The sequence below is a fragment of the Glycine soja genome, chromosome 18 (assembly GCF_004193775.1).
Source record: "Glycine soja cultivar W05 chromosome 18, ASM419377v2, whole genome shotgun sequence".
Lineage (NCBI taxonomy): Eukaryota > Viridiplantae > Streptophyta > Magnoliopsida > Fabales > Fabaceae > Glycine > Glycine soja.
Window position 1 is genome coordinate 6,129,613 of NC_041019.1, and position 72,089 is coordinate 6,201,701.

Genomic DNA, 72,089 nt, shown 5'->3' on the forward strand with positions numbered 1-72,089 from the left:
GCAGCAAACCTTTCAAAATAATTATAATTTTAAATCCCTTTAGATTAAGCTAGAGAAAGAAGCTTTCAACCTCAAAAATCAAACGCATAGATCAAAATAAAATTAAAAAAAAGTAACTAAATCAAGTACCTCTTGGCAAGACCATTGACAACCACTTCATTTACTATGAAGGACAGAACCCATAAGATATTTTTTATTAGAAACACAACTCATCATTATGATTAATTCACAATGTCAAACACTTAATTTAGGATAATGTTGTAAATAAATTTATAATTTTAAATTAGTCTGTTTTCTTCTTTTTGTAGATGTATTTTGTGCCTATGTAATTTTGTATCTTTATGTAATGATAAGGTTCTTTTATATCCATTTTTTAAATTGCAAATTTATATTCATTTAATACACGTTTTCTTCATATACTATCAAACATGTTGATTAAGTTAGATAAAGTAATTTTAGTTTAACTACATGTCTTTAAATTTAAATCTTAAATATATAATCATATTAAATATTTAGAGAAAGAATTTTATTGTATATAATAATTTTATCGTCTATAAATATAATCCACTAAATATTTCAATTATAAGAGAAACTTAACAGAAATACATTGTACTACCCAAATATACACAGTGGTACGTGACTCGACAAATATTTATGAAAAAATAATGATACGTATTGCGTGAATCTTATATTATTCTTGATGAAGAAAAATGTTTTTCTCTTCAAGAGATGTTTTTAAACCAAGTCCTACATGCCACTGTTATGCAAATTCAAAAACCTGACAAGGTAAATATAATGATGCATTGTGACTAATGCAAATAACATCCAAGTTTATGAGCTTAAGTTGCTTTTGTTCTGTTGTAACTTTATACACGGTAACTAAAGTGAGGGATGCTTCTTCAATTTTAGGAGATTTAGGAGGTGTTTGGTTTGACTGTTTTCTGTTTTCATTTTCACTGGAAATAGAAAATGGTGATGAAAATGCGTTTGGTTGGATTTTTGAAAACATTTTCAGTAAAAATATTTTCTCAAATGAACCAAAAACTGAAAACAATAAAATCTCATTTTCAGTGTTTTCAGTTGAAACCAGGAACCTCATTTTGGGTAAAATGAAAACGCGTTGACAAAGAATATAATTTTAAGCAAATCTAAAATTACATTTCCTTTTGAAAACGTGCTTTATTTCTTGAAAGCAGAAAACAAGAAGTTAAACCAAACATGTTTTCAGAATTCTAATATTTTGAAAACGAAAACAGAAAATGAAAATACAAACCAAACATATTCTTAATTATTCAAAGAAGATACATAAAGATTCAATGTCATAAACTCTCCAATAAATATTTCATTTTAATCTATATTTTTCTCAACTTTCTCTCCAATATTCATTTCATTTTCTATTATTTTCAAATTTTATCCATTTATTTATTCTACCTTTTGTGTGTTCCTGTTATTTTTTGAAAAATAAACAACAAAAATATTAAAACAAAAAACACCCTTACTTTACATTTGGTTATTGTTCCTTTAATTTACAAACAAAGTTTGCTATGCTTTTCTCATGTTAAAACTTATGCTTCAATATTACTAATTTTTCAGTTGTTTCTTTCTGGATATACTGCATGTTATAATAGTTGTCTTCATTCCTATATTTCTTTTTTTTCCACCATTCAATAAAAATATTCTAAAATTGCTAAATAAAAAAAAATAATCCATGGGTATACATACCTAACGAGATTTAAGCATAATATTATTATAAATATTCAGTTCTCTTTTTCTAAAATACAATATTCCTTTTATTCCTATCATGCAATAAAAAATATGAATACTTATTGAATAAAAAATCAAACGGCACCTGCATCACGGGTTACAAACTAGTGTTTAATTAAATGTGTGATAGTCATGCTAACAGTTTCACTAAAATATCATATTTATAGATCGTATATTTATTGATGAAATCTTTGCAAATGTCAGTACCTCTATTTTATCTACCATGTTCAGCAGCTTTGTTTAACTGTTTGTGGGATAGCGGTTTGCCAGAGAATCATCTACATTCAAGTGCAAGTTAGGCATCTCAAATCTTGGACAGCATAGAAAAAAAAAATCTTAACATGAAAAATGAAAATAGATGATAATTTAAGGATATTTTTATTTCACAAAGAAAAAGAGAAATAACTATGTTTTAAAATTAGAGCTTAATTTACAACGTAAAGTTATTTTTTAAGAAATGAAAATTAAATTTTAAAAGGCGAGCACCAAAATAAATTAAACAAATAAAACAGGACATTTATTTTTTAGAGACACTGTATATGAGTTAATATATACCCGTATTTTGATTGCTTTAATGGATTGCATTAAAAGCCTCCTTCACATGAACACTTTTCAATGGCAACAGGGATAGATACATAACCCATGCTGTCCCCTAACCTTTTACATCAATACTTCAATACTAAGGCATAAGTCTCATTCACTTCTTCTTCCTTTGAGTGCGTACGAGCATACCTCATTTTATTGTATTTATATAGGTAAAATGTACACAATCATCAAATATATACATACAATTCTTAATTAACAACAATATTTCTGTCGGTGACTTTCTAAATTTGTTTTGTTAGGGTTAATAGTAGGGGCTTTGTATTAGAAATTATGTTCAGATTTCAGAATACATTGATAATAATATTAAATATGACACTTTTTAATATATTTTTTCTTATTATTTTAGAGTAATGATTAGAAAGATTGATCTAATTTCACAATTACACAAAATAGTTTTCATCTAAAATAAAAAAGAAAAAGTAAAACAATGGTGAAAATTTTATTTAAATGTAATCATTTATTTTTATTATAATCTTCACATCACATTCACAAGAGAATTTTTAAAAAATAAACAATTATTTTCCTCCAAATAATGTATACCAAACATGCCCCCAAGACAATATATTATTATTCTTCCTCTTCTACTTATCTTTTGTTTGTTTTAATCCAACTCATCATCTTCCTATAAAAAGTAGATCAATACCTTTCGAGGTCCTACTTTAACCTCTCAGTAAATTATGTTGTACTTATTGCATAGAACATGGGGAGAAGACAATATCAACGTTGCAATTTGCAAATACAAACCAACAACTAACGTGGAGGAAAGGATCACCTATTTTCCAATAGTACTAATAGCATGCAGGCCTAATTAAGACTAGTCCTTAGATGCTCTCCAACACTTTTCTGTTAGTTTAGGAAATTAGCGGTTACCACATCATAAAGTGAGGCTATGAGATAAATCTCAACAATAACTTACAAATTTTAACACAAACTTGCATACTTCAAACCATAAGTTGAGTGTATAAGCTGAGTTTAATTCATGATTATGTTTGGCAAAAGCATGGTTGAATTGTACTTTGGACATGATTTTAGATTTCAAACTATAATTTTATTTATATTTTAAAGACCACAGATATTTGTTATGGGAACAATTTTACTCAAGTCCGAATAGGATTATTATAGTGATAAAGTTCTTCCTTTGAGTATTTAATACATCTTTATACTTAAAATTTAAATGAGACCATTAATTAAACAAGAGCAACTTTGAGTTAGTGGATCAATGCACTTAGTGATTTTCAGATTTTAGTGATCTTTGGAAGCTATAAACCAAAACCCCCCCTAAGACCTTTTTGTTTGTTCTATCACACTAATTGGAGTAACTTACTCCACTACTGTTATTGTTCACTGAAATGGACAACTATAACTAGACAAAGGACTACTCCTTGGAATAGATACCCATATATCAATTATCATCATCTGCTAAATGAGAAAATTTCTTGTGGGTCTACATGTTGCCAAGTGCCATCATATTCATCACAACTGTTATCCTAAGCAGTGCATTTAAATTACTCGAACTCGTGCAGCTTCTCACCATGTTCTGTCAGAAAATGCCAACAATGAGTGGCAGTCAATCATCACTACAAAGAAGATGAGCTTCAATTTAGTTGTGGGGCAATTGTGAAACATAAAGATTAATGTTAAAGCTTGTTTTACCGCCATTTTATTTGGAAAAGAGTTCTAGGAATATTCAACTTCCCCTCTCTATTGTCAATTAGAGGACCCTTTAGAAAATGGCATGGGGTCAGGGCACAATAGACCATGCACAATTATTGACATAAAATAATGTGAACTCTCTGTTACCAGAATATAATAACAATAATGTGAAGTCTGAAAAAAATGAATTAAAAGCAGAGAGAGAGTAATTATGGTGTATATTTTAGGAACATTCTACCAGATTTTATATGATGCATTGCTCCACAAGCAACTATTTAATTAGATTCACTAGGTGTATTCTATATATAACCTTAGTGGAACTTTCTTTATTATAAGGAAGTTGTAACTAATAAGATTGAAGCAACAATTAAAGCTGCCTAATAACATGCATAATGATCAACAGATAAGAGCATGCTTTTCTTTATTGATTAGTGGGTGTGAATAAAGTCACTTAACATATGGGGACACAAATGTTGATGAGACATTTTTGTATTCCTTATTATAGAAATCATGAACTTAGTTTATATTTCATCATTATAGTGTGTTTATATATATACACACACAGACCAAATGTCAGCATATATGATGCTGTGCTAGTGTTGTGTGGTAAAAATTAACTTGATTTCGTGCCCAACTTGCTTTTTTCTTACTGTGGGTGCCAAGTTCCCATTTATTATTAGAATGGAATTTGTGGTTCTTTCATTTAAAAGTTCAAGTGAGATGTTATATTCTTAATTTTTTTCAAAGTTTAAGCTACCCTTATATGCATCAAATTCTTAATTACTTGATCATAAATGCTCTAATAAAGACAAATCATACTGGATGTTGAAGTGTCACAATATAACCCCCTAAATCAAGAGAATTCTTGTTATATGATTACCATTGATTATCTTTGGACTTTGGAGATTTTATTTTCATTGTTAAGCTGTTAGGCAGTGCAATCAAAATAACAACATTCTGATAAATACTTTGTTTTCGTCCAGTTAAAAACAAAAATAACTAAGATACTTGCTAGGAAAATGAAAGTGTGGTAGCATCAAACGCCATATAACCTTAGTGACCACACTGTCGGCTGCTTTCTCTTAGTCTAGGAACCATAAAGAAAGTAAAAAGCTTTATTGTGCTGTCCTTAAAGGCCATTAGAGAGAACCAATTAATCAAAGCTCTTTTAAGTACCTATATAATGGACTCTTGCTTTCTTGTTCAGACCCTTTTTTACTTTTTTGTTCAGACCCTTTTTACCTCCTATTCTTCAGTCAACCATGTGGTCAAAGTCAGAGGCACGGATGGTTTAACAGTTTAAGAATGAACCTCAGTTTCCTTCAATCAACAATGGAGATATATGTAATAATGTAATGTCTTATAAATTTGCAGCCAAACCAGAATGATAACTTGACAATGAAAATTAACCAAACAACTTAGATAAACTATAAACTTTGCATTATTCTAATAAACTCCAAAAAAAAAAAACTATTGAATAATTATATGCTTGCATTTTGTAGTATAGTCCAATAGATAAAATTAGTGCCCACCTGATTACTCTGATTTGAACTGTCTTAAGTATTATCAATATATAGAGATCATTGATATTATACTTTAAGCATAACCTACCATAAATTGAGATTCTAGTTTGATTTTTTTCGTACGTTCATATACTTTAATCTCATTTTATATATAATAGGTTTAGGTTCCTGCAATTTTTACCAGGTAGAGAAATAAATCAGCCTGATGCTGTGAAAATTTATTTTCTGCATTCCCCAAATTAACCCTTAGAACTTATCATTGGTCTACAAGGAATTGAATACTCACAAAACTAAATATATAAACACTTAATTAGACTGACAGAAGTAGTCACTCATAGGTAAAATTTCAACTCATTGGTTCGAAGTTGGAATCCTTTGAGAATGTAACTTTAGGTTCACCTGGGGCTCAAAATTAATCTTACATCTCATACATATTGGCCAAGATTGTTGCACCCAAATGTTTAAAGGACCAAAGAAAATGATTTTTGTAAAAAAGACAGTAACAAGCGTTTGCCAAAACAACCTCTCTCTCCTTAAATAGACAAATACCCCATAAGTAATAACTCTAGCGTCTGTGTATATATTGGTTAACTATGATTATTAAAATAAAATTTAAAAAAAAAACTAAAATTGCTGTATCAATTTTTTTTTGTTGAGAAAAGTAAGTGTTTGGATTCTATTGAGTCATTTTTCAACAAAGCATGTTAGTGTTTATCAGCAAACATATTATTCCGCTTTAATTTTTGTGTTCTACTTTCATTTCATGAGAATTAAATGTTTACTTGAGAATAACTTGGACATAGAGCAATAATTGTTAAAAAGCCTATAGCCTCTGTCTCTCCCCAAGCAAAATTATCCTTTTCTAATTCTAATTCTCTAAAGTAACCCTTGAATCATTCACTATGACTACCAATTCCACCAAAATGAAAGTCAAATAATGCACTCAATAGCTCCGAATACGCATCAAAATACAATAGCCATGCCACACCAAAATAATGCAAGACATAAATATCGTTCATCAGGTAGCATGCTTCGATAAACAAGGGACATTTGTAGACCAATTATGTAAAGAGAAAAGTCATCTGGACCCCACCAGTTACAAAGCTACGAAACTTAGATGATATCATGTGGCCCACATGGAAATCCTTGTCTGTCTGGACCCCACTTTCATCATGAAAAACACAACGGGGCATTCTCAAAGAAACACATATTTAACAATTATTACAAGCTTTACAAGGTCACTGCCCAAGATAGTCTAGGACTTGATTTGAAGGGTGTGTTTCTTTAGAAAGAAAGAAAATGAAAAAAAAAGTAGAAATAAACAGTAAAAAATGAAAAAAAAAATCAATAAAATGATGTGAAATTTATATTTGTATATTCTATTTTAATTCAAAACTTTAAATTTTAATTTATTTTTTTATTTCTTTTCACTCTAACAATCGATATAGTAGTTTCATTTTTCACTTAAAAAATTATTAAATTGAGAATATTTAATTAAAATAAAAAATTTACCCTCCAATCATTTCTTTCTAAAACATTCCCTATCAGTTCTCAAACATCATTTAATCATTTAGAACGTAATCTTAAGTTTCTATTAAGCAAAATTTATGTTAAATGTACATGCCATGTATGGCTAGTTGATTCATTTTCTTAACGCAACATTTCTCCTGATTTAAAATTAAATAAAATGATGATTTCTTGATATTGTGACCAAATAGTTATTACAATCTCTATATATCTTGTGAGCCTTTGAGGGTTCAAATCCTGAAGCATGTCTGTCCATTACATTCAGGGGCTCATACCATCATTATGTCAAGTACTTACCGTTTACGCGCGTTGAAACACCATATTGGTTCTAAATTCTAATAAAATATGAGGAACCTGTGTAATTGATGCTCAAGTTATTCACCCAAAATATAAAATTGATGCTTAAGTTACAAGCTTGTAAGTTAATCAAGTTCCTAGATATGTCACTAAAAAATAAAAACACATCCCTCGTATAATCAGAGTCTGTCATGCATGCTTCTTTCAACTTTATGAATTTTCTTTTGTACTTTATATATTTAGGATCTGATTTTTTAACTGTAAACTCACGTTTCGTGAGCTGAAGAAAACGTTGCTATGGGGTAAAGTCCGATGATTGTACCTTGTAATTTGTGCACAAGTTGATTTAGATTGATGATCTTCTCTTGAAACCATATATAATTAAATTAGTAGACAATGGGAACCAGATAGCCCTCATAAAATAAATTAAACTTTTATGTAATTCGTTTCGTTATTGAAAAAAAAAATGTGTAAATTATATTATTATACAACATTTATTTTTTATCTATACAAAGTAAAAGAAAAAAAATTAGAAGGTAAGAAAAATTAGAAAGAGACTTACAAATCAAAAGATCTTTAATATATATTTGGTATCCCTTTCACACTAAATTTCTAATTAATTTGTGAGTGTATCGCGGGTGCGTGTGATAAGCATTAGTAGACAATGGATTGAAGATTTGCAATTAGAAGTGTTCAAATAAAAAAAATAGATTATCATACAATAATTACAAAAAGTTTTACAAACAAACAAATGATGTATTTGAAAAGCATGCATTTTAATTTCCTAACTCCTTCACATGCTACTTGTAGAACAGGGATTGAGAGGATGAGAACAAGGGTTGTTAGACATTATTGGAGCCGTATGTGAACAAAACCATATGACAAAGTCTTCATTCACTGTGTTATTACCTATTACCATTCAGTTTCTACAACTAGCGTTTACAAAGAGAACTGTTTCAAAAGTGGTTTAACATTTTACTATTTCCATACCAACAGCAATTTTTTACTTTTATAACTCTCTAGCTAGCTAGCACTTTCGAATCTCATTCCTACATGAGTATTCACATGAATGACCTTAGTAATTTTGGGGAAATAGAGTAACATAAAAATTGTTAACACATTTTTAGGATCACTCTCCAATCAGTCATGTAATTGGCATCTTTGCTTTGGTTTCATTCATAGTCCTTCCAAGCTAGTCCCACCCTCCACTCTCCATATGCACATAAGGCACTAAAATTCAAGGTAAAGACACAAAACCTTAAAGATAATAAAATAGTTTCCTTCTAGTAAATGACAAAATGGCTTATCATTCTCACGTGCTTCAACGTCCTTAAAGGACAGGAACATTTGTCTTTGTGCCATGGACATTGCACAGTACAAATCTCAATAAGAACCATGCAAGTGTGTAATCAGTATAAATACATTGTAATAGACACGACTTAGCTTTTATTTATTACAATCCCTAAAGGAGATAAGTTAAACACTCAAATCAGAAAATGGGCATTTAGAGACAAAGACATGTGTGCACCTGCTCGAATCTTTAAAAGGAAAATTACATAAAGAACTAGACAAGCTGAAGTGCGCACTTTGGATTCTCCTTGAGAAACGGATTATATGTAATGAAATTTCATTGCAGCACTAATAAGTAATAACTATTTTATTATTTATGATAGGAAATTGTTATCCAAGTGGATCAACCGATTAATGAGGAACTCTCCACGTGAGATACTCATGTTGGTGTCATATGTTGGAAATTATATTATCAACATTAGTCAGAAAATAATTCTTATGCCTAGGTAGCTAAATTAAGATGCTAGAGGTGAAGAATCTGCGTTGCATGGATCAAAATCTTGCGGAGCTTCGAATGATCTTCACATGGTAAAGTATGATTTGTTGCCTTCTTAAGAGTTAAGATGTCTATCCTGACATCATTGTCTTGCACGTCTTGCCACGTATCACAACATTCATGTTGTTCTTTATAATTACTCTTAGTCTAATGTCTTAACCAGCTACATTTTTTTTTATCGACCAAGATTATTTGTTAGGTTTTATTTGTGAAAGGGATTAGAACACATGATTTCTTTCTCTTCTTTTCTCCCTTCAACCATCACATAAATTTTATAACTTTTTCATCTGCATTTTTGTTTTTTTTTTTTTATCTCGTAATACGAATTTCATTGATTATATTGTGTTACATTTTTTTTTTGTTAATGTTTACACTTCTTATTGGTTATGGACAAAAAATAGTAAACCTTTTTCAACTCTCGTGTTTATTTATATACATATAAGTGTAAAATTTTATCTTTCTCATACCCTAAATGTTTTATTAAAATTTTTGAATAGTAGAAAAATGTGTTTTATAATATCTTGTAATTTTAGTCTCCATAATTTTAATTACTGAAATTTAGTCTTCATAGTTTTTCAATTATTCAAATTAAGTTTCTCACTCTAAAATTTCATCAAATAACTAATAGACATTTAATTAAATAAGGTGTAATCTATCATTTATTTATATAAATTTGCAAAGGAAAAAATATAAAACAATTGAATAAATTATTAAAAAAATTGTTACATTTTACATAGTTTATCTTTTAATTTTATTTAAATATTTTATACAATTTTTATTTTCTAATTTATTCTTATTAATAATATGTCATTACTTTTATTAATAAATTCATATTAGTTATTATATATTTTTTAAGTGAAAGATTTTAATCTCAACAATTAAGAAACTTTAAGAAGACTAAATATGAATAATTAAAATTAGGGAAACCGAAATCACATATAGGAAAATTATGAAAACCAAAAATATAACTAAGTCAATAATTAATTAATGTAAATAGAAAATGAAAAAGAAATGTTGTATTTTCTATCAGTTATTTTGTTCATTTCTCCGCTCCCAACCGATTGATTAGTAGTAATTAGAGATTGTTTGTCTTCAAAATATTTTATATCATATATTGTAATTAAAAAATAAATTCCTTGCCAAAGGACATCTTCCATTTAATTATTTTATGTGCACAGCTTTAGACTTTAGAGACAAATTTATTATGAAAGAATTTATTTCCATTATAAAGGGTTTATTGGAAGGTGGCCCTGCTCTACATTAAACTCCAACAGAGGTTTTTGTTTAATTGTGTAAAGTACTTGTGAATGAAAGAGTGTGTTAATAGTTAATTCCAATCTAGCTAAACAATTCAATAAGTGATTCGTAATCTCCATAAAGTAATTAACTACAATGAACTACTGTTTGAAGGAGGGCCAATCAATCATTTACGATTTGTTTAAAGACATGGAAAAAGGGATTTTTTTATTATCAGTATAATTGGTTTTATTTACTTATTTTTTAAATTAAGATACCGTTATTTTTGGACAAAAAACACATATCTGTCTTAAACTCTCAAGGGTTATATTGTGTTCCGTACACAAAAAATAGTTAATAAACAATAAACATCATCAATTTATGAAATAAATTCATTCTCTTTTCTGTGAAGATTAAGAAAAATTACTAACACACATTAATTAGTTAATTAATTAATTATGTAAAAAATAAGATAAAAAGTTCTGATGATCTTAAAATTAATTTAAAAATATTATGAATTTTTAACATATTTAATATTATTAACTAAATTAACTAATTTTTTAATAAATAAAATCAGAAAAAATATTACTGAGGAATTACTTGTTTCCACCCTATCGTTCAAATTTTTTACTGCAGTTGAATTCTTGCACACACGTCAATTTAACAAGGCAAATATTAATCAGTGTGTATGATTTTATGATTTTTTAGTTAGCAAGACCCATTTAATAATCGTAAATGAAGTGTACTTGAGCCAATTTTAATCATTTATCGCTTCATAATTGCTCATCCGCGTCAAAGGTTGTTCCAGAGAACAAGAGGTAAGGTAAATGTGAGAGTTTCTTTTTCTTGCTTCATAATTGCTTAACCGTGTAGCAGTGCCACCGGTTAGATAGATCATAGATAGCAAGAGAAGCACTTTCCACCCTGAATTGAAGGGGAAAATTAGCAAAGCAAATTGTAAGTTATGGAATGACAAACACCGTTACTTGCGGTTAAAGCTTATACATAATCAAGCCAACAGTAACACTATCCTTTGTTTCTTCTTCCATTCCTCTCCCTCATATAATAATCCCTCTCTGGGGCACAACACAGTAACAAAGAGAGATACATATACATTAAATTACATAGATCAATGCTTGCTTAGTTAACGCTATGAAGTTGCGTTCCAACTACTCTTTTTAGTCTCTTTATCTTTATTCTTCTTCTATTCTCATGCCCCCACCCTATACCCCTCTTCCCCCATCAACCTTCTTTCTTTGCATTCTTTCTTCACTTTCTTCCCTTCTTCAACCCCAACTCATGCATGTCCCTCTCTATCTTCTCCCAATGAAATGAACCATCAAAAAACCCACCACCCCAATTGCACCACCATCAACCACCATGTCCTCCTAGCCACCAAAGTCCGCAAACCCAAAAACCCACATAGAGTTAGCTAGAAACACCCCAAAAGATTCATTTTGTTTTAAAGCGCAACTTATGGCATCCATTGCCACCTTCTTCAACAAGTTCCTCTACTTCTTTATCCTCTTAGTCCACCTCGGCTGCTTCATCTTCACCACCGCCGGGAAACAATCGCCGCCGTCAAAGAAACGCAAAACCTCACCTTTATCCCAACCCTCCTCCCCTTCCCACACCAAATTCAAAACCCACAAAGCCCTCTCCTCTTCTTGGCATTTCATCAAACATCTCTTCTCCACCAAGTCCTGCAAAACCCCAAACACCGCCACCACCCAATCCTCCCCTCAATCCACCGCCACCACCACTACCACCACCGCCTCCGCCGCCGCAGCAAGTTCTTTAATTTCCTTATCGCAACCCGACCCGGATAGGAATCAACCCGTTTCGTGCCCCGAATCCGGCATCTCCACCGACACCAACCTCTTCTTCCCTCTCCGCAACGACATCTTCCCCTGCACTGCGTGCGGCGAGATTTTCCAGAAGCCCCACCTCTTAGAAGCCCATCAAACCCTCAAACACGCGGTTTCGGATCTACCCAGATCCGACCCGGGTCACAACATCGTCCAAATCATCTTCAAATCGGGTTGGCCCGAATCCAAGCCATTCCCAACCATAACCCGCATTCTCAAGATCCACAACAGCCCCAAGATCCTCTCCAAATTCGAAGAGTACCGCGAGGCCGTGAAGTCCAAGGCGGCGCGTCACGGCGCCCATACGCGCCGCCGCGACGAGCGCTGCATCGCCGACGGAAACGAGCTCATGCGCTTCCACTGCTCGACCTTTTTATGCGACTTGGGACACAACGGGGATTCCGCGATTTGTTCGCAGCAGTTTTGTAACATTTGCGGAATTATTAAGTCCGGGTTTTCCCCGAAACTCGACGGGATCGCCACGCTGTCCACTAGTTGGCGGGCACACGTGGCGATCCCCGAGGACATAGAGCGGGAGTTCCGCTTCATGAATGTGAAGCGGGCAATGCTTGTTTGTCGGGTGATTGCGGGTCGGGTCGGATCGGATTCGGATGAGGTGGAAAAAGAGGACGGAGGGTTTGATTCGGTGATGGCGAGTGGGGTCTACACCCGCCTTGATGAGGAGGAGCTTTTGGTGTTTAATCCTAGGGCTGTGCTTCCTTGCTTTGTGATTGTGTATAGTGTGTGATGAATTTGACGGTTGTGATGATGATGTGAGCTTCATGATGGCTTGTAATTTTAATTTTGTTTAAGTATTTTGTAGCTATGAGATGCTTCTTTTTGCATAATCCGGGTTCTTGGACCCTTGTGCACGAAATTATGTGCATTAAATTGACACATTATAGTATAGAAACTGAATGTGCTGTATGTAAGACTGTTTTTTAGATAAATTTCTGTTTAACTGTGTTGCTTGAGTTCGCTTTCTCTTAGCTTTTGATTTTGTTTGATTTACATTGTATGTGGTAGGAAGAAATTGTTATATGCTTCGAATTTTTATGATTTTACTTAATCTTGATTTTTTTTTTTGGATCAGCAATTTTTCTTAATCTTTATATGATTCATAATTGATATTTATCAACTTATTTTGTAAATTGAAAATCTTGATTTCTCCTTATATATTGCATCATGATACATAAATTAACTTGCATATTGCATTGAAATTATAAATAGATGGTAGTTTTTAAGATCATGGCATAACTTCTAAAAAAAACAAAGATCATGTCATAATTTGTGGTGTGGTAGCTGATGACCACATGCTGCCAGCCCTGTGTTCTGTTTCCGATGAGGTTGCTAGGGAGGTTCATTCAAACTGAGAAATGGTAGCTGACCCATTATTTGTGCATTAATTATTTGATAATGAAGAATATTATTTTTATTTAATATTTTGAGAATACTTTCTACATTAAGTAAGGAAAGAAATTGGGAGATAAGAGAGAAAAGTGTTGAATAAAATTGATGATGTAATGAAAAGAAATGAAGAGAAGAAAATATTGTGAATGGGTGTTGGGAGAATGTTAAGTGAGAATAACGTTTTGTTTGGTATTTGAATTGCTTTTTTTAGTTGTGAAGTTTGTGAAAATTTTCAGCTTTTACTTGAGCATTTCTTATGGTAGAGGAATAGACCGCAGTGGCTAGAACAATTCTTATTATTTTAATTAAAGTTTTGTATTTTTTTTTCTTTCTTTATTTTTGAATGATTCCAAACTTCTCAAAAGTTAAATAGCGATTTACATACGGCACAAGATGCCTTAATTTTCCATTTTTGTTTTTGATGACTTGTTAGTTTCTTGTTATAAGGAAAACACTTTGGTTTGATTTGCTGTGTCAACTAGTAGAACCAAGCCATAATTGAAACTTTGATTTTGAAGCATGCACGTGTTGGCGTATTTGTAAGGACTTCCAAGTTTCTTGCTATTCGAATAACATTTAGGTCTGATTTGCTTTCTCAACTACTTAATACGAACATAGCTATAATTAAAACGTTGATTTTATAAGGCTACGTGCATGTTTGGTTTTCTTGTTGAATTATAGGTGTCTCCAATTATTCTTCCCAAGTAATATACAGCTAAATAATTTGTTAATTATTTGAAAACACCTTACCTATCTGTTTTCATTTTTCAATGAAAATATGAACAACATGTGATTTATTTTTATGCAGGGAAAAAGAATAAAATAAAAGCTTCTGCTTCTTTTTAAAAAAAAAAACAAAACAAGTGGTAGTTTGTAAAAAAAGAAAAGGAAGTGGTAGAATGAGAACATACTTCCAATACAATAAAAGATTATTTTTTTGCTATTTTTTAGAAGAGATAAAAAAAATTATTGTATTGGGATAAAAAAAACTAAATTAACCTTTTTTGTCTTTTCTTTAATCAAGGTCGTATAAATGAAATAAATAAAATCATGTATTGTTGCTATGAAAAACCATGTCAAGTTTTTGTTCGGAATTCAAAAACAACCAGAGATGTTAATTAGCAATGCTTTGATTGCCAAATCAATTATCTATCTCAGTATAGGTTTTAGCTTCCTGCCCTCTCTATTTTACTGCCTACATCTCCTTATTTTAAAATATCCCACAATTGATCTTCCTTCTTTTAAGTTTGTCTGCACCTCCTTCTTCACCCACCTTTGTTAACCTAAACAACAAAGCACTTCGTTAGTGTAATGAGAAGTCCGAAAAGGTATTATGGAATACCTATTCTAGAATATTAGACTTATATTCTAGAATAAATATTCTTTCTGTAAATGTAATGGATATTCTAGAATACTTATTCTAAAATATAGTTTTAATATTCTATAATAGGTATTTCATAATATCTTTTTGGAATACCCATTACATTTAGGAAATCTTATTCTATAACCCCACAACATTACATATTAGAGGATTCATGCAACAACAAAAATTAGGAACCATCAAACTCTTCATCTTCTTTTGGAACCGTCATGCATTGTCTTGTTATCGCCATTGAAGATTCATTTGCCTAGAAAGTCTCTAAGGATTGTAGAAAAGGGTTCCCTTTTGCAAAGTTCTTGAACCTTGGTTTGAGGATTACTCCATATTCTTCAAGTTGGCGGTGATCATGTTCCGCAACATGTAGGATGTGGATGGTTTTGTTGGGTGAGTTATGGAGAAGGAGTGTAACATCTCAAAAATAATTATTTAGATAAAAATATCTAAATATATCTTTTAGTAAAGTGAAAGATAGATTAAATTATTATATTTATTTTGAAAAGATGTTAGTATAATAATATATTAGATTGGTTAAAGATAATAAAAATAAGAGATAAAGAAAAGTTGATTAAACAGACCTAAAAAGATATAATTTCAAATTACGTATAATGCTTATATAAGGATAAATAGTTCCTTTTTTCTAGAAATACAAATAAACAATCTTTCTTGGTATTAATAGCTTGGTTGCTCAAGGACCAAAAAAAAGGAAAAAAAACATGACGCACACACGCACACGTGCGTGCACACCCACACATTTTCTAAAGGGAGTTATCATTAAATTAATTTAACCTTTAGAATCAGGACCAACTTATACGTATGTGTGTTATGTTCTAGCCATTGTGAATATTATATGTCTTAGTTATTACATTAAGTATATAATTGTTATTATATGTGTGTTTTCATATTATTAGTTGATTTTTTATTATTGATGTGGTGTGATTTTGAGAATTATTCTTGGATGCACGAAATTAGAGAGTTTGTTTGGTAGTTTTTTTTAGAATAATTTTCTTGTAAGTTCGTGAGTTGGTTATCATCTTCTAGAAAGGGATGATGATGAATATTTTATTATGAGATTATAATGTTAGATACTTCTCTTTGGGATGAAAATGATATTTATTTATGATGAAAAATGTGATATAAGCTCATAGACTTTTTGAAGAATTTGAGGTCCACATTGGTTCTCGGAACCAAAGGATTGAGTCTAAAGTTGTGTCTGTTATATTTTTTTTGAATGCGTTGAAGTGTTGTTGTTTATTTAAATATTTTATTTATTTAAAATGTCATGAATTGTAAATGTTTTAATTTGATTTTTTATTGGAGTATATATATCATCTTATTTTAAATTCATTGTGGATATCATGATTAATTTTTGGATTACTGTGTCGTATGAGAACAATACTATTTATAAACACTCTAGGTTTGTTGTATTCACTATGATTATTATCTCATTAAAAGTGTTATTTTTAGAGCACCAGAGAAAAATTGCTGGAATTGAGGAGGCTTGAAAACTTAGGTACTTTTAGATATATTTTTAACTTTGTTAGTATTCAAAATAATATGTCAAATATGACTGATTACGTTATACTCAACTTTTAGTGTCGGTTATTTTTAGATGTTCACATTTGAGAGTAATATTTTTACTTATGTAAAGACTTATTTACTTGACTTTATTTATTATGCATGAGGTATTTTTAGACTAATATAATTTTGAAATTTTATACTCTTTTTAGTATGAGTTATTATTTTAATGAAGGACGTTGCAAGGAGCATGTACTAGTTGCACATTTTACAACATCAGAAGACACTCTTTTGATGAGAGACACATGACTTTGGTAAGGAGGTAGAGGATTCTTAACAATGCAAAACTGGGAAGGAGGTCTTGCAACTAAGGGTAACGTTGTCCATTCTAGTGTTTAAATTTTTGTATGGGGTGTCGAAAGCAAATTTAAGACGTGCAGGTAGCATTTGCCCTTGTATAAAAGTTTGCTTCATAGCTTTAATTTTTTTAATGGTAGGAATTGAAGACAACAATATCAGGGAATTTACAATAACTCATAAACCTTACTCAACCGATTAAGTTAGACCCCCTTAACACATGTGGCCTTAGTTGTATATACTTTCCTAATTTCTTCATTTTCCATTTAATTTTATTTTTTAATTCCATCATTTATATTTACTCTAAACATCCAAACATATCCGAATACTAGTACTAGGTAATGGAAAAATAATTATATGAAAGATAATAAACAAGGAACAAATATAACTTTTACTAGTATGTACCAAAAATGTATAACCCTTACTAGTCCTTCATAGAAAGAACCAAGACCACATTGATAATTTGGACTTTGGGGCTTCAACTAACTAGAACTTAGACATAAGAGATTTTTTTCCTGCACCCAATATTTTTTTTCAATACATCTAACAATAAAAGGAAAAAAAAATAAAAAATACTCTTACATATAATACATACGGATTGACAATCCATATAAGACTTACGGAAGCCTCATACGGATCCATAAGAGGCTTATGTATTACTGATTACCAATCTGTAAGACCCTGTCAATCTGTATGGGCTTACGGATTAATAATCCGTATGACCTATATTATTAGATCAACATTAATTGTTTCAAAATTTATTATATAAACTTATATGTGTATTCAATATACATAAGAAATTTTAGTGTTATATATATATATATATATATATATATATTGACGTTATTTATTTTCTAACACAATTGATCTATCAGTTTAATTGGTTAAAATAACATACTAATAACCTGAAAATCAGAGCTTCACTGTTTTTTAACATTTACAATAACCTTCTTTGTAGAAAAATATGGTATAACATTTTTCAAATAATTAAGGGATTAGTGTAATGTATAATGAGTGTTAGTATAATATTTTTCAACAATTTAGGAGTTGAAATAGGGATAGAAACAAAAGAAAAAATATGTGTAATTTTATGAGATTTCAGGGATGATAAGTAGGTCTAATTTACTCAAAAATTATTTACTATTCATAACAAAAAGAATTCATGATTAAAAAATTAATATAATTCCATTATGGTTTATCAAGAGTATTATAGAAACTATTTCATTATTAAAAAAGAGAAAAATATATTTTAGTCCTTATACTTTTAAATTGATGATTTTTGTTTTCAAACTTAAAAAAACATGTGAATTTAATTTTTATTTTTTAAGAAATCATCATATTTTTTAAAATTATGAGATTTTTTTTACGGTCTATAACAATTCTCTACTCGACTTACACAAGATTATCCATGATAGAAAATAGTATATATAAAAAAATAATTTTGTCTCTATTAATTAAAACAATCATAGATAATCAATGAAGCAAGACTTAAAAGTGTTAGACAAATAATGACTAACAATGTTGTTATTTGTAAGGGAAAATTGGACTCACCCTCCTTAGGTTTTTTATAAATAGCACTCACACATTCTTTAATTTTTAAATAAAAACTCACATCCCTTTTGTTTTTACTAAAGTGACACTTATATCCCTTCACGAAAATACTGTCTTACATTATACTCTTTCTAGTCTTTTTTTTTAATAAAAGAATAATGTATATTACCTTAAAACTTGTTTCTTATAAAAAAACAAAGGTAGTTCATGAAATGTTACATAATTTTTTTAAATCTTTTTATGTAAATACATTTCAAAATTACAGTCAACATTAAAGAATGATTTTGTTACAATCAAATGCTAGAGAGGAGAAAAAGATGTAGAGAAATACGGGAGTGGTGGTGGTTTGGTTGAGACTAGATGCAGAGAAATTTTTTTAAAAAATTGATGTGTCCATAGAAAATTTTTTCCACTCTATAACGAAAAGATCTGGGAGGAAATGGTACCATGTACTATGTCGATTGTCCGCTGCTGCTGTGCAGTTTTCGATGTGCTTTTCTATTTCATCTTATTTTCTTCAATCAAATTATTTCTATTGCTACTCTATCATATCACATTTCTTACATATTTTTCTTTTTTTCTCTTTTCACATATTCTCTTCTATTTCCTTTTTTTCTCCAGACAACTAAATACACCCAAAGATAACTTCTCACTGCATTTTTGTGCTAAAATTGCGTTTTTCATTCTGCAAAGTGTAACCACGTGTAAAATGATGTAAGACAGCAGAAAACAGAACTGATATGGAAGAGTTTAAGGTTTGAAGTTGAACAGCTTGTGAATGTGACACTGACACGCCTTGCTTTTCCATTTTTGGATTAAACAAAGTTACAAAACCATGAAATCCTCACATTCATACGCAAAACCCATTTTTCTCTTTCACTTGACTCACTTCACTTGTTCTTCAAGCATGGTACCTTCATTCAGTTTGACTTTGAAGCCCTCGGAATCCGCTCCATCTCCATTATTCTACTTCATCACCGCTTCTCTCCCACATGGAACCGCCCCTGATTCACACTATCACCTTAATTGCTCTTCCCTTTCTTTCTCCCTTTGCGTGTTCTTCAAAAAGTTTGAATCTTCATGTGGTGATTTCCCCTTTTCCGCAACTGGGTGGTGGGCACGGTTTTTCCATTCCCCTGGCAGTTTTTTCTTACTTTATCTCCATGTGGGTTTTCGCCATTTAGTTCAAGTTTGAATCTTTGTGGATGATCACGCCGTGGGCACTGTGTGAGATAGTTATCCTGTGCACAAGTGAGAACCCCATTTTGTTTTTTCTTTCTTCTGTTGGTTGAGTTTTTGTCTGTTTTTTGCTGCTGTTTTGGTTTTGTAATCATGGTTTTTGTTGGTTTGGTGCTAATGCTGGTCTTTCATGTGTTGTTTGTTTCTTTTGTGCTGAATTGCCGGTTTCATTTCATCATGGTTTTTGTTCTTGGCTGTGGTGACGGTTTTATTGGAACTTGAAAATTGCATGACGCATCACATGTTTATGTTTGCAATCCTTTTTTCGATATGAAATGAAATTGTGTAGGAAAATGAAAGGACTCTCCTAATTGATGAACTTGATTGTTGATTGTTTGTTGTTGGAAAAAATTTCAAGTACTCCCCCTATACTCAAAACTGTTAAAATTTTATTTAATTTGTATTTATAATTTATAATATTGTATTCAATGTGAAACATGAATTTGAACACCACTCTCAAAGTTTTCATTCCCTTGTAGTGTAGTAGTTATTTTGCTCAGCATGTATTTTATAGTTTGTATGTTTTCGTTAAATTTGCATCAAGTAACTGCTCCATCTTTTCTGACTTGTTTTTTATTTGTCTCATTTTCCTTATTGCCAGGTTAAGGATATGTCGTCTGATTTTAAGTTAGACATTTTTTCTCAGCATGATTCTGAAGAACCCGGGTTAGGCACCACCATAACATCGAAAATGTTTCTAGATGAAAAGGCTAATTCTGTACAAACAATTCGTGAGCAAGGAAAGTTGTCAATCAACAACTTTGCCACAAATGCAGAGCGCAGAACTTTGAATGATAGGTGTGAAAAAAATCTTCTTTTCCTTCCACATTTTTAATTCTTAAAAATCCTTTTATTTTTTTCATTGAATTCCAGCTCTGCGGCTTATCTCTATGTATCTATGCATTTTCCTGTCTTTTCTTTCATTTCTATTCTGTTACTGTAAATTTCGCTAAGCAGATGTCATGTTTGTATCATTTTTTTTTTAAATCTAGTTCACTCAATTGCTCCATGATATTTTTTCTTTACATTTTTGGTGTTTGAAAATTCTTGTTTGAGTTATGGGTTTTTGGGTGCATGTTTTAACCTTATAATGCTATGATTGTTGATTTATTAAATAATAATAGTGGTGCTTAAGTAATATGTTGCACACAGATTTCTGAAAGCAAATAAAGCTACAATTGGTGATAATGTCAGTCTTCTTGATGAGGAGGAAAGGCATCATTTGCATGGATCAGCTAAGAAGTCTGGACCTCTTATCTCAGGAGCGGCCTACTGTATTTCTTCTTGCTCCATGATAATGCTGAACAAAATTGTTTTATCAGGTTATAATTTTGATGCAGGAATATCATTGATGTTTTATCAAGTAAGTTAGTTTCTGTCCTTGTTTTTGCTCTGAGTGTTAAATCATGGCAAGAGGTTCTAATCAGACTATAATTCTTAAGAATGATAGTTTCTCAGCTTCTTGGCTTTACTTCTTTCCTGGAGCTTATTGTAAATGCAAAATCAATCATGTGAGCTTTATTCTTCCTTGTACTTTGCAGAACTTTATCGCTACTCTAGTTGTTGTTCTGTTGTCTCTCTCTGGTCGAATTTCAGTTGAAAAGCTCAGTTGGAGGCTGATCAGGGCCTGGATCCCTGTCAATGTGATATTCGTTGGCATGCTTGTCTCAGGCATGTATAGGTATAGAATAAACTTTGCTCTTTGTATATTTTATTAACACCTATAGAGATGTTGAACTTGAACCTGATTAGTAAAACATGTTTTAAAGGACCAGCACAACTTGTTATTGTTCTGGTGCTCTGTCTGTTAGTCAATGATCATGCATCTTGTGTTGCTCGTATTTATACATAATGTCTGCTGGTTCATTTTTCTTTTCAGTTTGAAATACATAAATGTTGCCATGGTGACTATTCTCAAGAACATGACAAATATCTTAACAGCAATTGGAGAATTGTATTTATTTCGGAAACGTCAGAGTCCCAAAGTGTGGACTGCAATGTTTATGATGGTAAATGGAATTCTTAAATCGTACTCGTTGGCGTGCTGTATTTTTGGACAATTTGAGTTTTGTTACGACTTACTGGTTAGGAGTTAAGACCATGTGTTGGATAACATTAACATCTGATGTCTCCACTATATTTCAATCTTGGTGTTGGATGGCTAAATGCCTAAATCATCTTGTTATATGAAAATTACATGCTTGTGTAGTAGTAAAACTCTAGCAGTTAGTTCAAATTATCAGATTGTAAGTTTTTGCTCAATCAAGGTGAAACATGCTGGATATTTTATAATACAAATGCAACAATCCTTGATAATACCATGCTTGTGAAGCCTCTCTCTGTTCTGACATTTATGGGTAACTCTGAATAATTGGGCAATGTTTGCTGTTTCATCAGCTCAGAAATCACAAAAGAAAATGCTGATAGTTTGATTTATTCATCAATTTATGTGCCTTCCTATAAAAAATCATCATTAATCTATATTATTTATTAACGTGCTGATAGTCTTATTAGTATTACTCTTCTATGAAGTATTAGTATACAAGTTTCTGAAGTCTTTTTTGCCTTCTCTATACATAATTCATACAGATTATCTCTGCTGTGAGTGGTGGTATTACAGATCTCTCCTTTGATGCAGTTGGTTATACCTGGCAGATTATCAATTGTGTTCTAACTGCAAGTTATTCAGTATGTGTATTTATCCTTTGTTTTCATCCTATATTCTGTAAGAGACTTCTAAGTTTGATACTGGCATTGATATCTTTGAGAAGAGAGCCTTCTTTGGGTCAAATTCCAGTTATGTCCAACCTAAGCTTTGATTAAATGTTTTCCTTTTTGTCTCAGCTTACCCTTAGGCGGGTTATGGATGAAGCAAAAAACGCAACAAAATCTGGATCTCTTAATGAAGTGTCAATGGTGTTGCTGAACAACTTATTGTCTTTACCTTTTGCCATCATCTTGATTTTCCTTTTTGGCGAGTGGGATTATGTAATACATGCGTGAGTGAATATGTTTCTTTACTTTAGAATTCAATTAGCCCTTTTGCATCCTCACCATGATTTTCGTTTTGATTTCCAGTGACGTAGTTAAACTGCCGATATTTTGGGTGGTTGCAACAGCCAGTGGACTGCTTGGACTTTCCATCAGCTTTACCTCAATGTGGTTCTTACATCAAACTAGCCCTACAACATATAGGTAATTCTATGGAGTTGAAATTCAATACGTAGATAGTCTTCCTATGAGACACAGGAAAGGAACGTACACCACCATATAAATATGTGGTGTCTTGTGGATAAATCTAGGGACAGGAAAGGATGCCAAGGATTTTAGTGAACATACAAACAGACTAAATTCTCTTGCATTGAACTAAATTTGATGGTTTCAATTATTTATTCTGATTTGAGTTCTTTTTCCATCCATTAATGTCTAGTAAGTTTGTGCATGTTTTACAGTCTTGTAGGTTCCTTAAACAAGATTCCAATCTCTATTGCTGGCATTTTAGTGTTCAAAGTTCCTCTCAGTGTATCAAATTTATTCAGCATTTTGTTTGGTAATTTATCAGCAAAACCACTCTACATTTTTCTTTTGGGAATGTTTCTCTTCCTTTTAATCTTATTAACTTGTACAAAAAATGCACACTATTTTCAGGTCTTTTTGCTGGTGTACTCTTTGCAAGAGCCAAGATGTCGTGATAACAGCAAGCCAATGAAGTGTGAGAATTAATACATTTATGACAATTATATAGGTTTTTGATTAAGCCGTGCAAATGCAACTCTTAATATAGCATTCAAACGTGGAATAAATATCTGATACACCTATAAGGGAAGTATCAATTATCAAATTTTCCTGGCATAGGAATCATGAGCAGGCAAGACTGTTCCTAGTTATATCTTATTTATTTTTTGTAGTTATATTCGAATTCTACACAGGAACTATATATAACACCGAATGTATTACTTCTTGTTGATGATATTATTCTGTAAATGGTTATGCAATTTTGTTCTTGATGTGATATTATTCTCTGAAAAAAAAAACACCTGAAAATATAAATAGATTCTTTGACAAATTAATCGACTATCCAATTTAACTACTTAAGGCATCAAGTGATAACTTCGTTTTTGAGCTTATACGTTGTCCTTTTAAGCAGGCCTAATTCTCATTCAAGCTTGGTGCTTTGTCCATTTGAAGTGCTTTAATATTTTTTTGAGTTTAGAAAAGATTTTGTCCATGCACACAGTATAAATATATGTTTTTGCTATGTCTAGATTTTAGACAAGATTTTCTCAAGATACTCCTAACAAAAGTAGGTTTTTGCTGTGTATTTTGACAAAATTTTGTTAAAATATACAACAAAAACTTGCCTTTGTCGCATAAATTAAGCTCGGAACCCTCGTCTGCGTAAGCTCCCACACTTAGGTCGTTGTTGTTCCGTTTCTCATCTTTGTCCCCCTCATGCTCCTCATCTACTTCTCGCAAGTTCTCTACGTCTTCCAAATTTTTATGTGACTAATTATTGTTTTATCGACAAGTGCTAAAGTCTGATTTGTGATTTTTCACATAATGAATTGAATTTGAATGAGTGACTGGAAATTAAATAGTAATGTGCTTTGAAATGGTAGCGGTGATTTGGTAGTGTCACTTCTTAATTCGATGGAGAGATTAGGATTTTTCAATTGCATTGCAGACTCGATTATACACTTCTGTTGGAATTTGAGTAGAATCTTTAGTTTCAAATGTTATTAGAAGAAGCATTCTTCATCTTGATATTGATCTTAGTATTAATTTCTCTCTATTGTTGTGAGTAAATTGAGTGTGATACATGTAAAAATTAAACTTAGATTTGGTTTGGTTTGAATTTAACTTGGATGTGGGATTAGCGATTTATGATAGTTTTTAGTGGCAAAAATATGTTTAAGACCTTTCAAACAAGTTACTCAAGTAATTTATGGTTTATGTGACTTTTATGGTAAAAAACATAATGAAATAAAATAATAATAAAAGTAACAACATCTTGGACAGAAAAAATGTTTGGGGATGTTGATCAGGCTCTGCAAAGTTTAAGGGCCAAAATCATAAATGTCAAAAAATTCAGAAAAAAATATAATTTATCCTAATAAATTGTAGAAACATATGTTATATATATCATTATATTATTATTAGTGTTATATTTGTGTCATTATTTTTTTATAGTTTTAAATTTTTTTTTAGTTGTAGAAATTTTATTTTTTAATACTTTTTAATTATTTTTTATTTTTAGTTATTTTTTGAGTATTTTTTTATATTACATGATTTTATAATGGAGCATGATAAGATAGAATATTTGACTTATCAATTTTCAGTTTATAACAACTTTTTATAATCTAAAAATCAAAATAAACTGAAAGTGAAAACTCAAAATATAAACTGCATTTAATTTTTAATAATTTTGAAATTGAAAACAGAAAACCATCCCAAATGGGGTCGAAATTATATTACGCTAAATTATATATTTAATTTCAATATATTCCTTCCGTTTCTTTTTGTGTTTTTACACAAAAATCAAGAAATGTAATAGCTTTTTTAATTTGAATAAAATATTTTTTTCTTTTTCATTTCTAGTTCACAAGTGTAAATTATTACTCTTTCCATTTCTTTAAATTGTTCTCCGGAAAAAATATTTCTATTTATCTGTGATTTTTAAAATATAAGGTTACATTATTTTTTTTTAATTATACCCTTACATTAATTATTTTATACATATTAATTATTTATTGATGGATAATTTGGTGGACAGAAACACAAATATAAACTATTGTTGGAGAGATAACGTGTAGTGAAAGTGAATTTACAGGGTTATAATAGGAAAGGACCAAACAATTTCATAAAAAAATTATTAGTTTCCGTGGTTTTTGCAAATAAAATTAATTCAATTATTTAGAAAGAGAGAGAGAATAATGATAAGGTGAAATATAAGAGTTTAATTAACAAAACGGTAATTACTATTAACTTTACAAACAACAGGAAAATAATTTTTTTCTTTAAAAAATTCAATAATAAAAAAGGAACAAGGGAGTATTATATAATAAAGTTTGAAAAAGTGTGGAATTTTCGCAAGATTTAAAATAGCGTTAATGCTATTAGAAAAATAAACTAACTTTCATGAAAATATTTATTAAGTAGGTAAAAGTTTTACATTTTTCTTCCTTAGTTTAGGCGAACCCCCTCGAGATATGTTGAAGCTTTTGGCTGCTCATGCCAGGCTTACTCCACTCTAGATATTGTAATTTTTTTGCTTCTTTTGTTGCTTTAGCATACATTACCAAAAAGTTCCAGTTTAAAATAGAAAACAACATCAAACTTACTTATGGTGTTGATTATACAAAAAATTTGTCTTATATGCAATATAATTAGGGAAAGAATATATGTTAGACCAAGGATGAATCCAGGAAAATATTAAAAGAGGATCTGAATTTTTTTTACATGACTATTTAAATATTGTATTTCTAATAAATAATAAGTTTTAAGAATATTTATTATTAATCTTATGGATAAAATTAGAGATATGAACTATTACAATTAAAAATTTAAGCTAATATCAATTAAAAACTTATTTTTCTTATTTATTTTCTTTTTTTAAAATTTTCTTTTTTTTCTTATATTTATACAAAGGGTCCCAAGGGAGGGGTGCAACCCTTGGATCCATCCCTATGTTAAATCATGTATGAAGGAATTTATTTTATCTATAAGAATGTAAATGTTTATGATTATTGATGTCTCAACGGTTTACACTCTGCAACATTTTACACTGTAATATTTCATTTAATATTCTTATTGGTCAAAACTTTTAACTAGTGAGAACCCTCTTTAGGTAATCCTTTCTGAAACCTCGATAACCAATTATGACAACGGTCGACTGCTCTCAAGATAATTGACTATCTCCACAAATCAACATGGAACTTTTCACGATGCTTTATCTTCAATCACACGCTTTTTGAGAAATTTTTCAGAAGATCGATCATCCATCTCATAACTACTCCAAACTAAATATACTTAGTTGTGAAGTTTTTAAATGATAGGTCACTGAAAAGTAGATGCATCTTGTTAGTTTATGTAGTACCAATTAATTCATTTAAATCATCATTAATTGTATATCTCATCCATGCATAGTTTCCATATTCCTCTCATTCTAGTATGCTTTGTTTGGTGTTACAAGAATTGAACTTAGGTACTAGGGTTTACAACTACTCACGCCCATTACTCAATCAATTAAGCTATACATCTTTAGTTTGCTTATTATATGTTGTCTGTCATTCCAGTATATTTACTAAATAAACTAATTCAAGATTTTAAATAAAATATTTAATTTAAAAAGTTAAGTTTTAACTCTTTCAATAAGATTTTTATGTCTATTAATACTTAGTGATCTATATAGCAAATAACTCAATTTCTCTTAAATCAGGTATTGATTTTAGTTTTGTAAATGAAAAACATGTGCTGAAAGAGATTTATTTAATTAATTGATTTTGTCTAATTCAACTGTCAATAGCTACAATTTTTTAAGGCAAAAGAAAGGAATGTCATTATTGGACCATGGATGAAACGATTCCAACTAAGTTGGCACTCTAACAACCACAAATCAAATATAACACCCCCTTAATAGAGACAAACTTTAAAGTTTAGTATAACTTTTGAATAATAAAACTCAAAAAATTCTTTTATTGCCAATGAATTGTTCAATTTAAATTATTATTATTATGTAACTTGATCAAATTCATGTCTATTATTTTGTTCTTTGTTTTTCCCCAAGAAAAAAGTCATTTATGATAAATGCGAACAATACGTGTTCAAAATATTTGTGTTGGTATCATCACATATCAATGCCATTTCACAAGGAAATTCCAAATCCATGTCGGGCATAAATAACATGTAAATTGTATTAAATTCTATCATTGTTAAAGTGCTAATTAATAGTCAAGTCAAAGAGAGATATAAAAGTAGTGTTATGCCTTTTTTTTTTTCTTCCTATCAAGAGGCACATCTTTTCTTATAATGCTCATCCATAAAGTGTAAGTGCTAAGGAGGTACTGCGTACATACCTCGTATTAATACAAATAAGGTGCTCCTATTCCATTGATCCTAGATTACTGAATGAAGATTAAAGAAAAATAAAATAGGCATGTTATTGTTTAGATATTCAATTTCTATGTATGGATTGTTTAACATTCTCTAAACTACTTGATTGATTATTAATCTCATGATCATTATAAAAATGTGATGAACATTCCTCACATAAAGTGTCCCTTAGGTACTTTTGCATTACAATGTAGTATTAAAAATATTTTCCCACATTTGGCCTTTTGTGTTGGTTTTTCTTTGTGACCCTTCTGTGTCTCACAATCTTGTTTTAAGTATCTCTATTTCACTCAATTCCTTTACTTTTTTCCTAGCTATCATCAGTCTTTTAGTTTGGAATGCTAGAAAATATAGCTAGGAAATATGTAGACTTTTTTCCTTGTGCTTTTACTTTCTTGAATTTGTTATTTTTATCTGATAGTGCCTGTAACGCTTTCTCTAATGTTTATGGGCATATGGGTTGGGTGGTAGAAAGATTAGGATAGGATTATGTTTTCTACAACCTTATTTGTGTCAAGTTTCTATTATGCCCCCTCACATTGTTGCCATGATAATCCTTAAGGACTATTGTGATGCCAACACTAATTGATGCTCAATTAAATTTGTTCAATCCAATATTCAATACTTTGCCCAATTACTTCCATTGTCTTTACTAAGTTCATCTTTTTTAATGAAATTTGTGAAGTTTTCATTTATTTTAACTTTTAATAGCTTTGCTTTGGTTCATTTGATATTAATCTTTTACATTTCTCGATGGTCTCGATTTTTCCATATATTGTTAATGAAATAAAGCCTTGTTCTTTTGTGCCAGGATGAGGACTGAGAGGAGAATACAAATTTTCAATATTAGTAGGATTATGCATTTTTCTCGAAAGTCAGTGGTTAGTTCTGTAGGCAGAAATTTGGAGAAGTATCAACTTGATGGAGTCATATTTGGTTGCAAGAAGAGTACATTGCAAGAATGTCAAGCAAAACAACTCTTTGGTTATTCTTTCACAATTTTGCAATTGATTGTCTTTATTGTAGCATTTGTAATAGATTGATAACAATTAGTATCAGTTTACTTGGAAGAATAAATGATATTTTAAATTCAAAATTTGTTAACATGCAACACTGAAATATTTTGCTTGAAATTAGGTTGAATAATATGATAATATCATGAAATCATTAGTGTTAACAATGAAATCCCTCATTTTGAGGGTGGGGTCATGATATCATCAAGTTGGTAATTTGTGTTTTAGAGGATTACCAGCTAGCCATTTTTCCTATGTGAAGAATAGCCTACCAATTTTTTTGTTCAACTACAGTGACAAAAAGCTCCATGGAATTTTTGAGGCATCTAGCAAGGGGAAAATGTACATAGACCCTTATGCATGGATTGATGATGATTTAGCTTTGGAAAGAACACAATATCCTGCACATGTATCACTTCCTATATCTACCAACCAAACTCTTAATTCACATGGTTCATGATAATAGTGGTCATGTCATGATTAATCAAAAAGGCCCCTGCATTCTCTGTTGTTAATGTTAAAGGTTAAAATTCATGTTCGGGTTTAGTGCCAGTTTGAAGATAAATTTGCACGAGTAATTGTAAAAAACTACTACTCCAACAACCATTTTTTGTTTGAGTTAGATCACAAACAAGCAAGCAAGCTCAGTTCATTACCTGCTTCTTTAGCATTTGCCTCTGATTGTAATCTGAAGTGGAAAACTATATCTCCATCTCTTCCATCAACTCTTAAGGAAGGTGAAGCAATTGAAGCACCTGAGCATTTTACTAGCACAAGAGAACAAAATCTACTCAAATTACTTCTACTTTTGATGGAGACATTAAGCCATTGGATACTAAAGCAATAGTGAAGGAGGTGAATGAGAATGAGATGAACCTTGTGAGAAACTAAAGAAATTGGCTCTTGGCCATTTGAATCAAGACCTCTCTTTGTCAGACAATGTAGATGACACTCCTGATGAGAAGAATATTATATTGGTGTGCTGTGGAAAGAAAGGATCATATGGATGCCAATAGGTTTAGAAAAGGAAGAGAGTTCAAGCAGCATCAGAATACCCATGTGTATGAGGCAGATGAATGAAAATATATTTAAGGCTTAATTATACATTTAATGTTTTGGTCCTTCATTTGTAAAAAAAAAAAAAAGTTTTGGTCCCTCAATATGCCATTTCTATTTTAGTTTTATTTAATTTTTATTCATTTTTGTCTTACATATGACAAAAACATAGTACATTTAATCTTTTGTCGAGGAATAAAACACAAGTTTTTTTAATAAATGGAATTTATTTAAAAATCACCAAAACATGTGTAAGCCTACGTTTAATGCAATAATTAATTGTGTTTTCATGCAACTAACCTTAATGCATTTATAGTTGATGCAAGAAGTTGAAGAACTGCCGGCTTTCAAAATAATAGAACACAAAAGAATGGTTACCTGGAACAGAAGCTGTTAATCCTTTCTTAATTTATATTGATGTCAGCTAAATTTTATCATATTTTCCAATTGTTCCTTCATCTCTTGCATCTTTGAGTATATTGTTGCATGCATAAAAATGGATACGATCTTCATCGTTGATAGTCATGGATGGACCAAACATTTGGAACTTCTTAATTTACCTAATTTATGGATTCATGTTAAGTAGTTATCACACCATAGAACTTCAACTTTTGTGTTTGCTTGTAATCCTCAAATATGCATACCATGTGCTGGTTTGGTTCTTCTTAGTTCTTACTAATTAACTTTGTTACCTGATTCTAAATTTTTCATTCTAGTTTAGCCACTTTTTCATAAAATTCTGGTCTCAACTCATAAATGATTCCCTCTTTTGTCTTTCTATTCATGTAGTGGCTATAATAGATCCAAATTTTTATCCCTCATAAAGTTCAACATCATACATACGTAACTTACTCACACGGGAAAAAAATTACTAAAACAGTCATCAAGAGAGAAATGACGATAACAAAAGTTAAAAAAGTGTTGATATTTGGTTGGATAAGGAATTAAAACTAAGGACAAATTAAATTGAGATATGTAGACAACAACTTAAAACCATGAACATAATAATCATTTTCAATAAGCCTTTGTACCTTCAATTGTACTCAATTTCTATTTTTCATATCATAAACGTCTATGCTTATTCTGTCTATATCATTCTCATTCTAGGTGGAGGCAGAATCGAAAATCCAACATCTAATGGATGGTTGGACATTGTTAGAATCAACATTTAATTTCCCTCCGACTCATGTTAATACATCCGCTTGCATGAAGAATGAGTGAAGATCTCATTAATAGTAATTAATACATCTAAAGTGAATTTATGTTTTTTATAATTATTAGAATATAAAAAACTCATTTGTTTCTTATATATAAGGAATAAGAGAAAATACAAATCTTTATTATATGAGTTACAAAAGTGAAACTCTTATTTTGATCAAATAATAACATAAAACTTATTTAAGAAATCTCATTGAAACTTTGTCCATTCATTAGTAAATAGAGAAAGTATTAAACACACTCGTACAATCATGGTATGAGGGTGGTTAATGGTTTAAATGTGAAAAGAAATTTAAAAAAATGAAATAAATAGAAAACAAGAGAAAATAAGTACCCAAAAAAAGAGAGTAAAGTTTTAAGTTTCCTAGATTAAGAGAAAAAAATAAAGAGAATGAAACATTAATTGTCTCTATTTATTCGGTTTAAGTAAAAAAAGAAATAAGTAAAAATATATATAATTATGTTAAATTATATTTAATTTTTTTACTATAATAAAATAAAGTTAAAAGTGAGACTACTTTCATTATCACATGTGAAAACTCACTACTTTCTCATTTCTTTGCAAATGGAGAGAAGTAACCATATGCAAGTCCCTCGAATATGAAATTTTAAGGGGGTTATTTATCGATCTGGGTTCTTTTATAAAGTGTACTAGTATGATGTATGTGCTCATGCACGGATTACTATACATACATATATATATATATATATATATATATATATATATATATATATATATATATATATATATATATATATTATTTGCTCATTTTTTTATGAATTGAAGTTATAAGTAAAATATTTGCATTATCATTTTAATAAAAATATCCGTAGTATTTACACATGCACTTAAATACAAATGTTTGAAAAAAAATAAAAAAAATAAATCAATTAGACTAATAAATAAATTATAGAAAATTATGACAACAATAAATTAGGTTTTAATTGAATAACGTATAATAATATAACATATTTGAGTCTCTTAATAATCATAATTTTTGAAATATTTCCTTGAAAAAACATGAGTAATGTTTAAAAGTTTCAAAATTTTAAGAAATAAAAAATAGATTTCAAATAAAAAATATACAAATTAGAGTTAATTAATTAAATTAATAATTATATATTTAAAATAAATACTCATATATCGTTTTTTTTATGTTTTTATTATTTTAAAAATGGTCAAAATAGTTTTTTTTTTATAAATTAATCATGAGTTATTGGTTTGTTTTAGTCTTTTTTAGTTTCAGGATTAATGGGTAAATATGGGCCATTGGGCCGTGTACGTCTTGATTGAGCCTATACTCAACTGAGCGGAAGGGCCATCCTCAATATTTTGAAGGGAATTGCTTGGGGCATTCACTATTTTTGCTGGTACACACAACAATTTTTCAAAATATCAAAAATGTCTTTATGGGTATTTTCGATTATAAATAACATATTAGCTTTTTCATTTTGGTAACGCCTTTTTTTTCTTTGTAAAACCGCACTCCCTTAATGTAACTTATTTTTATTAGTGCCCTTTTTGTGAGTGTTTGTTGTCGTAAGTGATGTACGTCCATTATTTACGAATATACAATGAAGTTTGGTTGTTTTTCATCTCTAGAAAAGAAGAGGTGCATATTAAAAAAGATTCAAAACATATGGATTCATACGGATTAACAATTTGTATGAACCATATGGATTGTCAATCCGTATATTTTGAATTTTTTTTAAAATTATAATTATTTTATATATTTAATTTATTTACAAAGTTTGATAGTTAAAAAAAATTGATGTTGTATTTAGATATTTATTACAGTAATTAATAATTAAATAAATTTGATAATTAATTTAATGATATATTTGGATATTTATTATAGTGATTGAAAACTAAAAAAATATGGTATTTAATTGAATGTTATATTTAGATGTTTATTATAACAATTGATAATTAAATAAATTTTTTTTTTTGTATATGTGTAAATTTTTTATTAAACCTATGATTTTTATTTACAATTTATATATATAAATAAATTAATTATTAGATAAAAATTAATTATTACAAAATTTATTATGTAAATTTACATGTGCATTAAATATATATTATAAATTTTAGTGTTATATATAGCGACATTAATCATTTTATAACATAATTGGTTTATTAGTTCATTTGGTGCACAACACAAAAGTCACAGATTTAATTTCTGCTTAGATCATTAATTTTAAATTGATCTATTAGTTCAATTGATTTACGAAAGGATAAAACTGGAATTTCAAATGCTACGCGAGATGTATCAACAAAAAAGGTAGGTGACCCTAAGAATTCCATATTTTGAGATTGGTAGATTTAAAGAAACAAGAACTTAGCTCCACTCGGATTGTTACCGTGTGTTTTTCCAAAATATTTTCACACTTATTAATAAGTCAAAAAGACTAACTTTTTAATAATATTTTCTATATAATATTCAAAATTGTCTTCTTAAGATATTTAAATTTCTTTTATCTGGACAAATACATGTTAGTTAATTACCATCGATATTAATAGCGGAATACAAATGAAAAAGGAAGAGGCTGAAAAAAAAAAAAAATGAAATTATATTTAGTTTATGTCATTTAAACACATGTGGTGGCACAAATTAATGGTGGAAGATTAAGGTAGATGCGCGTAAAAACCGAGATTCGATTCTCATTAGTGTTTGTAAAAAAAATAAAAATTAGCAAATTTATTCTTTAAATATGCGCTATATGTATGATAGATATTTTCTTAAATTTAAATTTATAGAGAAAAGCAGTTATATTTAGCCTCCTGGGTCTATTGGAGATCCATATATAACATGCCTTAATGAATATCTATTATATGTATGAGTTGCAAACATACGTAAAGAATAATTGTAATCTTTAACCTAAAATGTCCATGTCATCATAATTCATTTATTTCAAAGTTTAATAGACGTTGAGCAAGTAATAAAAAAGACATAACGGAAACAGCCATGAAGGAAAATTACTGCAAACAACGTTACAGTTTAGCCTAATAACAAAAGAAAGCATAGGCTTTTCCATCAAATTGGATTAATGTTGTTTTGGTTCCCTAAATTTAAGTTTGTTTTTTATCCTTAATTTAGAAAAAAAATAAAATTTAAGTCCTCATAACTATGTGTTGGTTTTGTCAAAATAAAAACTATGTGATCAGCAAAAAAAACTATTTTTTTGATGGTTTAGACATATGATGATTTTTTATCGTAGAAGAAACTAAAAACAATATTTTTCAAAATTGAAATATTAAATTTGAAAGAAAATATAAATTTAAGGGACCAAAAACAACAATAACCTAAATTTAAAGAACCAAAAACATATTTAAACTGAACAATAATTTTCCAACAAAATAAGAACCTTGCATCTGTCACTTTTTTCTGGAAAATATTTTTACAAGATAGGACAATAAAATGTTGTTTCTTTATTTTATTTTTAAAACTTTAAAATGTATTTTTGATGTGTATACAAGAGACAAGAAAATTAACTAATTACACACAATTCATGCAACATGTAATTTTTTTTATGTTCACATAATGCTATTGTTTTTCTATTACACTTTTTTTTACACCTGTTAGTCATTGTAGAAAAACTTTTTATCTTGAAATATAATAAATGCACCGGTGAATGATAGATAAGAAAAATATATAATATTTTCACAACATGAGAGTGAAATATGTGTGGAAAATAGAGAAGATGGCAAAATGGAAAAAATATATGATGAGTGAGCAGATTGAAAATAAAGATAATAAAAATTATATATATATATATATATATATATATATATATATAAATGAAATGTTAGAAAAAAGAGATGTTAAAAAAATTAGAATTAGATACATAAAAACACGTTCCTATATGTCATAGCACACTCGAATATCAATAAATAATTTCGATTTTTAGACATTTTCATAATATAAATACTCATCTCTCATTTCTTATTACATCATATTGCCTGTTATATTTATCACTTCTCTTTTTTTTTTTCTTTTTTTTTTTGCATTTTTTTATTATAAAAAGAGCAATTTTTTTTATAGCAATTTCTCTTTAGTAACATCATATAATTTGACATGCAAAAGAAATAGAGTGTTTTGCACCCTACCTCTCTGCTTCTTACGAGAAATCAGAGGTGAAAAATGAGTTCTCCAACAATTCATAAATAAGGTGGGACTTTTAAAAATTTAGGACATAAGATAATTCGAACCAATTTGATTCGACTGGATGGGCTAGACTAAACTCATAATATAAGCCTGAAAAAATCAGGTATATTTTGTCCACTATTATTTATTTTTTAATTTTAATTTTTCAAAAGATTTATAATTTTAGCTTAAAAGAATTAATCAATTTGACTTGACCCAATGGACTAGGTTGGTCCAACAAACTTGCAATTTGACCCGAATTCATACCTCTAACCAACGGTTTTAAGCCTAACAACCTTTTGATCATCTCTATGAAAAATTATTTCATAATTTGAAACCATCATATCATATAGTTGAATATTATTAATTTTTTATTGTAAATTAGAAACTCGACTTAATGTCAAGCTGGAGATTGATCAAGATTATATATACACGACGATTCAAAATTTTCTAATAATTTCTCACTATTAGAAAATTTTTCTCTCCATGTGAGATGCTCTGTTCTCTTTCTTCGTGAGAAGGCTTTCTAGGGGTTTTGAGAGTTCCTTTTTTGGGAGCATCGCTTCCTTGTCTAGGGTTTTTGTCTGATTGATCTTGACTATGGCAGAATCTAGTAATGTTGAGAAAAATTTGGAGGGGTTATCACTAGAGGAGGACATGGATGAAGGACTCACATTTGAAATAGAAGAAGAGCCACACCAAGCAAAAGATATTCGACTGTGCCTGGTGGGGAGATTCATTATTGAGAAGTTGATTAAGGGGGTTAATTCAATCACGGAGGCAGAGCAAGGCATTTTTGTCTTCCAATTCTACCACAAAATGGTCCCTAGTGCTTCGACAATAACCTTCTGGCTCTGGGGAGGATTCAACCAGGAGATGTTCCAAACCAAGTTTCGCTGCACCAAGTGTCTTTCTAGATGTTGGCTCACGGTTTGTGTAACACCTTCCTTCCAGTAACAATCCGTAGTAAAATATACAAAAGAAAAAAAAATGAAATCTTAAAATTGTAATAGTCTAGAAATACCTCATGTGTAATAAAATAACTTAAACAAAATATTCTTTACAAAAGAATATTCTCAAAATATGAACATCTAAATTAAATCAAACGTTAAAAATATAATGAAAGTAACTATATTCGATTTTTTATTCTAAAGTATTAACTAAATTAAAATAAATATAACTAAAAAAAATATATCTTCAAGTCTTTTCAAATTCAAAACTTCTTCCTCTTTTGTGCAAATAACACTTATAATAAAATGATAATTCTAATGAATAAAACAAAACAAATTCTAAAAAGGAGTTCGCAAATAATATTGTCGATTCAAAAATTTGAAAAATCAATCATGTTATTCGAAATAAATTTAAAATAATATATATATATATATATATATATATATACTCCAATAAAAATCAAATTGAAGACAATCATACTTTAAATAAACTTCAACCTCTCAATATATTTAAATAAACATCACATACACAACTCCGTGATTCTTGGACTCACTAAATTCAACTCTTTGATTTCAAAAATTAGTGTGCATCTCATTCAAAGTATCTATGAGTTCATATCAATGCAATGACGTCTCATTGTCTTCCCATCATAGATGGAGGTATCCGATATCTCTTCCTCATCCCAGATGGATGAAGGTATCTATCATATATCTCATAATAAAACATATATCATCACCACTTCCCAAAAGATGATGGTGCATTCTAATAGAATAGAGGAAGTTCGAATGGCTTTGGGTTTTTATAAAGCCTTTATGGTTGATAACCAGGGGAGAAGCGGAGGGCTAGCTATGCTTTGGAGGAGTTCAGTCCGCGGGGAGATGGTGAATTTCTCTAAGAATTTTATTAGTTTGAATATTGAAGTTGACAATGTTGGTAGCTGGATTTTGATTGGATTTTATGGGATCCTTGATAGAGCTAAACGTAGAAATTCATGGAATTTGTTTCGCACTCTGGCAGCCAATATTTGCTTCCCCTGGTGCGTGATAGGGGACTTTAACGACTTACTGTCCAATGAAGATAAATGTGGTAGAGTAGATCATCCTCTTTTGGTTAATGCAAGGGTTTCAAGAAGCTGTTGGAGATTGTGGGCTGAGAGACATTGTCTTAGAGGATTAACCTTTTACTTGGGTTAAGAGTAAGAGTATTGATTCTGCAGTGGAGGAACGTCTTGACCGGGGGCCATGGCTAATAGTGATTGGTAGTAGAATTTCCCAGAAGCTAGATTGCTCAATTTGTTTGCTTCTATCTTGGACCATACTCCTATTATTCTTCACACTGAAGAAGAATTGTGGATCAGATTTAGAAGATCTTTCATGTTTGAAAACACTTGGTTGAATGAAAAGGAGCTAGAAGATGTTGTTCTTGGTGGTTGGAGTTTTAATCCAAATGCATATGTTATTGCCAAGCTTCAAAATTGTGCTTCTGGTTTGGATAGCTGGGGTCGTATTTTGAAATCCCGGTTCCGCGAGGATATTGATCGTTGTAAGAAGGATCTGGAGTATTGGAGGGATAAAGGAGACTCATACTCGGTAAGTCAGCTTTGCTTGTGCAGGAAGTTGATCAGAACACTTGTTTCTTTCATGCTTCTGCATCTGAAAGAAGAAGAAAAAAAAACAAATAGATTGAAGGAGCTGGCTAAAGAGGATGGTTATGTTGTCCAAACCCAAGAAGATTTGAAAAGCTTAGCTGAGGATCACTTCACCAATTTGTTTGCAAGGCAGAATTGTAACAATGCTGATGTTATTTCTATTATTCATCCTTGTATTTCTGAGGAAGACAATTGTTGTCTTACTACTCCTTAGTCAGAACCAGAATTAAAGGAAGCTTTGATGGATATGGATCCAAACAAGTCTCCATGCCCTGATGGGTTAAATCCTACTTTTTTTAGAAGATTCTGGGAAAGAGGAAGCATGCCACCAGCTGTTAACGGTACTAATTACTAAATGTGATCACCCCCTTTCTATTAACGATCTTAGTCAAATCTCCTTATCCAATGTCTTGTATAAGATTCTATCCAAGACTTTGGCTAACCGGCTCCGAAAGGTTGTTGGCAAATGTATGTTCTAGGAACAATCTGGCTTCATCCAAGGAAAATCCATTTTTGACAATGCTTTGATAGCCAACGAAGTCCTTCATCATATGTCTTTTTATTATTTCTGCTGAAGCACTTTCTGCCTTGATTAAAAAAGCTGAAGCAAGTGGTGATGTTCATGGCATAAAGGTCAGCAGAGGCGCTCCTATAGTGTCTCACTTCATGTTTGCAAATGATTGCTACTTGTTTTTTAGGGCCTCTTTGTTGGAAGCTGGTTAAGTGAAAAATCTTCTATCCCTCTATGAAGGAGCATCAAGCCAGAAGCTGAATTTGTTGAATTTGAAGCTTTATTATGTAATACCACAGGTCAGCAAGATAGAAGGCAAATTCTGGACCTTCTTGGTATTAGAGAGGGGCTGCCAAGTGGGAGTAAATATTTGGGTCTCCCTCCCTTATTGGGAGAAACAAAAAGGCTGATTTTAATTATATCAAGGACAGACTTTGGAAGAAGCTAAATTCTTGGCGGGGAAGAGTTTTATCTGGAGCTAGAAGAGAGATTATGCTAAAGTCAGTGGCTCAAGTTGTGCCTAACTATGGTATGAGCATCTATTTATTCTTGGAATCCTGGGTTGATTCCCTTCAAAAAAATGATGAATTCTTTTTTGTGGGGGCGAGAAAAGGGACAGTAAGGCTATTCATTGGTTGTCGTGAGATAAATTGGCTATGGCTAAAGAGTAGGGGGGGTTGGGCTTCAGAAATACCCATGGGTTTAATCTTGCTCAGCGAGGAAAACAAGATTGGAACCTTTTAACCAACCCAGATACTATTATTTCAAAGTTTCTCAAAGCTAAATACTATCTAAGAAGGGATTTCTTAGAGACTAAGGTGGGGTACAACCCATCTTACTCTAGGCGTAGTATCTGCGTTTCGCAGGTGGTGGTAAGGAAGGACTTTAGGTGGAAAATTGGAGACGATTCCCTCATTAACATTTGGTCTGAGCCGTGGATAAAAGGTGAGTGCAAACATCTAAACTTCCTATTCCTGAAGCTGAAGATCTAACAGTTAAAAGACATTTTGTCTGAGGATGGTAATTGTTGGAAAGATAATGTTATAAGAGTCCTTTTTGAAGAACAAGTGCAGGACATTTTAAAAATCTCTTTAATCAAGGCTTTTGATAGAAATGAGAGAATCTAAGCTTTTGAGAATCATGGCTTATACTCTGTGCGAAATGCTTTTAGACTCATTGTGGAGAAAATCTTTGATACTAGCTCTTTTAGAACCCCTGGAGATTGGAAGAACTCCCCTCCCCCCCTGAGTCAAGCTCTTTATTTGGGGACTGTGTAGGAACACCATACCCACCAGATTGCTTCTGAGAGATAAGGGAGTAGTTTGTGCCTCCATTTGCTTTATCTGTCAGTCAGGAAAATGCTACGCATTTCTTTTTCTGCTGCAGGTTTAGTACTCAGTGTTGGCAGACAATGGGTTTATGGGATACTATCACCACTTTCATCGATAATGCACAATCTGTTAAGTGATATTATTTTTTCTGCTCTTACAAATCTCCAGCAATCTCAAATCCCTATTCCTTTTCTACTCTTCTATGGAGAATTTGGAGAAATCGTCATGACCTCATTTGGGATGGTAAACACTCGACGCTGGATCAGATTGTTTGCAATGGAAAGCACTTCTTAAGTGACTGGGTTCAGGCCAAAACTATTGTTGACAGCAGATTCCAATATGATATACAGAACCATTCCACTGGTTGGTCTGCTCCTCCCGTAGGATTACTAAAGTGCAACATTGACGCGGCTTTCCAAGCAACCTCAAATGTTACTGGTTGGCTCTCTTGTAGAGATGAGAGAGAAGTGTCGAAAGTCATCCATTCGATGATTACAAGAGGCTTCTCTCATGGTATAGTAGGTCTGATTTGGGTGCTATTATTCTTCATTGTAGATATCTTCTCTCCCAAAATCCAAGCTTTTCAGTATAGTTTGCGTCTTAGAGATTTTGTTAGAATTCCTACTTGTATTTACAATTTGATCATTAATGAAATGAGGTAACACAGTTTCAGTCAAAAAAATAATAATTTCTCACTGTTCCCAAAGAGCATAGGAAGGTTGTAGGATCTTGGTCTGCTAAAAAAAATAGGGTTCCACATACAACACCCTAACATAGTAGAATTTGTTTCTTTTCATGCAAGATATATATGACGTTATATACGTACCTAATGGATTTTTTTTTGGGGAGGGGGGAATACCTAATGGAATTTTATTTGGTATTTTCACAGAAAAAATAAGGAAACATGTAGACAAGATATAAAACTAAAAAATTTAAGCCAGCGACCAACATATTGTTTATTCCAAAGTCCACCACAATATAAAAAGCCATGAACAAAAACATCCTAAGTGCAGAATATTCTTCTTATAATTGCTAATGCAAAAACTGAGTATAACAAACCAAACTCTACCATATCCATCTCCCTCTTTCCTCAAAACAATCTTGATTCCCCAGCTGCAACTCCATGTTGTTCTGGTTGTGAACCCCATAATTATTATAGCAAAATGATGAACCAGCAGTTCCATTAAGCAAGTGAGAGAGATAGACATGATCGGAATCAAGGTAGTTGATAGGAGCATGAGGAGTAGTACTCTTTCTAGAGATGAAGAGACTCTCATCCAAGCACATGTTGTTGTGATGTGAGTTTGTTGTGTTAGGGTTGGAATGAACAACAAACCCACATTGAGTGACATCAGTGAGAAGCTGACCACCACCATTGTAATTAGTTTGATGATAATAACAATCCAAGGAGGCTGCAGAAGAGTTATTGATAATATTCTTGGAGTGCTTAAGAGATTCAACATTATTGGCATTATTCTCCTTGAAAAGTTGTTGCATGAATAGCAACTCATCATCATAAGACTCAGCCATTAGTGAAGAATTTTCATTATTGGTAACAGAATTAGAGAGCTGAGGTGCAATTTGTTGTTCCACGGGAGAGGTGGTGGTGCTGGTGATCAGAGTCAAGCTTTTGATGTAGTCTTGGAGAATAGAGGGTTGTGGCTTCCCATTTGAGGTTCCTGCTCTTTTGTTCTTTCTCCTTGAGTTTTGCCTCCTTTTTGTTGCATTCCAATGGTTCTTTATTGCATTTTCTGTTCTTCCGGGAATGAACTTCGCAATCTCTGCCCAACGGTTTCCAATCTTGGCATGAGTTTCTACTAATATCCTCTCTTCTTCTTCACTCCAACTATCTTTCTGTAACATGTTAAGTACCCAATAAAGATTATAGTTTGAATGTAATTGACATTAAAATTTTTATGATAATTAAGTACCAATAAACACAATTTTGTGAATTTGGAAATAAGAAACATGAAATATAGTAGCGTAATTGGATACAGGTATACATTGATAGTGTGGTTAAGTCACAAAAGATTAGCGAAGGAAGAAATGTTAGTAGAAACAAAATTAACGAAATGTTAGTAGTAATTAATAATTTATAATGTGATAATCCTAGTATGATTTTATTTAGGGGGAAAAATTGTGAGATAACCAAAATATGAATGGTAAAATAAAAATCAGTGATTAATTAACGAAATGTTGGTATATAAGAGCAATTAACGAAATGTTGGTATATAAGAGCATTTCAAGAATAGGAATAAAATTAACGAAAAGTTAGTAGCAATAGTTTATGATGTGATAATCATCCTAACGTGATTTTAGGGGGGATGTGAGATAAACAAGATGTACGAGAATGGCAAAAAAAAAAAAAAGAAAATAGAAAATATATGAATCATTAATTATGGAAGTGGCAATATCAACTAGTTTTGATCTTTAACCCATGTTTATATGCCAACAATTGAGAAGATATAGAAAAGGAAATATATGAAGTGTGATCGATCTGGAGATTCCAAATAGATTCATTGAAAAATCTGAATCTATACCTAGATGCTTCATAATTAAGAAAACATTAGTACATTTCAAGGTAATATCTTGAAAAATCCTTGTTAAACTAACTAGTTGGTAACACTTCTTTTGATCTTAAATTTGCAGAGAAAGATATTCAGATTGATCATTCAAAGAACATAACCCTAGGGCCTAGTTCTTTTCTCACTTTTTTTTTTAAGATGAGACTTTCTAAAAAGTTTGCATATATATTGAACATGTAAAAAAACAATTTAGCGTCATCAAAGTGCGCACCATTGACAAGGATTAAGCGAGTAATTAACAGACCTTAATATCAGGCCGCAGATGATTATGCCATCTCTCTCGACACTGCTTTCCAGCCCTTCCATCCAACTTCTCGGCTATCAGAGACCATTTTCTTACACCATGTTGTTTCACCAACTTCAACAGTTTCCTTTGATCATATAGCAAATCACCTCAAAAGTTTAGTTCAAATACATTAAAAAAAAATCAAAATTAAATAAAACAAATATGTAAATGTATATAAATAAAAAATGTTTTATAATCTCAGGTTTTAAATAAAACAAATATGTAAATGTATATACATAAAAAAAATGTTTTATAATCTCATGATTACTCAACCTGTCTTCTTCATCAGTCCACTGTCCTTTGATCAAGGGCACAGAAGACCCTTTCTTAGGTCTTCTTCCCACCACTTTGGCAATATTCTTCCCATCTTCTTTGAAGCACACTTGTTGTGTCCAATTCAGAGCCTCTTCATTATTATTTGCAAAAATGATCTGTTCAGCATAGCTCACTTCTTGAGTAGTACTACTATTATTAGGCCACATAAACTTGTAGGTTGAACCACCAAAAATACTTGCATGGCCATTGTTTGCTACGTTATACTGTGTCTGTTGCTGTTGTCCCCACAAAAACCTTTCTATGGCTGTGAAAGGAGGACCAACTGAACACATGGAAGGGTTAGTAGTAGTGACCCTTATATTTCCACATCCATGATGAAGTGGAATAATGGCACCACCATCACCACCTCCGCCTCCTATGCTTTTCATAAAAAATTCTTAATGGAGGAATGAAATCCAAAGGGAAAGAACTAGGTTTATGGCAAGGAAAGGTCTTAAGGGTTTTTGTGAGATAAAAATGGTGGATGAACAAGCTTATTCTAGGCCTTTGTAATTAGACACGTAGATATTACAAGCTAGGAATGGATTAGCACTACTATATATTCAACAGCTCATGTTGTAACTCCTCAACTCCTCTTTGACCAAGGGAGGAATCAGTGGATGTCATATTTACCACCCTATTTTTCAATTAATAATATATTTTAATTTCTTAATTTATTTTTTGAATTTTCTATAAATTTGGCTTATGAAAAGTTGTTGAATATTTTATTACTAGGTGTAATTGACATTAAAATGTTACTTAATATTCATAATGCACTAATTAATGGCGATACAGACATAAATCTGAGTTAATTTTCCATTTAAGTCATTATTATATATTTAAAATCATTAAAGGCTATCAAAAAATTAAAAAAAAAATCTTATGACAATACATCCCGTGCAAAATAACTTAGGATTGCACACATTGCAAGATATATGTGTGATACCTTTAGTGCGTAAATTGAGTTAAATTATTTGTAAATTCTGATGAACACGTACATATAAACATACTCAAGTCTCTTGCATTTAACTAAATTTGATTTTCAGATATTTATTCGGCTGAGTTCTTTTCCCATATCTATTAATGTCTTATATATATTTTGTGTCTGTTTTACTATTACAGGCCTGTATAGGTCCTTAAACAAGATTCCAAATAATCTCTATTGCTGGCATTTTGGTGTTCAAAGTTCCTCTATTTGTGTTATCAAACCTATTCATTCATCATTTTGTTTAGCAATTTATTAGTACCACTATGCTACATTTTCTTTGGGAGTGGTTATCATCCTTTTAATCATATATCGAAAATTATGCACATTATTTTCAGGTCTTTTTGCTGGTATACTCTTTGCAAGAGCAAAGATATTTTGATGACAGCAGTCCAAATAACTAATCACCAATCAAGTGTGAGAGTTAATACATTTAGGGTAATTATTATATAGGATTTTATTAAGCCGTTCAAAAATTCAACTGATCTTCATATAGCTAGCCTCAAATTAAACGTGAAAATGTATCTGATAATGATATGCAAGGGAGGTATCAGCCGTCAACTTTTCCTCGCACAGGAAGCAGTGTTGCTGAGCCAGACAAGATTGATGCTGGTGAAGAATATAAACGTTTTGTCTTATTAATAATTTATGCTATTTATTTTGTATATTTAGTTATATTCCAATAATCGAATTAGACACAGGACTTATAACACTAATGTTATACTTAACGTTTTTTTTGTTAATTTCAGTAAATGATTTTGTAATTTTGTTCATGAAATGATATTATTTTTTTTTTTGACAAAACACCCAAAAAAATAAATAAGTTCTTTGACAAACAATGCATATTGTATGGTCCAGTTGAAGGCACCAAGCGATAATTAACTTTCTTTTTTATCTATGTTAAAAATAGTATTAGAATTTATAATAATTCACGTACTCTATTTAATTAACTCCTATCATACTCAATCAATTTAGATGAACCCTATAAGCAATAGTTTTTGTATTATTTGTGGTGTTTTTATAAAAGTCTTGTATGATCTTGTTGACGTTGTTTGTTATATATATATATATATATATATATATATATATATATATATATATATATATATATATATATATATATATATATAAGTCTTGAAAGTTCACACTAATATGTTTTTTATATTGCATTTAAGTTAGTTTATAACGTACTTGATTGGCTTATAAAGTCTGTTGACTAAATTAAAAATATTTAGTAAACTATTTTATTCCACACGCTTTTCCAGTTAGTTTTTTTTTTATATATATAAAAATGAATTAAACGGAGTAAGAGTATAAGGGGTATTCTCTATCCCATTTAACTTCTCCATGTAGCTTATAAATTTTAATAAATTATTGTTTACTATTTTTTTATCATATTTGTCCTTAATATTCAATATAATTTAACATATTTTTTTAATATTAGGGTTAATATCGATCTCCTTTCACCTTTTCATAAAAAAAAAAAAAAAAGAACGAAGATGCAAGGAGGTGTTTCTGTGTATACATAGTTGTAGGTAGTTAAAACACTTTTTTTTCTCTCTAGAAAATTTAGAACTGAAAATCACATTTTTTTTTAAATTGTAAGTATGTGTGTTCTTTGAAACCTTTTTTTTTTACTGTACTTTTTTTGACAGGTCAAAGTTCGGGCCATTTGCTTTTGCTTCTTTTAACATGTAACATAGGGACTTATCAAAGTTTAAAGATTGAGTTATGTATACATGTATATTCATATGCTTAACAAAAAAATGATATGATTTACTATATATATATATATATATATATATATATATATATATATATATATATATATATGATCGATGCTTTTAACTGTGAACATGTATCATGTATATATGATTGCTATGATTGTTTTTGCCTGCTGTCATTCATTCTCCTGCAGCACTTATGACCAAATTCTCACCCTTACTATATTTAAGTTCTATTTTCATTTATTTTGACTGCCTTTCTATATATTGAGTACATGGTGAGGAGTGGCATGCACTTAGGCACGCTACGGATTTAGTAAGGAACTGATCGAGGATGTCTTTAGGGGAGTTTGGTAAAAGATAAATTTTTATTTTCTTGGGAATGATAAGTCGAAAAATTTAGTTTTCATGTTTGATATATATTTTAAAAAATAATATTCTTAAAAAATAATATTTTTTGAAATATTTTTTAATCAATTTTTCACGAAAACTTCAAGTAGAGGTATGAATCTTATTTTTTTGAATTTAATTTTTTTTATTACAATAAAAATATTATATTATTCTATATAAAACTTTAGATAAATACATATTTTATTCCTTGAAAATGTATAATACTAATAGATTAGTATCTGAAAAATAAAATAAAAATCAAATTTAATTTCTGAATAGGTAAAAAATACAACAATATAATTTTATAGTTAACCCACTTATGTTATCTTTAACGTAAGTGGATACTTGTCACAAGCTTAATGAATAGATTGAACTAATTTGATAATGATAAAATAGTTTTCAAAATTTATAATTCTTTTTAACGGCTACCAGGCTTCTTAGTTAGTGTCGAGTCATGTTTTTAACAAATAGAAAAATGCCTTGCTCCTCCACTTACAACAAGCTTTCCATTTTCCAACCTCTTCAGATAAAAAAATTAAAACTAGTGTAAAAGGAGAGAAAAAGGACATGTCCACTTATTCACCAATTATTTAATTACATAGCTAAAGCTTAGTCTCTTGCTTAAATTTTCCAGACAATCATGTCAATAAAAGAATTCACTACATGAAAATTAAAAATTATTTCAGATTTCAACACACAATGAACAATCATTTGGCTCAAACGCATATCACTACTAATTAATATGAGCAAAATTATCGATACCTATAAAGGGATAAAAGAAAATAATGGAAGAAAAAATGCTCCTCATTCAATATCCTTCTATATATCTTTGTTCAGCCACAATTTGACAAAGCTAAAGTAAAAAAAAAAAAACAACTTTCCTTTATTGTCTAATCCCTGTATAATCAGCTTTTACTCCTCAACTCACTTTGGACCATAATGGTAACCTTCAACTTCAGGGGTGAGGGTTGGGATTGTGATGAATGGTTAGGGTTGGACTCTGCCATGCATAGAGGGCGCTTGCCAGACATGGACCTGGCTCCGCCATAGGAGCAGCAAAGAGAGTCAGATTTGACTCTGCCATGACTTTGGATCTGACGATGATCGAAGCCAAGGGCGATGACTCTACTGGAGAGATTTGATGGACGATGTTAGAGTGGCAAGGCGCAAGAGAGTGAGAGAGAACATAGACGAACAAGATGATGACAATTTAGTTAATAAGTAACCCAGGTGGAAGTCTCTCAAATCACATTTTAATCCAAACATGCATGTCCATTAGGATGGCGGAGAATTAATTTTCAGTAAAATCAACTTGTTACATATTTTTTACATATTGAGAAATAAAATTTAAAATTTTTATTTTTTAAGGATTAATTTATTCAAATTACACATTTTTAGACATTTTTAGAGATCATAGTGGTTATTTATCCTAAAACTTATATAAAAATTTTAATGATCAATTAAATAATTTTTTTTTTCATTTTCAGAAAATATGATTACTAAGATTCATAATATTCAATTGCTTGGGAACCTTGGAGTAGTGTCTTATTCAATTACTCTTTTACCGGTAAATATATTATAAGTATTTGGTTCAACAATAACAATAATGATATCCCCAACATGTCAAGATTAACGGTTACCTCTCACCTCTCTCAGAGTAGTGAGAAATGTAAGTATGGATTCATAGAATATCTTTTTATTTGTTTGATAATCATATAATTCCCGGACATGATTCATAATTCCTCTTATTGTTTTTAGACATTTTATGCTTAATTTAGAGAATATCCATTTTATTTTTAAATGACTATATTTGGTTCATTTCAATGACATTATTGTAACACCATAAGGTTGTGACTATTTATTTATTTCATGTATGAGGTTTTCAGGTATAGTAGGCTAGTAGCGTTATTCATTTTATTTATATGTTATATATATATATATATATATATATATATATATATATATATTAATCTTATGTATGCTTATTATTTTAAAAAAACTACTCATGTTTTTATTTTTTACAGACGAAAATAATTTATAATTTGTTTATTTGCGTAACTAGAGTTAGTTTAATCAATGTAATACTACCAGACATTACATCAATAAAACTTAGTTCTTTATTTGGTTTTGTGTAACTAGGAAGTATTTGAACTTAATTATATTTAACATCTAACTAATTTTCCTTTTTCTTAGTAGGCCTATTTTAGAATAAAATAAAATAATACCTTGACTAAATTCCAAAACCTTGATTAAAGGGAAAAAATGTATCGTTTCCTTTAGTTTTAATTGTTCTTCCTGTCATATATTCGATCAATTATTTAAACTTTTCTTTGTAGTTTCTAATAGCTAGTTATTGCTTTTGTGTATTGAGAATTGACCTTTTTCTTTTGGGTCTCTCCCATTTATTCAACAGAAAAGAAAATTGACCTTTGATCCTTTAAAACAATACTCAGTTACTTAATTTTATTATTCCTCACTCACGATCCAGTAGACTTAGTGTGGTCTCATTACTTCTCTTGATGTATAATTTCTTAAAAGCTTGAAATACTTTTTTTTTAAAGAAAAAAACTTCACATACTTGAAAACTTATTGTATACATCTAAAAAAAATATTCATTTTTTATTCATTTGATACGTCAATGTTTATCAGATCACCTAAAAAGTGAAATATTCTCTTTTTATACATTTAATACTTATAAAAAAATTGACACTTTTTTTATCATTGGAAAAAATATTAATTAACTTTTTTTCTTTTAGAAAACATAAAGGAGTGAAAATGAAGACTTTAAATTTCGATGGACTAATACCAAAAGATTTATTAGCATGATTGAAAAATATATTACGTATCCCTATTTTATTTATATAACAATAATGCAATATACATGAAACTTATTAGGTTAATAGTGCTAAATTAAGATTTGTTCAATGCTAAACTAAATGATATGATTAAATTAATTAAGCAATTTTGTCGGTAGTTGAGACTTGTCCCACAAGATGTAGAGATCGTCGAAGTATGTTTTATTTTTTTTAATAAAATTTTCTTATACCCACACTTAGGGAATCAAATTCCTATCAAGAATGTTATAAAAAATTCAACTATCTACTCCGGGCCTTGTTAATTAGTAAAGTGAAAAGTTTAAGTGTGGAGTTAATTCAAATTATTGTGAAAAATAATTATTTATTCTTTATTAGCTTCCTGAGAAATTTTTTAAAAAAAATATGCAATTATTTTTTGAAAGAAATCAGTTACGTACCAATCATTCATACAGTTGTTAGTTTATAGAGAATATTTTATTTTGCTTAAATTTGTTTCTCTTTAATACCTTTATTTTAATGGAATAAAATAGGTTATTAATCCCTGAATATACATGTTCATTTATGCAAAATTTAACTAATAAGTTAAAGTTTAGGAGAATATGTTTTATACATCAAACAAACCAAAATGATTAATATTATTCTTTAATTAAACACACAAAAATGGGGAAACGGTAAATTCTTGAAAACGATAGTATAGGAAAGCAAGTAAATATTTCCTTATAAAGCGACTTACCTAACAAAAGAAAATCATATATACATGCATGTACTAAGTTGGTTAACAAAACAATGATGATGAATCCTAACAAACCACTGATGAGGACTCCATATGCATATGCCAACACAGCATGGTTTGAATCTTTCTGGATTTGGTTTCAAATGAGGACTCCATACATGTAATATGTGAGCATACCTTGGTTTGGACTTCTGAATTATTAAATTCATTCAAAAGAAAGGCATCATACTTTTTTTTAATTATTAATTTCAGTGACTGAGTTTGAGTTGGGATAAGCACACCAGCAAAGAATATCAACTAATTAATTATGGTATAAGTATTTTCTGGAAAATTAGTAAGCTAGCAATTCATTTGAAACTAACAAATTAACAACTTTTCCAAAAATATAATACATGAATAATTTAATATTTGAGTTGGTATTCTTCAGTAATATCTTTTCTTCATAAAAATAATGTAGGGATTTTTTCTAAGAAAGGTACATTTAATTAATATGCATGTTTGTAGCCAGACATTTGTTTATAAAGAAATCACTACTAGTGTGAAAAAAGCAAAGAAAAAATAAATTTTCTAATGTAAGAAAACATTCATTTTCTCCTCTAGATATGAATGTGAAAAACTTAGCTAAATATTTTTTGCTTTATCTTGTTTTGCAGTCAGACAACAGAATTGTGAAAAATGGGAGAAGCTGCAAACAAGATCTGCCTTGCCTCACTGAAAAATCAATCATGCCATGTAAAATCCAATTCACAAATTATACCTTTCTCTTTTAATAATTAATTTATTCTCCAACTAAGTTGTTTAGAGGTGTTAATTGGTTCATCATTTCAGGTGTTTGGTAATGCTGAGGGGAGAACCAAACTCAACTTGGATCTCAAGCTTGGCCTTTCTGACATTTATTCTGCACAAGCAAGAGACAACCATTACAATAACCATACTTTTAATCAAGTTGAGAAGAATTTCATCCATGGTAGTTCTTCAACTCATGGTGTTGGAATCAATTTCAACACTAACCAAACTTATGAAGGACAAGCAAGTAAACCGGGCTTGGATCTCAACATGGCCACAAAAATGGAGGATCCAAAAAGGCTAAAGAGGTATATATATTATTAATTTATTTAGACTTAAATATGCTTATTGTTTATGAAAACATGATATTTGTTTTTAATGTTCACTCGATTGTTGGTTCAATTACATTTTTTTTATTAGGATGAGGGAAAAAAAAAGGCACTCCGTACCTTTCTATCATACCACTCTACACTTTTGAGAGAGATCTAGAGAGAGAGAGGGTATTAAATATAAAATGTGGAAGCAAGATTAGTTTGTTGTTTTTTTTTTTTATAAGGCCGGAAGCAAGATTAGTTATGACATAGGAAGAGTGAAATGAGTTTTTCAGTCCTAAAACTGAAATCTTTTGTTGACCAGTTATCACAGACAGTTGAGGAGTAATGATGTTTTTAAAAAAGTGAAGGTGAAAAAAGTTTATTGTCATTATATATTACTACATAGAAAATAGGCATCATTATGCCTTTTTTTAAGTAAATAAAAATTGACTGAGAGATGTCAATAACTATCACGGTTGAGAAGTTTTTATAGTAATTGTTGCGATTAAGAGATGATTTATAGCAGTTACAAGATAAATATATTATGCAGTAAAAAAAACGTATAGATTATAGATTAATGTCTGATTTGTTGTCTCCGGAATATTTTTCTCAACGTTAGTCTCTCTCATTTTTAATTTATAGAATCAAATCCTTCTGTCACTCTTTATTTCCTTAAAACTCTTAAATTATTTTTTTTCTTACTAAAATAGTTAAATATTTAAGATGGATTTTAACCTCGAAAGTTTGATGGAATTGAAAAGGTTTTATAACATGTAAGTTTAAGGTTTTGAAAATGAAAAAAAAAAAAAAAAACTATGTTTGAAATATAACATTTCTTTTTTGAGAGGCTTGAAATATAACATTTTCATTGATGAGTTTAAAATATAAAATTATTTTAAATATTTTATTGGATTGATTTCATAAATTTTTTTTTTCAAAAAAAGATAAGAATTTAAATGTTTTTAATGAAAAAATGGAGGAAATTAAGAACAAATTCGAATAGCTAAAATAAATAAATTAATTAATTAATTAGACATTGAGCATTGATATATAGAGAAAAAAAATTACAACTGAGTCTCTTTTTAAAGATTTAAACTAAATAAAAATTAATTAAAAAATTATTATATTTATAAGAGTGTCAAACATATTTAAGCTATAATTGTGTATCTTTTATTTTAAATTAAAATTTTCTGGGTCAAATCACTTATATTCTCTTGTGTGTGTATTGTGTAGGATCATGGCAAATCGTATTTCTTCAAGGAGATACCGATTGAAGAAGTTGGACCGCATGGACCAACTGGAAAAACAAATAAAAGCTATCCGGGTATGTTGTTTTTTCTCTATGAATGTATCTAACAGTTTCTAGCATCTCCGAGTTTTTTTTAGGATTCCTTGAGTAAAAAAATTATTTCTTGTAATTTTTTTCATTAAAATAAATTTATGTGACGGAAAAGTTTCTTCAAAATAAATTTATATTTTTTATCAATAAAAAATAATATTTATCTAATTGTTTTTCTTTAATGTCATTATGTTTAATTATTTAATAATTTAAAAAATATAAAAATATAAATTTTTTAAAGTTTCTTACCATTGAAATAAAATTGTGCATGAATTTCTTATAAATAATATAATATTACAAGGACAAAAATAAAATACTATAGAGACCACATAAAATAACCTAAGAAACCTACTTAACAAAATTTTATTGAACATGTTTGTAATGAAACCTAACATATTTTTGAGGTTCTTATTCTATACAGCAACAGATCTCCAACTTGCGTCAACAAATTGGAGAGGCTAAAAATAAGCAACAATCATTGCGGATTGAGCAGCAGCATTTGAAATTCAGAATTGCAGATTTTCAAAACGAGAAAATAGTTAGAGAAGGTTAATTACCCTCCTTCCCCATTGTGTGTGTTTTGCGTAGAGCTAGATGTGAAAATAAATCATCCAACATGACAGACCAAGAAAACAGGTCGATCCAATTTTCATACGGGTTGTTAATTTTTTTTACCTAACTGCTTCCATTGGACTAAGTCTAATAAGCATGATAGTTTTCACATCTGTATTTCACCGGTCTAATTTGATTTATTGGATCAGGTCAAATTAAACCGGTATCTTATGAACTGTTGGATCAAGTCATTTTTAATAGCTCTAGTGTTGTATTTTTCAGTTTATGTTGTTTATATCACTATAAAACTCAAACTTGTTCTATTTTTAGTTGAAATTGGAAACAACATGGAAGAAGTGAAAAGGCTGAGAGAACTCCACATTAATCAATTGCAAACTAATGCACAACCTGCAATGCCTAATTCAGATGATGGTCATGCAGTTGAGGCACAACTCGATCTCAACCTAGGCCTCTAGCTTGGGACAAAAAGGGTTTACAGACATTCAAATCAAGGTTAGACACATCATATCATATAGTTAAACTGGAATTCTATTTTATACCCATATGAAAATGAAGTTTCTAATGATATTGTTGAACTATTTAGTCAAAGTAACTTATAAATTAGTGAAAGTATATTATAAGATACTAGAATGACTTATCAAAAATATGAACAATGCTGAAATGAATTATATGTTGCGCGCAATTCATATTTAAATGCTTTTTCCAATTAAAATAATATATGCGTAACACTTTTTTATGTATAATGTTATTTTTTTTCTATTTCTCTTTATCCTATATATCAATTATCTTATTGTATAAAAACCATACCTATTTTTTATGTCATGCCCCCTAATTATTGGTTCTTTATTGTATCGATTTTGAACAGCTTTAATCGCCAGTTCGGGTTTCCTCAAAGTTGAACTAGAGACTTGAAGTTTGATCAAGTGTGTGGGATCATGCAACAACTGCTGGCTATACTGCAATTTATTTTTCTCTCTTTATGCATCTTTTTTAATTTTTCTTTTAGCATCTTTGGAACATCATCTTGTGTTATGGTTTGAGTGGTTTTAAATTTTTGAAGCATTTTTGGAACATTATCTTTTGTTATGGTTTCAGTGATTTTAAATTTTTTTAATAAGCATCTTTGGAACATTATCTTGTGTTATGATTTAATTGACTTTTAAGTAAGAGAGTAAAAAAGTTGCTTAAATTAAGTAGTTAATATATTTTGGTTTCCATTCAAGCTTAAAGTAACCAGGAATCGTAATGGTTTAATGGTCGTTCCCATGAAATAAAGGCACCGATAATGCAACTTTTAGTGTTCTAGCTAGCTAGAAAATCTAAAAACGCTAGTGAGGGACCATGTTATCAAAATATAGGTTCGGATTAGTAGATTCAATTGAAAACTGGTAATATATTTGTATGAGTTGCTAGTTCCACCGAAAATGCTAGAGAATTGATGTGACTTATTTAGTATGGTTTAACTAGTTTTTCTAGTGAATTGTTGATCTGATTAGTAGAAAGGGTGCAAGTAATCTGATGATTTGATAAGTTTTAGAGAAAATCAGTTTTGAATATTTTGGTTTTTTAAGGCATACTATGAATTTCGTTACATATTTTTTTACTATATCAATAGACTAGAATCATTCTATAGTTGTAACTTTTTAATTAGTTATTAGAAAAAGTCAATCATTATGCTATACATTGTGACATATTATTAGATAACAATACAATTTTTTTATATATTAACTAATTAACTTATTACTCAAACCAAGTCAGTTAGGGAGTGAAGTAGGAAAAAAAACGAGAGAAGGAGCAAAATATGAGAAAGAAACTAAAACCTCAAGCAAAATGTTTACTTTCAAAACAAATAGACAATTTCAATGGGTAGTTGGGCCCCAAAGCTCAAATTTGGGACTGAGTCTAGTCAATCAAGAGAGTAAAATAGGTTGTTGGGCTTGTATTTTGTTATTCCTACACTCTTTATGTCTAAGTTCACCGACCACTTTTAAAAAATTTCAAAATTCCTAGATTACCCTAACCTTTCCCCACCCCCACTCCTAAACACCCCCTCCCTCAGTTCTCTATCCCACTCATTCACTCCCTTTTCTATTCCTTTTGGAAGCTCCTTACACCCACGGCACATTGTTACACCTTCTTCCTTCGCCAGCTTTTTTCATTTGAGTGTTTCACCAAGTGAACTCGTAGATTATTTTTATTGTGTTTTCGATGGAATGAGAATACATTTTCATTATGCATCATACACAACAAAAATATATTTTTATTGTATATCAAATTTTGATTGCATGCAACAACTAGATGTCGGCTATGGTAAAAGAAGGTAAAAGTTTGTAGACGATTTTATTTTTTTTTGTTCTATCTACATATATTAGCATTGTCTTATGTGATGGCTTAGTCATCGCTATTAAACATCAACCTTTTTTAATAGTCACAAACACATTAGTGTCAACTTTATTAGCAACGACCTTGAGACTATTGCTTTGTCAACACTAAAACATCCATCAATATCACTTTTTTTTTTTTTTGTAATTTTGTTGTAGTGACAACTCGTGCCATCTCACCCCTATGTGTACCATGACTCTGCACAACATGCCTCACACTAATACCACTAACCAAATGAGTCACTCTCTTCTCGGTAGCACTATGCTCAATTGAACCTCCCCTTTCACTCATGGAACAATTACACCGCAAATCTCGCCTGATAATCACACCTAAAAATCCTGCTTCACTATAGCTGCTAGACAAAACAAATGCCCTAATGTTTATCACCCTAGCAGCTAATAATCATTGTCCCAACTTACGACTCCCACCTCTTCTACCATATATGTGTGCACCATTAGTTAGGGGAAGATCATTTCCACGCATCTGCACCTAGGGACGCTCTTAGTAGGTGAAACTATGTAAGGTTTGTAGAAAGTTTATAAGAACAATAGGGATTTCTTTTTTAAAAAATAGATAATTACTTTTTAAATCTGATTTTTATAAAGTTTATAAGAATAAGAGAGATTTCTTTTAAAAATAGATAACCATTTTATAAAATCTACTTTATATAGAGAGAGGGGTCAAATTGGTGTAACTTTGACTAACTTTACACCATTCAGTAACTTTCAATCAGATGATATTTTATTAAAATTTAATATTTCCTTTCATATAAATCATATGTACAAAATTTCATACGAATCCAAAATTATTTCTTATCTCATTCATATAAATTAAAATTGATGCTAATATAAATTAAAATTGATGTCCTATAAAATTTTTAAAATATACTAAAATATGAATCATTTGATTACTTTCTTAATTTTGTTTAATTTTAATAAAATTTGATATAAACAATTTTAATAATATATTAATATAACTCAACAGTTAAATCAATAAAAATTATATATATAATTGTTTGATAACGTACACATAATACTTAAAAACAAGTATATAAACATTAACAAATATGATTGTGAGATTTGCCAACGTATAAACACTTAATTTTTAATATAATACGTCAACAAGCTATAACCAAATATTATTCTACAATATGTCAATAATGTAGTTTGTTAGCATACTCATATTAAAAGACAAGGATGTATACGTTGGTAATATATGTTTCCCCCTTTCCATTATAAGTGTAAGAGAAAAAAATTATCACAAAATAATTATTATTTTAATTTTTCTATGTAACATTAGTTATTCTTTTCACTTATATTCTTTATAATATTAATGGTGAACAAAAAAATCTATAAATAAATTAATAATCATATAAGATTAATTTTATAAAATTATTATTTTTTTATCTATTTATTATTTTTTTATCTAATTAAAATAACTTAGAATGATAATTATTTTAAAACCACTATCACACATCTAATCTTTAGTAATATTTTTTTGTCTAACACTTGGCAAAAATATTACTAAAAGTATTTGGTAACATTTTTAAAATATCAGTAAATATTATTAATATACTTTTGTGATATTTTATCAATGTATAGTTTATGATGTTAAATGTTTTAGCAACATGCATTATACACTATATTTGATAAAATATTACAAAAATATTAATAATATTTATTTATATTTAATTATATTTTTCATTGTTATCAAATATTTTTAGTAATATTTTTATCAAACGAATCATATTGCATAATGTTATTTAACAATTTGGAAGGTGGGGAAGGAGTTGTTGTCTCACTTAGGGCCCAACCCTACCAACTTTGTGGCACAGAGCAAGTTGTACCCTAAAGGGGAAAGAGATATTTTCTTTTGGTCCACAAAAACTCAAAGATTACTATACATTAAATACGATAAGTGATGAACAACATAGAAAAGTGGGGGGAGTTCCTTGGGGCACCCAACAACTTTTCAAAATGCCAAAAATACCCTAACTTAGTGCCATTTTTGTTGTATGACTCATACGGATTGTCAATTCGTATGGATTTTCACAATTTAAAAAAAAATATACGAATTGACAATCCGTATAAGTCATACAGATTGCTGATCCATATGGGTTTTTTCACAGACCAAATGCACATGCAGAGGAAGATAAAGTGCAATGAAGAAGATTAACACAATAAAAAAGGATAACCACAGTAAACACCAACAAAAACACAATAAAGAAGCAGAACAAGCAGCAACAATGACATCATCCAAGCAGCAACAATCACCAACAAACATCGAAAGAAAGATAACTTACCACGAAGGAGAAACCAAGTAGAAGAAGAGGAAGCAGCAATGCACACGAACAGCAGCAAGCCGAAGGAAGAAGAAGGTAGACAAAGCAGCAATACACACGTCTTCACGTCACCGTAGGAAGAAGAAGGAAGAAGACACACCAAGCCGAAAACGGAACAAAAAGCAGGAAGCCGAAGAGGAAGGGAGGAAGAAGGAGCGTTTGCGGGGAGGGAAATAGTAACTCGTACGAGTCACTATTTGATTATATACCAAAGAATGAATGACATTTTATCCCTTTTATCCGAGTTGCTGGGTGTCCCAAGCAACTCCCAAAAGTGGGCAAGGTAGTCGTACCACTTAAGGGCCCAAAGGCCCTGTTAACTTTGTGTCACTTTGCAAATTGAGAGTGCCTTTTATCATCTTTATCAACGTCAAAAATGATAATCCACATTCACATTACTAATAAAATAAAATAAAAACACAATACGAAATAACACAAATAATTAAAAATTTAAGGAAAATTTCTCGTCTTACGGTTGTCACAAACAGTCAGCACGATTACATCATATAACAGTATAACACATACTCTCATCTCCACCGGCTATCTCCTAAAGTGGGGATCTTATTGGTTTAATCATGTGTGGTTATCATTTTTTCACCTTTCAAGAATATTTATGATTCAGATTTTGCTGGGGAAAAATCAACAATGCCCAACTATATAATGATATTAATAAAGAATGATCTTACAATAAAATATTGCTTGCAATGTTAATAATTAATGTGATATTGTCATTTTAGATGGGATTTGACGTAACTATTACTCCGAACCAAAATGAATAACAGCATCCCATTACCCAATAAAAAATGATCACACAAAAAAAACAAAAATTTAATAAATAAATAATAAAAACATAGTATAAATTAATTTAAATTGCTGAAATAATTACTCTTTAAAAAATCCACTAACTTTGAAAAAATAAATTATACTCTTTAAAAAATCCACTAACTTTGAAAAAATAAATTATACTCTTTAAAAAATCCACTAACTTTGAAAAAAATGTATTTTTTTCTTCAAAAACATTCAAATCCAAGTCTATGAGATTAGTTTTAGTTGAAATATTTAGAATAATTGTAAATCCTCCCCAATAATACATTTCGACTAATTTTCCTACTTTCTTTATTTGGTCATTATTTAATGAGCTTTACATTTTCAAGACATTAAATTCATCCACTTTTTTATTTAATATTTTCTTTACAAAATAGGAAAAGAAATTTTTAAGATGTTATATTACTCAAAAGGTTAACATCTATGCATTTTCGGTGTAATATACAATTAATAAATAAGAAATTATAATAAAATAAAATAAAATAATCTTACTTTTAAAATAGTTATTATAAAAATAATAAATTTATTATTTATATAATATATATGATAGTTTGAATTTAAATGAGAATTTCATATATAGGTGGGATTAACTCCAATGATCCGGGTTTGAATTTTCCTTCTGGTCATATAAACCCATTCATATTATATTTATCATGCACTTTAATTAGCCTTTCTCTTTTCCATTCACATACTCGATCGGTCTATTTCTACGTACACGAGCAGAATAAATGACTGAATAATACTAAGAATTAAACGGGTTTGACTGAATCAAGGTTCGAATTTTAGCTGAACAAATATTTATAACTTAAATCTGATCGTGTTTTGAAAAGGATTATCTTCGAAAAAAAAGACATGTGAGGCAATATATATATATATATATATATATATATATATATATTGTTCTACTCTTATGTGTTTTTAACTGGAAAATGAAGGTATGGCGTATGGACAAATTGAAGTGGTGAATTCAGATACAATCGTGAGAAACATATTGAAGGTGGCAAAGAGTGATGGGGCAGTTTGATGGAGACATATGGGTAGATTGTCTGAACCTGATCATACCTAATAACCTCTACCAACCTCGTCTGGTTGTTTCACGTGAATATGGCGTCATTTTCTGCTTGGCTTCGCTTAATATTTGGTCTTAATAGTAGAAAACCCATCCCTTCAATTTAATGCACGTCATATGCTAGATCAATAATCCTCACTCATTCATCTACTTGTTATTCAGGGTGCTACCTACTTTCTTTTGTTTTATCCAATTTTTCTTTCGATATGTTTGAAAGCAAAAGAACCGTAATGCATGGAAGAAACAATAAACTACATTGACAAAAGTATGTTCAAAGAGGAAATTTATTCTGCATGGAAGAAACAATAAACTACATTGACAAAAGTATGTTCAAAGAGGAAATTTATTGAGTAGTGTGGTTTGGTTTGAGAATGAGTTTCTTGGTGAAATTTATGAAAATAAATTATTTTCAACTTATTTAACAAGTTTTGGGCTCAAATTTATGATATGTACTTTTATGAGAGTAAAATTTATTAAATAAGTAATTAATCTAAACACATTATTTTTTTAAAAAAAAGTATATATGTCAAGGCATAATTTGAAGCTAGTGTAAATAAAAAACTTTACTTGAGTTTGAACCGAACCAAAATTAAACTGTGATATTTAAAGTTTCTTCAATTTTATTTTAGGTTAAATTATTTATTTGGTTTTTATAGTTTCACGATTCTTATCTTTTAATCTATATAGTTTGAAAGTAATTTTTTAGTTTCTATATTTTACATTTTAATTTTCTTTTAGTCCCTATAGTTTAATAGTGATATTTTTAGTCCTTATAGTTTGTATTTTAATTCTCTTTTAGTTCCTATAGTTTGAAAGTGATCTTTTTAGTCTCTATGATTTTTTTAATTATCTTTTAGTCCTTATTACAAAAAAATATATGAAAATAATTAGTTATAAATTAGTTATAAATTATCAAATATTTTTTATTATAAATTATCTTGCGATAAATTAGTTATGAATTATTTGTTAATATTTTTGTAGTTAATTATAATCGATAATATTACTCATATTTTGATGGTAAGGACTAAAAAGAAATTAAAATATAAAGTATTGATATAGGGTTATCCAAATAGCACTAGAACCTAGAAACACTTCATGAGTTGAATGGGTCAATGACAAGGTCTAAAGTCAAGCTTCTATTAGAAGAGATGGCCAAGAGGATCAAGGATGAACTACTCATCAACGGAACGAAAGGAGAAAATCACAAGGAGTTGAATTGGAGCACGCTGAAAATTGTTGAACAACACGCCTGGGCTTAGCGTGCGCTGTCTCTGGCTTAGCACGAGCTGTCTGGCTTAGCCCAATTCCAACCTGAGGAGAAATCGGGCTTAGTGCGAACTGTCTGGCTTAGCACACACCTTCAATGGTTTAGCGCGATCTGTCTGGCTTAGCCCAATTCCAACCCAAGGAGAAATTGGATTCTGCACGAGCTGTCAGGCTTAGCGCACACCTAGAGCGTGAATTTATGAAAATTCCTAATTTTTATTTATTTGTGTAATGGGCTTGAGCTTGATGTAAATAGGCCTTATTAGAGGCTTAGTTATCCTCTTAAGCTAGTTCTATAAATACTCAGGAACTCTTAATTGTAAGAACTTTTGACATAATTGAAATTAAACTTGTGCTTAGAGAGAGCTTAGCCTCTTCTTTGGTTTTTTTTACTAAAAATCAAATTGATTCTTATCAAGGAAGCTACTCCTTTGTAGCGAATCCTTGACGTCGTTTTGTTCATCTTCTTCATCTTATCCATATTTTTTATTTTTCTGTTCTTGAGTTTTGGAAGGTCAACAATGATGATTATTGAATTTGCATATGGAACGATCCGAACCAAGCGTCCATGGCTTGGATTGCATCAAGTATAAGGACTAAAAATATGATTTTCAAACTATAGGGACTAAAAGGGAATTAAAATATAAATTATAAGAACTAAAAAAACCACTTTCAAACTAGAGGAACTAAAAGAGAATTAAAATATAAACTATAGAGACTAAAAAAACCACTTTAAAATTATAAGAATTAAAATGTATAAATAATAAAAGTACAGGGACCAAATGAGTAATTAAAATTTATTTTAATAGTATGAGAAATTTAACATGTTATTACAAATTTAAGTCACGAGTAAACAAAAGTGATAATTTGAAACTAAAAGTAAAATGACTAAAGAAAATCCCGCATACCTCCATACGACTTCAATCTTAATTCTGTTTTTTATTTTTTTTATTTTTTTATTTCAAACCCATGGCCTTCTCTCCTGCTTGAGTGCATGGTGCACGTATCCCAGGTACATACCTTTACTCCTTCTTTCCAGGTCTGATGAGCGTTATTTCTCTTGACATAGATTTTCTCAAATGAACATATTTTCGTTTACTTAATAGTTATTTAAAATAGACACTTTTTTTTGTTTTACAATATAACCTTATCATATGAATTATTTATGTGAGAAGATTCATTTTCTTGACTGATCCACCAATCTCTTTGAGTTTAAATCTAAATTAATCTTAAGATTCATTTTTTTTTTTATCGAATGAAGTGATGTTTGTCGTTAAATTGTTTGTCGGACTAATTTGTTATTCTTTTTACGCATTTTTAGAAACCAATTTATTAACATTTCACACTTACATAGACAAATTTAAGGATTAATTAAGTTTTTAGTCCTCAAACTATGAAGTTTTGAATTTTTGGTCCTTGAACTATTTTTTTTTAAAAAAAAATGGTTCCTAAAGAATTTGTGGTTATTAAAAATAATTTTTGTCGCTAACGTCCTCGGTTAGTTAGGAGATGAAGTATCATGAAACTAAGGTAAATTAAATGTCACATACATGTCACATAAGTTTTATTATATTTAGGTAAATAAATATAATATTATGTTATTAAAATGCAAAATAAAAAAGAGAATAGTTATTGAATTCTAACGCTCTAAACACCTATGAACATGCAACAATCACCCATGAGAATATCTATCTACAATCTATGGTGATATTCGTGACCACTTAAATTGACAATTTAATACTTAACAAAAATTATTAACAATAGAAATTATTTATAATAACGAAAAATTATTTAAGGATCAAATATTTAAAAAATAATTTGGGGATCAAAAATTTAAAACCCCCATAATTTGAGGACTAAAAACTTAATTAACTTCAAATTTAACTATTTGCCCTAATAATTGTTTAGATGAACTCTAATACATACTATCTTAAAATTTAAGTTAAAGTCTAATTCAATTTTAAAAAAAAATAGTTTATGATATGAAAATTGTCCCAACTTGTATGCATCATTCATCAATGTAAAGATCTTCAATACGAGTCTCTATTGATAATTGAACTGTGTACATTTGTAGGTATGTTGGATTCTTCAGTAGTGTCTAAACATTTTTCTAGGTGAATTTCTATCAAAACAATTATCATGGCTAATCCATTATAGATATATGATTGCATTTATAAAGTACAGCCCACTTTTCTTTGCACAATTGGTTATAATTAAGACTTACGACCCTATTTCAGTATTATCCTATAGCTTGCAATCACAACATTTGTTAAGTCCCTAAGAAAATAAAAATTTGGAAAATAGTATAAATCAACAATGCATAATATTGACGATTCTGTTTTCATCTTTTCTTCTTTTAAGCTGTCTTGCCATTTTTTTTTTTGCATTAACCTTCTTCTTTCTTGTTTTTTTCTAATAAAAGTAGAAAAAGGATGATATCCTTGAAAATAAATATTAACAATTATTTTCTGAACCTTCAAAATATCCCTTCCTTCGTTTTCCAGCCATACATTCACCATATGCTTTCTTTCTCTTCATCATTAATGATTCTCCGAGCAGGAAAAGACCGTAACCACTGATCATTGTCGAGAATCCAACAAAACTGCTTACATAAGCAAATTATATCATTTCAATAAATAAAGTAAACAGAGGAAATTATTTAAAGGCTCATATCCCACGTGAATAATGAGCCCCTAGTCGCCAATTCATAAAGCATTTTAAATTTTTCATAAAGCAAATAACGGCATCATATTCACAATAAAGATCAATTACATATACCATGTGATTCTACTATGGAAAGAAAGAAAAAGATAAGGATGGTAATAAACTAATAATTGTGCAAAAGCAAATCTTGCTTCCTTAACCCGTCATATTGACTCATGACCAAAAAGTCTTTGGTCCTTCCCAGATTCACACTCCAAGTGAAACCCATCGCCGTTTGTTGCCAACGTGCCAAGCAATAAGCATTCTTTATTTCTTTCGCATCACCTCAAATTCTAATAACACTATTTCATTCACATAGTTTATTTAGAATTAAAACTGTGCATAACTAATTCAAGACTCACTCTAAGATTAACATGCATGAGCCCATTAAACTAAGGAGGAGCTATTTTAAGACGTATATGTACACTTATAATTACAAAAGTGATACAATAATCATATTGATTATATTCCCCATCCTCTTCGTGGCTCTTCATCTCACCTCCCAATGAAAAAATGTAACATGAAAAAAAAAAAATATATATATATATATATATATATATATAAGCTACAAAATTTTCTTTTTTTTTCTTTCTCTTTTTCTTTTCTTCTCTATACTTTTCTACAATTTGATTTTGATTTTGTTGATTATTGTTTGATTGATTAAACTTCTTGGGAGTTGTCAGGGGAGGATAAAGGGAAGCATGTGTCTTCACCACCAGTGTTCCATAGAAAATGGGCATAGTTAGCAGCATAGAATGAGTTATTAGGATCAGCTGAAATAGCCTCCAAATAGGTCTCTTCTGCAGCCCACAAATCGTTCTTCACTTTCCATAGAAAGGTGGCGTATTTATTATATGCCTCCGCATCTGGTGGCTCCACCTCTATTGCTCTCTTGAAGAACTCTTCCGCTCTGTGTTCAAAAGTTCAAACCATAAACCAAATGTCAATAACACACAACAACTAACTATCACATGTAAATTAAATTGAAATCACAAGCTACACAAGATTCAATTAGTTAAAAAAAAAAAAAAATCTCATTTTTTATTGTTTGTTATGTGCCTTATTGTCTTGTGTAACTTTCCTCCTAGTACGTATACGTGGAAAACTAAAAGTCAACGAGGTTACGTGTTAGATCTTCCTCACCATGCACGTGGATGTCACGTGCTGAAGACGATAGATCTTGCTCATGAACCAGTGGTGTAGGTATAACTACACCACATACTCAACTATCAACATTCAATTGGACAAAAAGCGATTTGTTTTTTATCTTGTTCTTCATTATGGTTAGATCGCCCAAGCCAAAAAATTAAATAAAATAAAAAACCATCTTCCCCAGAAGAATATGCTCGCGCAATCCAGAGTGATATCTTCGAAAAAGTTATAGTAAACATAATTCCAATACATCTTATTAGACGCACACATAAAAAAGAAGTTACAAACACGTTCTTTTTTTCTCATCTCAGTAATTAACATTCATTTTAACCACAAGGAACAAGAAGTATATTTTAACCAAATAATTACGAATAAATTAACATCAGTCACTTTATAACAAGATAAATATTAATTACACGTTATTTGTAAAACACTCTTTATTAGTATTAATTTTATTTAAAATTTTATTTTTATTGAAAATCATAAATTAAAAATCATTTATAAATCTCATTCATTTAATTATTCTCTCTTATTTTTATAATTTTTAATAATTTCATCTCATAATAAAATATGTATTAAAAAAAATTTTATTGTACTCTTTTTATCACGAAATCATTTTGAATAGTAATGAAATAACTAAATACAAGAAACTGGTCAAAAGTTACAAGTTAAAAGTAATTTTTTCCTAGAAAAAAAAAGATAAAAGTGATCTTTTTATAGATGTAAGATATCATAAATTACTATATTCTAAATCATCTATTAATTCAGTTATTTATATCTCATCATAAATCTTATTATATTTATATTTTTTTATCAATTTTCTTTCTCTTTCTAAATATAAAATAACATATAAAAGATGATTATCAAACATTTTCCTTTTTTATATTTGAAAACATGTACTAGTATTTGTTGTAAGAGGCAATTCAACACTTTTAACACCAAAACTCTCACCCTGAATATGTAGTTTCAGAATTAGCATCTGAAATCCCTTTTTTTAATATAAATTTGAAATCAGTTATTAGAGTGAAACATCCTATATCAGTTAATCCATCCATCTTTACTTAAGAATGAAATTTTTTTATAAGAAAATATTATCAATCAAATATATAGAAGTAAAAAAACACAAGCTCTGTATAGTGAATTTTAACGTTAATAAATAAATAAAAAGTAAAGGCGTATCATGTTTTATATGCACGAACCTGTCATAATCGTGTGCAACGAGGTAGAGGAACTGGGCATAGTTGGCAAGGAGGAGAGTGTTGTTGGGGTCCTGAGACAACCCTGTTTGGTACACAAGCTCTGTTCTCAGATACTCTGCATAGTCATCGGATTCAATACTCGCCATCACCGGCGAAACGAACCGTTTCATAACATCACTATCCAAATCCTTCCCTCTCCAACTCACCTCCATTCTCGAAGCTTCTTCCACCATCGCGTTCCACAGATTCTCCTCTTCCTCCTCTTCTTGCCCTGACACCGACTCTGTTTTTTCCCCTGTTTTATAAGCCTGCGTCGAAGCACCGCCGTCGCTGAAAACCGTTCCGTGTCGCGACCGGTCAAACCGGCCGTCACCGTCGGTTCCATTAGCCGCCGGACGGACCTTCCCACCGCCGCCATTGCCGCCGCCAACGTAGGCAGTGATTTTTCCATTCGAAACGGAGAACGTCTTGATGGCAGAGGAATCAATGTTATGACCCCGAATATGACCCCTTTGGTCGTGAGCCTCCGTGACGGTGGATACCGGCGGCGGTGCCACGGCGGCGATAGCTGCGTTGTTCCCCATCGAGTAAACCGTGAAATTCGCTAGGAGAATCATCACATACACCATGAGAGTCGGCGTGTGAGAGAAGACTTGCTGGAACAACCACACGAAGGACGCGTGCATTTCATTCTGCACCCTTTCGAGAATCCCTTGCAGATCTTCGTAGAACAGGACCTCCCTCATTTGCAGAGTGAAACTGTGAAGCTCCCTGATTATAAAAACCATAGAAGAGAACGCTTTCTTGACAGAGCAATACGCGGATTCCCCTGCCTCCCTGAACCCTTCCTTCCACTGCAGCTTCTTCTTGATTATCCTCAGCGAAAACGGAAGCTCCACGCTGTTTGCTTTCCGTTCGATGTTCGCCGGAATAATCTCCTCCGGCGGCTCGAACTCTTCCGCGAAATTCACCGTCGACGAAATCTCCTGAAAATCCTCCGATTCCAAATCGTTCGCATTGGTGGTGGCGTCATCTGAGAGCTGAAACTTAAGCGCGAGATCTTCAATCTTCTTCGCGAACTCTTCATCAGAGAACGGCTCCAAACTTGCGCTGCACGCCCTACGTATGTTTCCTCTGCGCGTGAAAAGCGCGTGCTGTTCAAACGATTTAGTTCTGCGGAGAAGGCGCGTGGTGGTGGTCGGAAAGAGGCTCGAGCGGTGCACGAAACGACACACTAGCGTTCGCGTTTTTGACGAAGAAGGGGAAAAGATTGCGGAAGCTAGGGTATGAGACGAAGAAGGGGAATGAGGAAGAACGGGTTGCGACAATTGCATAACCTTGATTCCCATAACGACGTCGTAAAAGGAAATAACAGTTGTGAAGAATGAAAATCGCGTTGCCCTCTATGTATTGCCTTTGTTCCTTTTAGTTCACTCAAACCTACAAAATAAAACGCAACAGATTCATTGGTAAACGACACAGAGAAAGTTTGTGAACGTGAGAAATTCACCGTAATGATTATAACATCCACGAAAAACGGATCTGAGAAAATCGAAGAGTGTTACGATGAAACGAAGTAATGAACTCACCCACTGTGACCACGAGGATTAGTTTTTTTTGGTTTTTAAATTTTGTTTGAGAAGAGACGCCGAGGAGTGTTTTCCGGCGAGTGTACTCCGACGAGTGTAGCGGCGGAAGCGGGGGCGAAGCGCGAGGGTAGCGGCTTCGGTTTATAACGAAATGGTTAAACGGGGAAGGGTGTGGTATATATAGGACAAAGGAAAAATGTGTGTGATGAGGGAGAAAAATATCAGTAGGTGCTGACCGGTTGCTACGATAGTGGTCCCACTGTATTACATGCGAACCGCCATGACGCGTTACAGCTGCATCAGGTTACCGGTCTTTATGTGGGGTTCGGTTTTTTGTCGTTGTTCTCCACTACTATACCACTATATGCTGATTTTTTTTCCCATCTTTGACCTCGTTGGTTAACAGCAAAATTCACTTTAATACGAAAGGGTTATGTCATATGTGACTTTTAAAAAATAAAAAAACATCTTTTACATGAATCACGCTGTGTATTTCCACTTTTCGTATTCAAGAATATGGTTGTCGAGATTAATATTAACAAGGCTTAAACGATTTAAAAAGTTTAAGGTGATGATATCTTTGTTTTTAAGTTGTAAATTAATAAATATTTTAATTTAAAGAAGTTAGGATTGTGACTTGCTCTGTGTTAGACCATTTTGCGCAAAAAACGTATCCTTCTCCACTCTTCCATAGGCTTAAAATCATGTGATCTTTTGCTAAATAAACTTTTATTTATGAGGTATTTGTATTTTTTTTTTATCGCTACGATTGGACATGACATTGTGAATTATTTCATGAATAGTTTTTAGCAACGCGTAATCGTATCACTTGTTGCATCCATTATAAAATAATTAAACTAATATAGTTTTTTTATTCATTGGAAAGAAAAATAATTTAAGTATAAGTTATGGAAGAGTATAAGTTTGATTATTGTCGGTAAAAATATTGTACTTTTAACATCTGCAGATAGAAAGAAAACGTTCGAAGCTTTAACAATTAGTAATTAATTAAATGATGTACTACTATATAGTACTACCTATAGTTATGGATGAATATTTCCACACTCAAAATGCATAAACTTAAACTTTCTGTAAATTATGATATGATTAATACAATTGAATTATGTCCCATCTAGGTCCGATTTCTTTTTGAAATGGGCATTAAAAATATCTAAAACCCTTATTAATTAGGGGTTGTTTGAGATGGAAGAAAAAATAGTAGCGGGGGACTTTTCAGTCTGACGCGGCTTCTATCACGGGACCTTGAGGATCCGATCTGGCCGTTTAGCTTCTGCCACGTGTCGACGAATCGCAGTTACTTTCGGGGGAAATTTGCCAAAAGGTCGTGAAAATAAGTGATTCATAGAAGACCTTCTCGTTAATGACCCTACGAACGGACACGTATACTTTACCCTAATAAAAATATTATAAATATTTTCTTCTTTTGTCGTCTCCTTCGTAATAGGAGCATTCTTCCCACTTCCCACCCCAGCACCTTTACTTCATTTCCATTTTCACATCTTTTTTTCACATCTGAAAATATTTTTAAAATAAACTTTCCAAAAAACTTCTTAGCATATACCTAATAAAATATTTTTCTTAATATATTATTTTATAAAATTATTAAAATCTACAATATTATTATATGAGTAATAGCATGATGTGACATAGTTAGTAAATAATATTATTCCTTAAATATTTGATTTTTTGCTTGTGTGTATGAAAATACATAAGTTGTGAAAGATTAATTTTTTAAATAAATCTTAATATTTTGATAAATTAATAATAAATTAGTGAGAAAAATAATTTTAAAAAAAAAAAGAGAAAGTGTCATGGACAATTTTAGTAACATAATTTTAGTTGGACTCATCTTACGCTATTGTTATTTATAAAAAAAATATTAATAAAATATATAAAAACTAAGTTGAATAAATAAACTTTCAAACACCCTTTTTTATTTGGACTTGTAAGAATAAATTTATTCATACTTAAGTAAAAGATTATACTAAATTAATGTATGTCGTTTCCCTATTTCAAATCTATACAGATAATAAAATAAAATAAATTAAACATTATTAAAAAAATTGTATTTAAAATTACCATTCATTTGAAAAGTTTTAAGAGGCAACAACACTAAACGTGTCTACAATGCTTAATGCTTATCGCTTTAAGGAATCGTTTATTTCTGAAAATCTATTATGTTCATTAAAACTAGTTGAAAAATTAAAAAATTAACTGAAAGCTAAAACTCGATAGTTAAAAGTTAAAAAATTACATTATTAAAATTATAAGTGTATAATAAAATTGACTAAATTTTTTTTTCTATAATGTGAAATTCAACTACAAGACTGCAATGAACAGTCTTTTGAAACGTAGGTGCTACAGAATATGTCATTAACCATTTTAAGTTCAGCACGGCAACATTATTTTTCTTTCAATCGGTGAGGGTACAAAGACCAAACATAAAAAAATTGTTTAGAAATGTTGAAATATGGTGATATATTATTTTTGAAGAAGAATATTACAAAATAAAATAATAAATTAACCAAAAAAACTAAATATATGGAAAGTATATGACAAATTAAGTGAGGGAGAATTAATTTTAATCATACAAATATAGGTAAATTATTGAAATAATTATTGTGATATATGTTGTCGAAGATCAACATGGTTTACTTTTAGCGTCTAATTACTCTTTCCAAGCATATTCTCATCAAAAGCAAAACCTAGAAAAATCACAAACCGTGATTCAAATCTACACAATTATAGCAAAATATATCATGCACCCATCACCTTACTCCACAAGCAATTGACTAGGAAAATAAGGCAAAATAATTCTAGAAGTTCATGAAAACAAAATGACAACATGCTTATTTTAGACATATGGGAAATTTCAAAAGTTAGTCAATTGATAATTAAGATTTGATGATGAGCACTAAAGACGGTATCGTTGTTTTGTGCAACACAACAGTGCAGCCATTGTTTAAAATACGATTAAATATCTTCATTACTAAATCTCGTACCACTTATTTAATTTGATAGTTATGAATATTTTATATATTCCACAGGCACTAAAAATATAATCATTAAAAAAATCTAAAATTTGGGTTGGGAGAAGGAAAGAGGGTGAGAAACCTATGGTGCAGGATGAAACTCAGAATAAAATAATTAGGAAAAAATGAAGACACAATAAGGGCAAGTTGCTAAAGCTGGTTCCATGAGGAAGACGGCAGAATCAAATCAACGGCTAGAACCGTGATATTTAGATGATATTCAACGGTCCAGATTGTTTCCAATGCATGATTTCATTTTCAATTTTCCTTTCTTGATAGTAATCTCAATGGTTTCACAAAGGGAGAGATTCTTTCGTACTTTGTCGTACTCGTAGGAATAATACGATGAATTATTTGAATATGATGTGTTGATAATATATTAAAATACTGCATGTCTATTCTTTCGTCTTTTTTATTTGGGAAGCGTGCTTCAGCATAGGAATATATAAATCATGATGCAGAAAATACGAACGAACGTTACACAATACACATGTAGTAAAGCCCCACTTTAATTTGTGGGTGTATGTGTTGATTATTTTAATTTTTATCTTATAATATTGTTATTTGAATTTTATTTTGTAAAGATGTGTGGATTTTAGCCTTTTATTTTTTTCCTTTTAAATAAAGAAACTGGTGTTTTACAAATTTGAAGATTAAAAATGATCGAAAATTTCATAAAGTCAGAAATTAAAATAAGTAATAATTACCACTTCAAAAAATTAAAAGAGATAGTTTATTCATTATCCAAATCAAATGATAGTATGCTCAATAAGTCAATATCCAAATCATGAACGTGCAAGACTTATTATGTATTTTTTTTTTTTGGTAATGAACTTCTTATGTCGATAATAATAGAAAGGAAGGCATGTGTTTTCATGTCTGGAGCTCTTTATTTTTTAAAATAGTTTCATCTAGTATGATTTAGATTATTGAAGTTAGTGTTTTCTCCAAGTAACCCGCAAAATTTATATATAATGACACTTTTAATAATTTACTAATAAAAAATTATTATTCTAATTATTAAATTGAATTTTTTTCTAAAATAGATTTATTTTATAATTTTTTACAAATTTAAGAGATTAATTTATGTTATTTAAAAATAATCAAATAATTATGATAAATAATGTAAAATTAAAATATTATATGTGTGTGTAATGACCATATTTATATAGTGTGATTCAATAATTGAATCGATACTTTATTTATGCTAACAAATTATTGGAGACATTGTTTTATTAAGTTTATCATCTATTATCATTTTATCATGCCATATATTATAATAAAAAAATTCAGAGAGATAAGTAGTTTTAAAATGCAAAAGTTCCTCCATTTAAAAATTTATTGTGAAATTGATGTTTACCTGATTGTCCTTAATATTTATTTAAAAATGTAATAATAATGTCATACATTTATTATTATATCGAGAAATTATTAGTTTAAGTGATAGCTATCATGTTATGTATGTATTTTATTTACTCAGATAAAATATCACATCTAATTTGCACACACACACGGACACAAAAAAAATATTGGTGTTATATATGCCGAACAAATTAAAAATAATTAAATATGGTGTAATTAGAGGTTGAGAGAGTAAGCTTAGAGAAAAATATATATTACTTGATAAATTATATAAAATAACTCATAAAAAATATAAAAAAAGCTTATAGAATTGACTTATTAAAAGGAAAGAACAGAATAAAAAAAGGTATATATATATATATATATATATATTAAAGAAAAACACCATATGATTTATGTTGTAGATATTTACGACATCATTATTAGAAGAAAAAAAGCAGAGAAACACTAGGGAAGGGATCCTGCTGTGCTGGAGTTCGATTCTTTCCTTTAAACCAAACCAACGATATACTATTAGAGTAGCAACATTTGTCCTTTGGAC

General features: G+C 30.2%; 5 protein-coding genes across 7 annotated transcripts; 3 read left to right on the top strand and 2 right to left on the bottom strand.

Annotated features, from left to right (window-relative positions):
- The first annotated feature begins 11,522 nt into the window (after window positions 1-11,522).
- On the top strand, window positions 11,523-13,294 carry LOC114396728. Its single transcript, XM_028358858.1, has one exon. It carries the CDS (start codon window positions 11,929-11,931, stop codon window positions 13,066-13,068), a length of 1,140 nt encoding a protein of 379 aa, XP_028214659.1. The 5' UTR covers window positions 11,523-11,928; the 3' UTR covers window positions 13,069-13,294.
- Window positions 13,295-18,938: 5,644 nt separating this feature from the next.
- On the top strand, window positions 18,939-23,785 carry LOC114395411 (GDP-mannose transporter GONST2-like). Of its 3 annotated transcripts, none has more exons than XM_028357184.1 (10): window positions 18,939-19,785; window positions 20,375-20,571; window positions 20,926-21,136; window positions 21,315-21,454; window positions 21,653-21,782; window positions 22,363-22,461; window positions 22,618-22,772; window positions 22,852-22,968; window positions 23,226-23,323; window positions 23,422-23,785. In XM_028357184.1, the coding sequence occupies exons 2-10, from the start codon at window positions 20,384-20,386 to the stop codon at window positions 23,463-23,465; spliced, it is 1,182 nt and encodes a 393-aa protein (XP_028212985.1). In that variant the 5' UTR covers window positions 18,939-19,785; window positions 20,375-20,383; the 3' UTR covers window positions 23,466-23,785. The 3 variants fall into 3 exon arrangements, with proteins under 3 accessions (XP_028212985.1, XP_028212986.1, XP_028212987.1); XM_028357185.1 differs by lacking the exon at window positions 18,939-19,785 and adding an exon at window positions 20,040-20,130; XM_028357186.1 differs by lacking the exons at window positions 18,939-19,785; window positions 20,375-20,571 and having other exon boundaries at window positions 20,958-21,095.
- A 17,041-nt stretch (window positions 23,786-40,826) lies between these two features.
- LOC114396309 (transcription factor MYB119-like) lies at window positions 40,827-43,336 on the bottom strand. Its single transcript, XM_028358215.1, has 3 exons — window positions 42,906-43,336; window positions 42,591-42,717; window positions 40,827-41,615 (listed from the first exon to the last, which is right to left on the bottom strand). The coding sequence occupies exons 1-3, from the start codon at window positions 43,334-43,336 to the stop codon at window positions 40,827-40,829; spliced, it is 1,347 nt and encodes a 448-aa protein (XP_028214016.1).
- A 6,934-nt stretch (window positions 43,337-50,270) lies between these two features.
- Window positions 50,271-53,062, top strand: LOC114396310 (basic leucine zipper 34-like). Its single transcript, XM_028358216.1, has 5 exons — window positions 50,271-50,327; window positions 50,424-50,689; window positions 51,929-52,019; window positions 52,456-52,582; window positions 52,917-53,062. Exons 1-5 carry the CDS (start codon window positions 50,271-50,273, stop codon window positions 53,060-53,062), a joined length of 687 nt encoding a protein of 228 aa, XP_028214017.1.
- Window positions 53,063-63,248: 10,186 nt separating this feature from the next.
- On the bottom strand, window positions 63,249-67,294 carry LOC114396012. Its single transcript, XM_028357908.1, has 3 exons — window positions 67,134-67,294; window positions 65,545-66,984; window positions 63,249-64,103 (listed from the first exon to the last, which is right to left on the bottom strand). Exons 2-3 carry the CDS (start codon window positions 66,891-66,893, stop codon window positions 63,854-63,856), a joined length of 1,599 nt encoding a protein of 532 aa, XP_028213709.1. The 5' UTR covers window positions 66,894-66,984; window positions 67,134-67,294; the 3' UTR covers window positions 63,249-63,853.
- Between the last annotated feature and the right edge of the window lie 4,795 nt (window positions 67,295-72,089).

What these genes read in the sequence shown, in the direction of transcription:
- LOC114395411 (XM_028357184.1), top strand. Translation starts at nt 20,384, where the DNA reads ATGTCGTCTGATTTTAAGTTAGACATTTTTTCTCAGCATGATTCTGAA. An exon ending in GGACTGCAATGTTTATGATG is followed by an intron (nt 21,783 to 22,362) that starts GTAAATGGAATT and finishes TAATTCATACAG; the next exon opens with ATTATCTCTGCTGTGAGTGG. An exon ending in TGGGATTATGTAATACATGC is followed by an intron (nt 22,773 to 22,851) that starts GTGAGTGAATAT and finishes TTTGATTTCCAG; the next exon opens with TGACGTAGTTAAACTGCCGA.
- LOC114396012 (XM_028357908.1), bottom strand. Translation starts at nt 66,893, where the DNA reads ATGGGAATCAAGGTTATGCAATTGTCGCAACCCGTTCTTCCTCATTCC. An exon ending in GTTGCACACGATTATGACAG is followed by an intron (nt 64,104 to 65,544) that starts GTTCGTGCATAT and finishes TTTTGAACACAG; the next exon opens with AGCGGAAGAGTTCTTCAAGA.
- LOC114396309 (XM_028358215.1), bottom strand. Translation starts at nt 43,336, where the DNA reads ATGAAAAGCATAGGAGGCGGAGGTGGTGATGGTGGTGCCATTATTCCA. An exon ending in TGGACTGATGAAGAAGACAG is followed by an intron (nt 42,718 to 42,905) that starts GTTGAGTAATCA and finishes ATATGATCAAAG; the next exon opens with GAAACTGTTGAAGTTGGTGA. An exon ending in ATCTGCGGCCTGATATTAAG is followed by an intron (nt 41,616 to 42,590) that starts GTCTGTTAATTA and finishes AACATGTTACAG; the next exon opens with AAAGATAGTTGGAGTGAAGA.
- LOC114396728 (XM_028358858.1), top strand. Translation starts at nt 11,929, where the DNA reads ATGGCATCCATTGCCACCTTCTTCAACAAGTTCCTCTACTTCTTTATC.
- LOC114396310 (XM_028358216.1), top strand. Translation starts at nt 50,271, where the DNA reads ATGGGAGAAGCTGCAAACAAGATCTGCCTTGCCTCACTGAAAAATCAA. An exon ending in GATCCAAAAAGGCTAAAGAG is followed by an intron (nt 50,690 to 51,928) that starts GTATATATATTA and finishes TGTATTGTGTAG; the next exon opens with GATCATGGCAAATCGTATTT. An exon ending in CGAGAAAATAGTTAGAGAAG is followed by an intron (nt 52,583 to 52,916) that starts GTTAATTACCCT and finishes TTCTATTTTTAG; the next exon opens with TTGAAATTGGAAACAACATG.